This window comes from Drosophila obscura, unplaced genomic scaffold, assembly GCF_018151105.1.
Source record: "Drosophila obscura isolate BZ-5 IFL unplaced genomic scaffold, ASM1815110v1 contig_30, whole genome shotgun sequence".
Lineage (NCBI taxonomy): Eukaryota > Metazoa > Arthropoda > Insecta > Diptera > Drosophilidae > Drosophila > Drosophila obscura.
This window is the reverse complement of record NW_024542818.1, coordinates 422,244-494,332: the sequence shown is the minus strand read 5'-3', so window position 1 is coordinate 494,332 and position 72,089 is coordinate 422,244. Positions and strand designations below refer to the sequence as shown.

The following is a 72,089-nucleotide window of genomic DNA, read 5'->3' as shown; positions in this document are numbered from 1 at the left end:
TTCTTCCAGGAAAAAGAACAGGAACGGAATTAAAAGAAATTTACAGTCTTTTAACCGCTAAGGGAATTTTCGTAGACAACAAATTAATTCTGAACGTGAAGATCCCACTGTTCGGTAGGCACCCATCCCATTTGTTTAGGATTATTCCAATACCAGTGGAACACGAAAAGGAATTAATAAAGGTAGATTTGAGCTCAAAATATTTAGTATATAATTTTGAAATTGATTCATATCATTCGATGACTGAGGCTACCTTGAATAAATGCCAAAAATGGCAGACAAATAAAAGAGTATGTGAAGGTAATTGGCCTTGGAGCAGCGCCAATGATAATGCTTGTGAGATAACTCCGTTCAAACCAAAAGGTCATTCGAATTGTGTTTATAGAAAAGTAGCAGAGACCAAGTCATTTTGGGTCGAATTAGAAAAGAAAGGTAGTTGGCTCTTCAAAGTTCCAGTAAACACTAATGCCAGAATTCAATGTAGTAACTCAAATCAAGAACTAATTGATCTTCCTCAACAAGGAATCTTAACAATAATAAATGGCTGTACTGTGCGAACAGATGATAAGATATTAGTACCTCATCACAGTCTTCATACAGAAAGCTATGAGACAATCTCATCCTCTTATATAAGTAATATAAGTAAGATACCAAAAATTGCTTGGAATCCATTAACAATACCATTAATCAACCATACGGAAGAAATTGATAAATTAAAAAATGAATTAAAATTGTTAAAAGAAGGTCATCACGAATTAAAAGGACTCAAGTTCCATCATGTATCGGGACACGCAGCCTTAATTATCGGACTAATAACAATGTTAATGTTAATTATATATACCATAAGAAGAATTAAAGTAGCAAGAAGACTGCAATCAATAGCTCTTCCCTACCCACTGTGAATTATCTAAAATTATCATCAGTAATTATGATTCTAATAAATACAAGAAGGTAAAATAAAATTACTCTACCAAACCTTGCCACCTTCGGGCCTTTGCAGAATGTTCAAACATGAACATGTCGATGTACGAGTACATTAAGAAAAGATTCTGTACACAATCTATATATTTCTAAATTTAAATGTAATAGTACATAAAGTCGATAATTTACGACCGTTTGAAAGAAAGGGCAAAGATGTGTGGTAATAAATACGCGACAAGCAACACACAAGTGGAGATCCCACTGATCAAATGTAGAGTTAAGCATTAATGTTGTATGCAATGCGTTGCATGCACTCAAACAACCCCCACGGTAACTGTAGCCGTTCCATGGGTCTAGCGATAAGAATAGAATATCAATTGTACCACATACATTGTTTGTAAACTGATATAAGGCTCTGATTTTAAGAATAAAATTTAGTTTGAATTTACAACTCAACTCGCAAATGTCTAGACTTTTCTTAAGGTCTTAACACAGGACATTTATGAGCATCTGGACAGGAGGATGTACCTTGTTGTTGCTTAATTTCAGCCTCAATAATGATAGCTAGTATCATTGTAATCCTATATTCTTTCCCATTATTTCGAGTATTTTCTACAAGTATCTCCACCTTTCAGCACACTTTTGATTAATGGATATTCCCATAGTCGCACATCGTTCTCACTTTCAATGTGTCCTTCCTTCTGTGCATAGATTCATCTTTGAGATTATAAGCAGGCTAAAATGGTGCGGCGTCTTTAAACATGTCTTGCGGTTAGGATTTCTTCTCACGCTGAGCTTGTAATTGTGTCAGCTTGTGCTTGTGCTGGGGCCTGTAATTGGAATTGACATGAACACGGGACATGAAAGTTGTTTATTTGTAGGCGTTATGGAAAGGTTTCTGCTACATTCTACCACTTTAAAATATATTTGGACAGCACAAGGCTAAAAAAAGGTTTTTCTTTTCTTGTAACACACTTTGGGTATAGGTTTCCCGGTTTGTTTTCCTTCTGTTTGATTTGTGCCTGGGAATACGAAAGAAAAATGAGAATCGAATGCGTACGCATACGCATGGTGGCATTAGTAGGATTTTCCCCTTCACACATAAACACACACACACACGCACACACACACATGAACCATAAAATGGCATCAATTGTGTGTGGCATGGCGCAGAATAAGACCTGGACGGAGACCCAGCAGCAGCAGCAGCAGCTTGCCTCCAAGGCGTTTATCGTTTGTAAAATTCTAGATTTGCATGTATTTGCTTGTCATAAAAAAGAGCATCAACGACAGCAAGAATAAAAGCTGGGCAAAAGCAGGAGCAAAAAAAAAATATAACAAAATGTTTTTACATCTTTATGGCAGAGGGACAGAGAGAGTGAGAGGCTTCAAGGATCCCGGCAAGTGCAAGATTACGCATACGCAATGTGGCCCCAGCCACTTTGTGTTACAATATGTCATGGAAAAAGGTTCTGTGTGTGTGTGTGTGCAAGGATTCCCACTGTATAAATCATTTCGATTCCTGTGCTAAAGATACTTAAAGGTTTCCTTTTTTTTTTGTTGTCGTGTTACCAAACAATTAAGGCTGAACGCCACATAAAACTTGTTGACATTGGGGTTTTTAAGGGCGCCGCCCGCCATACATCTAATAATTATAATCTTTTAAATAATTATATCCATAATGTGCTCAAAACTTGCCAACTCAAATTCCACTTGAACTTTGCTTTTGCCATAGTTTTTCTTTCATTCAAAAGATAGTCAACAAATAAAGATCCGAAACTAAAAGCCAGATAAATATTTTAGACACAAAAAAAGTTTCGGGCAAAAGCAAAAACTTTGTCACAAAACATTATCAATGCACAAAATGTTTGTTGTTTATTTTTGAGAGTTTTTCCAAAAGATATTTTGCAACGGACTCGACTCCATTCAACTGCAATTGCGATTATTTTTATTTTTATGTAGTTGTACTACAATTTCTACTCCTTTTTCAGTCGCTTCCTCAGTTTGTCTCTCTCTCTGAAGAAGTTGTCGCGGAAATGCCAGTTAATTGAGTCATCCTGTTTAATGTTACTGACAGGACTAGACTGAGTTTATTGTGTGCTGGCATAGGGTATGATGATTTTGAGACGATGTTGGCGGCAAAGGCAAAGAAGGAGGCAATATAAGGAGGCATTCTGTATTAGCGTAGAGAGAGAGAGAGACAACTGGATAAAGGAAACTCTCTCTCTGTAGATATTAAATAATACCTCAAGTATTTGTAACTATTTAATTGTTGTTAGTCCCTTACTTACAAGCGGAGAAGCAATAAATAAATAAATAATTAAATAAAAAAATATCTTTAAGGGTATCACAAGTTTCGGCCTACAATGCTACACTTCTTTTCTTGTTCCGTGTCTGCTTTGTGTTTCTGTTTTGGTCTCTCTTTTCTCCCTGTTGGTTTGTTGTTATTGTTAGCCTTAGCATTTGCATGCTTATCTCATTAGCTACCAAACAAGTTCATTTGCCAAGCCATGGGCACGTACTCCGTTGACTGCCGTTTGACATTTGGCTCCCGCACACAGCCCGTTCAGACCCACTGGTTTCATCATTTGCATGCAAATGTTGTTGTCCCTTTTAACTCTTGAGTGCTTACAAGGGCGTGGTCTGGATCTGGACCACTTTGCCATGCCAGTTGCTGCCCGTCCTGCTATTCCTTCTGCTGCTGCTGCACTTGACACAATTTTACTTTGCAGGCTGCTGCCTTCTGGCATTGCGCGTACATTGCGCAATGGTGGTCCGTGAAAGGCATCATCTCTCAATTTCTAAGCAATTATAGTTTAAGTTTGCTGATTGTTTTCAATAGCCAACAGCTGTTCAGCTGTTTAGTGTCTGTTCTATATAAATATATAGATAAAATAGCGAAAAAACTGCAGCCACTTTCACTTGAATGAATCTTCCATCCAGAAGGGAGTCTAAAAGCTAGGTGAAAATCTAACAAGGGGTTACCAAACGAACTGAGGTTCCTTCGGAAGTGATGTGGACTGGAAATTATGTAAATTTAAGTGTTTTTTTGTTCTTCCACTGCATTTTTCTGCATTTTCTATGCGTTTTTTTTTTGTACGCTAGCTGTTTGTTCATGGCACTGGAAAACATGATGAGCACAGCAGCAGCAGCAGCAGCATGCACCCTCGAGGGTAATGATGGGTTGGTCGGGTTGTGTCGGGTTAAACTAAAAGACTTGAACAAATAAGCCATAAACTTTACCTTCCGCTCTGGGTAATTGTTTTTATAAAAAATGTCTGTTATATATTTTTAAAAGAGAGAATTTCAAGTGCCCTAAGCTATGCCATAAAGGGCGATAGCAAAGACCCCATTGAGTTTATCCCCAAAACGACCTGAACGTGAGCCAAAATGCAATGGAGTATCTCGCCGTTTATCTGCTTGGCCAGTATGTAATTTCTAGTGCTTATAATTCAGCCAAGCAATCCTAGAAATGCCATCAAGTAGTGCCAAATAAATGTTTGGAAATATCTCAAAAATAAAAATTGAACTGCCATTTGTATGTGGAAAACGTTGGGGTTTGGTTTCACACCTGAAGGTGGATTTTTGTGGAAATTGAATTATCATTCATATTGAAGATTCTTTTCTTTCCTGTTGCCTTGGGGTCAACCTTCTGGTTAAGTCTTTCCTTCATTTTTTATTGTACTTTTGAACAGCATTTCAATTTGGCCTGATTGCCTTCTGTTTCTGCTTTAAGTTACAACAAAAAAAATGCTTGAAAAATGCATTCCACTTACAGAATGTGGATGCTGGCTGGCTGGCTGGCTGGCTGGTAGACAAGCACTGGCTGCTTCAATCTTTCTGCCACTTTGCACCTGAAAGAGGCGGCAGGCAAACTGAAGAGCATTTTGTCAGCTCCGATGACACACGAGTGTCGGAGGCAAAGTAAACTAATGACGACAGCCAGTCAGCTCAGCTCATACTCGTCGTATGCATAAATGTCACACTTTCAGTTGAGTTATGTCCAAGAGATCGGTTGACATAATAACCTAACCCCACCACCCTTTTCCCCATCACAACAGCTTCCAGCGATGCCAACATCAAAAACATCTTTAAATGCCATAAATATCATTTGTCAAATATGTTTGTGTTTGTGTTTAGGTTTCAGGGAATATTTCATGGCATTAAAACCCCATCATATACTCGTACATATGTACATATATGTATATTTATTCAGCCCTTAGGCACAGGCTTTTCCTGAAGCAGTAAAGATGAAGATCTCAACTGTGAAAACTCAATTTGGTTACGCAAATAAACAGCATATCACATATGCTTTATCCCATGACTTGTTTGACTTCTTCAAGAGTTATTCAATAAAAGTTAAGGTAATTGTGACATATCCTGAGGGCAGAAGGTTGTCTGTCGGAGAGGCAGAAATAAATAAATGTATTTTGCAGTTGGTTTATTTTTGGTTAAATTTTTCATACTGTTTTAGAATTTTATTATCATTTCTAATTCCATTTATAAATACAATTGCAACAAATGCAATATACCAATGCCCAATCTCATTCCATTTGCATCTCTCCACCCGCACTTCTCTCATTATCATTTGTGCACATTGTTATAAAGTTTGGACGCTCATTGGGTTTGCCATTGCCATCCCATTCTCTATTCGGACCAAAAGCCATTTCAAAATTGTCACTCATAAAAGTTTGATGCTGACAATTACGTATACGCTGCGTGGACGCTGATTGTCATTCATTTTGGTTTGGGTTTACCCATTTTTGTCTCTCTCTCAAAATATTGTTGCATTGTCCATTTGTGAGTGCCATCGAGGAAAGTTTTTGTTGCCGTGGCAGCTCTCATAACAACTGACAACTGTGGAAATTAATTTTGCCACGCACCCCCGCACCCTATACGACTCCACCCTTAAGTTTTGTGCTTGAACTTATTTGCTGGCTTTTACCTGCAATTAGACGCAATTAAAATCGCAAAATGTAATTTATTTTAATTGCTGTTTGGCAACAACTTTTTGGCCAAAAGCCTCAAAATTGTACAGGGGTGTTGGGTGTTGGCTGTTGGGTGTGGGGGTGGAAAGGGGTGTTCCTGCATGTTTAGATAAAGTTTGCTGAAGTGCTTTCAAAATAATAAAATTATGCACGCAATTTTGGTTGTGAATTTGATGAAATTAGAAAGTTTCCGCCCGTGTCCAGAGAGTGCGAAAGTGTGAAACTTGTTGGCATTTGCAGTGCGGGGCCAAACACTGAAAACAGCGTAAAGATAACGCGGCAAAGAAGCTAAATCTATGCCTTGTGCTGCAGATTTCTAAGAGAAAGAGGAGCCCAAAACGGAATCTGAAGAGCAAACAGCTAATTGATTCAGTTCAGTGCTAAGTAGTCGGCTTTTGGGCCTCAAGACTTAAGCTAGCCATAAAAATAAACGCCCTTATTGCCTTTGGCTGTTGTTGGGAAATGTGTGAAAAGGTCCTTGTAAGCAGGATTTTATCTTTAGCCCAACTTGTTGCGTAATTAAAGCTGCAGGGATTGAGGGCACTTGCAGACCTATCCGAGCACTCAATTTCAGTGCTTTCTAGTGGCCCTGTAGCCTTCCTTTTCCTGGTGCTAAATTTAACATTATTGGCAAACAATTTGAGTCAATTGCTGAATGGGAAATGATTTGCTTCCTCACACATAACTCACATCCGTTTCGCATTTCTTTCTCACTTGCTACCCATGCTCCCCATGTGTGGGTCTCTCTGCAAGGAAGCGGCTGGCTGTCATCTTAGGGGGGTGGAGGGTGACTATGTCCGGGGTGGGGGGCTGTGTAATGTGATGCCAACGAAAATCCGTTTAGCTGACACGGCACCAAGTGTTTGTGTTTGTGTGTTTGTGAATCAGACTCAAGACTCAAGGCAAATTGCTTTACTTTGCCGCAGATTTGTCGAGGGATCCCAAAAACCCAAATTCGCATTAGACCCCACAGTTTGCTCGACTCTGAAAATCTTGTCAACATTCTGGGGTGGAAATCATCAAGCAATTTTGGGGTAACATCAAGTTGATTGCCTTTTGGTTTGGTTAACGCCAGCAATTAAAGTCCCCAGCCCACCCTGCCACCGGAGCTGAACAATTGATAAATGCCTGACAATTAATCAATTTCAAAGCAACACACAAAAGTTTTAGTAGGGGGGTGCATATTAAAAATCATTCACAATGTGTATACCAAATCAATTACCTTAATGTACCAATATATATATTTCCCCCTAAACGCAAACAAAAAGAGTGATGTAAAAAAATGAGAACATAATTTAAGGGAACAGAAACGATTTTTCAACATTTTCTGGAAAAGTATTTATAGTATTTACTTATTTTTTTAGAATTAATTTAAACACTTACCAAAGCTTGTTTCTCTCTGATGCAACAAACGTTTATTTAAACAAAATTAATTTAAATACAATTTTGTGCTTAAAAAAGTTTTCTTCTCTCCGACACTTTTGGGTCGAATTTATGTGTTTGTGGGTCAGTGGTGCAGCGAAGATAAACCCTGAAAGTTAAACCTCAGAACAAGCCGAACAACAGCAAGGAAGTCAACCAACCCCCCCACCACCCCATTCCTATAAACCAGATAACCGGCAAACAACAAGCATATACAAATACCCTGCTCAGTGTTCCAACTTTTTAGCAGGAAGACAAAACACCTTCGGGGTAAAAAGTTCAACGGGGCTAGCAAAAATAACAATAATAAAAAATCAGAACCCAATGGCTCCGGGTTGAGGTTGAGTCTAAAAACAACAGCAACAAGCAAACAAACAAAAAACAAAACAAAAAACATTTTGGGTAAGCCAAAAAGTGAGAATTTAATGTTTTCAATTAGCTGCCAGACGATTCGTTTCGGTTTCTTGTGTGTGGCCTGTGGCGATTATCAGAGGAATTTTATTTGCAGCTTTAACTTTTTTATTACGAACTTTTCAGCCAAGCGATGGATCAATCTTCTATGTGGATTTGTCTGCTTGAGGATAGTCCACTGTGCCTGTGCCTTCCACCCGAACAATTGTCTATTGGTTGATTTAATGTGTGTTTTCGCATGAAAATTATGTGCAACATTTTGTTGCGGGCAGAACATAACTTTCAGTGCGGCCCCAGCGGAAGTGCCTGGCATGCCACGCCTATTTATGTGCTTTTAACATGGGCGTGAATATTAATGCTTCATATTTCTAGCGCTTCAAAGTTGTTGTTGTTGTTGTGGTTTTTTGTTTTGCGCGCTGATGGTGAAGGAGGGCGTTCTGCTTGTTGATTTAATTTGTGGCCGCTGCTGCTGTTTGCTGTTTGCTTCTGTTGCTGCTCTTTGGTGTTCCATTTCCCGGTCTTCTCTGCCCCCCTTGACCAACCTTCCGGTATTTGGTCTTTGGTCTTAGGCGTATAATTATTTTGCAAATGGGCGTGTTCTAAAATGTTTCTTCTGGCAATTTATGTCCCACGCGGACTTCGGGGTGGGGGCAGACGAGACTCGCGTGCTGGCCCGGCATAGCTAACGTTCTATTCTATCAACACAGTTCCCCATAGATCCGAGTATAACTCTCCTAGTCTCTCCACACTCTTGCCTATGCCTGTGCCTCGCCTCTCCCAGGCTTTCTATTGCCTGTACCACTCCCTTCTGTGTCCCTCTCCCACTATGCCTCCTGCTACACTCACTTCCTGTTTCGGGGTTTTATGTCCTTTCTGGGCTTGTTTTATTTTTCAATTGGCAAGTTTTTGGCTGTTCTCAAAAACTGTTTAGCATGCAGCGCACAAAAGTCTGTGAGTCTTTCGGTCGAAGGATATTATATAAGTTTGGTATCTTTATGACCTAACCCACACACACACACACATACACAAGAGAAAAAGGAGAGAAAGAGCGATAGAGAGACACACACACACCCATCGAGTAGATTAAATTGTTAATATTTAATGCGCGCTTCGCTTTGAATTATTTCTCCCGTCTGTCTGTCACTACTTCTATCTACCACTTTCTCCCCCTCTCTCTGGCGGATTCTCTCTTTGGCTTATTTTTGTCAATACTTTTTTTTTGTGGACATCGATTTTCTTTTTAAAGCCGCCCCCCGTGTTAAATGCCTGTCAAATATTGATCTGCCCTTCGGCGCCAGACAGCAGCAGTCCTTGGCTAAGGCATTAGGCTAACAAGTTTTTGCCGTGAATTGAGTTCTTGGCAGCGTGCCAAGGTCGGTTAGAGATGCTTGCGGGTATAACGCGAAATTTCATGATGTTGGTAACACCTTGAAGTGGACTTGCGGTTGCTTTTTGTTAGCCTTAAGTACTCCCAAATGAGACAGCAGCTGACTTGCTAACTGGTAAAAATTATGAGCCAGGTACTCCTTTTTCTGTACATATTTTTATACACGTTCTCAAAAAGAGTTATTTGTATATTACAGTATATTAGATTTGTGGTGGAGAAGGAAACGTTTCCGACCCCATAAAGTATATATTCTTGATCAGCAACCACATTTTAGATTCTACATACACAACATACACTACATAGATATGCAGATGTAGCTAAAAAATGGAAATGTAAAATTTTTTAAAATTCTTCATAAATTATAAGCTCACAAATTTATATATTGTATATTGTATTTGTATAAAAGTAGAGTCGCGTCCCCAGAAGCGACTCACTCGTTCCTTCTCGTTTGGTTAAAAAACCAGGAACTTGCTTAAGCTTCAGTTGGATGCAACATCTTCTTACTTGTGTTCGATCTTTAACTACAGCCAACTTATCCAAATCGAACTTAACGCTTGAGCGAGCATACAACACTAAGCTGTAGCCAGTTCGATCGGAATTGCTGGTGGCCCAAGGCTGTGTGGCTTAAGGGTTGTGGTATATCAGAGTAAAAAATGCGGTGACTGCTTTATTACCCTTACTTCTTGTTTGATATGTCCAGACTCAGTCGCCTAGTGAGTGTATTTCCACTCCAAGCTTGTTGCAACAAACAACTCCCAATCTCTTGGCCGTTACTTACAGCTTGTTGCTTATATGTACTGCCCACCCCTCTTGTTGCTGTTTTAACTGCTCCTCACCCTCTTCATGCAGCTGTTGCTCAAACTTCTCTACGCTTGTGTCTGTTGTTGCTTTTATTACTTTACCTCTCCCCCTCGCTCGCTGCAACTCCAGCCCAGTGCTGCTCAAACATTAACAAGTGCATAAAGCCGACAAAGTTTTTAGACCAGCCGAAAGTTGTCTGTTAGCCGCATAAAAAAAGAGACCCTAACTGCTGTTATTTGGAAAATCAATTACCACACAAATAGCTGGGATGGGATATATTCTGCCTCCTCAATTTCCTGCCTTGTCTGTGGACAATTGACCGATATTTTATTTAATGTCGCCGTTCATTAGGCAGCCGCAGGCATCCATCGGAGAGCATCAAACCGCAGAAGCATTTAGTTTCAACCAATCCACGTAAACATCACAAGGAGTTGGTTGGAACTAGACTGGAAGCAGGAGCAGAACACCATGAGCAGGTCGCGGTCAGACTGATTCGAGTTGCAACCGCAGCATTAGAAGCTACTCTGCGTCCTTCCTCCTGATGTCCTGTTCTTCCCTTCCCTTCTTCCACTTACTCGATCATGTGTGTTTGTATCTTAATCTGATAAATACGTGGCCTGCCTGCTCGCCGTCTCACTCTCACTCTGACTCGTTCTCTCCAGTTGGTTATTGATGGTCTCTGACCCCCTTGTTGTTGTTGTTGTTGTTGCTGCTGTTGTTGGGGATTTCCGCTGGCAGTCAAGTGCAGGGATTTTCCGCTTTAGAGCCAGTGAGAGAGATACGAGCATCCAGCACGAACTGTATGCTTTGCCTGTGCTTTAAGCAAAAACAAATTGCATTTACTTTGCTTTTGCCTTAGCCTTTTGGCTATAATGTGGACATAGCCAGGAATCGAGAAATTTAAGCGAAGTGGAGTTATATATTTTAAATTCTTTAAGTCTTTAAATAAATATTGAATAAATACAAAAAAAAAAAAATAAATCAGTAAAAAAACTATAAAAATTCTCGAGGATTTTCTATGTATTTTTTCATAATTTCTCATTGATTAATACGCAACAGAAAAAAGCATTACAAATTATCATTTTTATTATATGTTTTTAAATGATAATCCTTTCAAAGCGTTTAACAATTTCAGCAAACAAAAGCCCACAAAAAAATGATTATTTTCATATTCACAATTATACATTAATCGATTAAATCGATTTGAGAAATAGCTTCAAGAGTGCACTTTAAATCATAACAACAAAAGGGAAAAGTCCTTGGCATCAATAATATTAAATTAAAATATTTTGCGGTGACAGAAGGGAAATGCATCCGCAGCTCGTTAAAATATGTAAGCAAAAAAAAAATCAGCATGAAGGGAGGAAATAAGCAGGAAATATTTTTACCGCTATTGGAATTAAACATTTAAATAACATTTATGTTGTGTTTAACCATTAATGGTTTAAATACGGCGCAGCTGAGTGTGTGTGCCTTTTAAATCAGTGACATTATCTGCCAGCAAAGAATTTATTCAGAACACAAAAAAAAAAAAAAAATAAACACGACAGAGACACAAGAACTGTGTTGACTTGACCTACTAAAAGAGATTTTCATTTAATTAACTTTCACACATATCGTATGAGGGTGAACACATTGTGTGTGTGTGTGTGTGTGGGAAAAACTCGTATTTCCAAAGCTTTCTCTACAGTGATTTATGAGCTGCAGTCCCACATCTCGCATTGCCTGTGGCCCCAAAGTTTGTGTAAGAATTATTTGGAGACAGTTTTTCGGCTTCTGCCTGCTCACATTTATGTGTCAGTTACATTTTGCTGCTCAGCCCAAAAAATTTAATTTAATATTTGCCTAAAGGATTTCAATTTAAAAATTGATTTATTATGTTGTGCTCGTAGCTGTACCCTTAGAGGATCTTTGTTGAACTCCTTTTGTAAAGTTGATTGCCCTTTGGCAGGTGCAGTGCTGCTGCCTGATTGTGAGTTCACTCCGTCACCTTGTCAGTTTTAATGGTAAAACTTTTTCACTTAACCTTCACTCATGAATTGATTTCTTTTCCAGCTTTTAACGACTTTTTATTCTCAACAAGGGTGTGGGTGTGGTGGGGCGAACTTCTCTGCGCTTCTTGAGTAATCACTTTACATGCGTGTCTAACATGTGTGTAAGAAGGGATATATAGCTCGTACGGTAGGTATGTATATCCCTTCTCCTGCGGACAGACTAAGCTCTGGGTGTCATAAACTTCACATAAGTTTGTCTGTCTCTCCCTAACAGAAACGAGTCTGCTGCTGTTGCTGCTGCCGCTGCGTATTTGAGAGAGAGTCAGTGGAAGAGAATCATTGTCTTCTCTCCTGACAAATTATGTAATATGTGTGTCGCATTAAAGTTAAACAAAGTTTCGCTCGTAAAAGGAAAATTATGTAAGTAAACTATAAAGTTGGTAGAATTACTTTTGGGAGGGTGAGTGTGTTGTGTGGGGGTGTCTGATATATAAAATGCAATTTAAATGATTTCTGTGCTAATCTGATTTATGTGTGACACTATCCTTTAGTTTTTGTTTCCTTTTAATTATCGCTTTAGCAAGTATTTATAGAGATTCATTTCTAATTGTTTGCTGTCATTTATCGGTATTAAAAAATTGTTTTTTTTTATATTTAACTAAATTGATTCATAGATCAGCATTCGCTGTGCTCTTTTGTACATCTATCTTATTAATTAACTTTATTTTTCCATAAGTTTTGGGAAGTTTTAGGTCTCAGTCTTAAAGTCCAGCTGCAAACTAAAATCAATTAAATTCAAGCCCATTAGGCGCGTAAATTAATCCATGAAAATGCCTTGAAAAGCTGTGAATATCAAGTTACCATCGCAGTAATCGATATCTATGTACCCGTACCCCATCGGGCGGGGGCAATTAATTATCGGCTCTTTGCCTAATGCAGAAATTCCCCAGGCTCCTTGCCTTCATTTTCAAATCGAAAGAGATTGAAAAATGAAAAACTTCTCGCCATCAGGGCAGGTGAGCAAAGGTACGCTATGCTACGGGAAAAGGTAAGGAAGTGTAAGTGTGTGCTGTATTTTGTTCCTGAGTATTTCTTTCGTAGTTGCTGCTCCCTCCTTTGCGCACATCAATAAACAATAACGGCAAGAACATCAATTTACATACATGTGCATGTCAGTACAGAAGAAGGAGAAGAAGGAGGAGAGCAGCAGCACAAAGGGGGAGTCCGGTACTTCGGCAATCATTCATTTTGTTAATGAATTGCCTCAACTCCAGCCCAAGAAAAGCGAGCCAGAACGAGAGAGCATGGGAGAGCATGGGACAGAGGTTCAAAAGTTCAAAAGAAAGAAGAATGGTTAAGGCGAAAACAATATTTCATTGCAAAATGCAACAAAATGCAATAATAATGCAGTGAAAATAATAAGCGTAGCCGAAGCATTGTATACACTACCAGATACGAAAAAAATAAGTTTAAAACGTATCAAACTGGCAGCAGAAAATAGAGGGTTCTATGCGGATTAATAGTAATAAAAATTTACTTCATTCATTCCTACGCTGCCACACATCTGCTGAAAATCAGAATACCCTCTGAAAGCATACAAAAAACTGAGAGAAAGAGGAAGCCCGCCAGTGGCAACCATAATTAATATTGCTCATACGCAGTGTATGACCCACGGATATAGCTACACTCACACACACACACACACAATGAATAGCTTAAGTTGTTCTTTTCTTTTTTGTTTTTTGTTGCAGTGGACAGCTGGTTTGTATGGCCGGACGTGCGATAAATCTTCCGCGCGCTGATTTCACATGTGCGAACCTTTTGGGCAAATTTAGATTTATTTGAATGCGAATGTGAATGCAAATACATTCGAACTCCGTGAATGGTCGCCGCCGCTATTGCCATTGCCGCAAAACTTTTGACATATTTCACTCGGCAGCCGCAAGACAAATGCCTTTTTAATATCCATAAATTATGCATTCGATGTTATCGATGGCCACACACCCACCCATCCGATCTGACTGTAAGCAAACAGCTCTAAAAATTAAGCCCCAAAACTCCACAATAAAGTAGAAGTTTCAATGGTTTGTGGGTCCTTGTGGGTTATGGAAATACATTTCCACACAGCACTTTATGTGTGGGAATAGCTGCAGCCTGCACTCTGCACTCTGCCACATTTGTCCGACATTTTCATGTGGCTCATCAGGGAAGAAAACACACAGGACACACACACAGTCGCTCCCTCTGTTATGCTTCTTGTTCCATCATAAATCTCATTCTTTAGCTGCAGTCTGATTCCAGGCAAACAATGAAATTAAAAACATATTTCCTGCTCATTCTTGTCGGGCACCACGCTCGGGATTTAGATTCAATTAAAGTGTCAACGGGATTGGGACCCGGACTCGGATTGGGCCAGGGACTGGCGAGCCACAGACATGCCCATGCCCATGCCACACTCCACCACACTTGTCCTTGTCCCATCAGCACTCACCTGCCAGCCTGCCACAAGAGACAAGAGAGACAGACAGGAGGACAGGACACTTGCAATGTTTGTCATGTCGAGCAGCGGGCATTAAATTCGAATTAGCAGGTGGAACAGAGAGCAATCTTTCCATCCTGCCAGACCGCAGCCACGATTATGCTAAACACTTGATGAAAAATTCGATTCTAACACCCCAAAAGATTTATTGATGCCCAAAGGGCGAGCAGGGCATGGGGCAGGAACCTACCTCTCTGCGGGCGAACTGTCAGCCGAAAACCGCAAAGGCCATCGACTTTGGGCCACATCGAAGGACAACAAAGTGAAAATTAGGCCGCGAGGAAATCGCAGATGGTAGATGGCGACCGCAATGTCTGTCAAGGGGAAGGACAGCCGTGGACAGCGTTGGGACATGGAACAAGGACACCTGTGGCTTTTCACCTGGCAATAAATCAATTTACCCTGACGTCTTGACATCGTGTCTAATGGCAGGGGAGGAGCAGGAGGCAGGTCTCCCTGTCTAACCGAACAACTACTCCTCCTCGCTCCTCGCTCCTCCCTGATGTTTGTCGAGGGACTTGGCTCCTGTTTGACTCTTCTGTGTTTGCTCGACATTTGCATTGTTCCGAGTGGCGTTTCCCCCGGACTAACTGAGAGCTCTAAGCTGCAGGGAAGTCTGGTTTCATTTTCACAATCGACTGGTGAAATCTTCAAGTGAACAAATCCTTAAAGATTTCCCCCAACCAAAGGAGTTGCTGCCACGCATCCCCTGCCACAGCTCCTGCCACATCCGTTTAAGGTCAGCGGATGGTGACCCACAGCAGAGCCACTGAAATGGAGTCCTCTCCCTGTGAAAACCTGTCAATTTCAACGAACTTTCACCCCTTCGCACTCCCCTCTGTCTGTCTGTCTGACTGCCTGTCTGTCGCTGTATCGGATTCTGGCTGCTGTGGCCCGAAAATCTTCAACTTGAATCAGGGCCAGCAGAGCGAATCGTTTGCTCCGCTCAAAGTCAGACAAAGTGCGAAAAAGATTCGTGGGGAGAGAGAGTGGAGAGTGACAGCTCTCTCTGTCCCTCCACTGGGCCCCTGTCTGACCCTTCCCAATTAATAAAGGAGTTTAAAGCCCTCCCCCACTGCCACTCGCCGAACGATTTGCAATTTGAATTTGAATTTCGGTTCGGATGCCTCCTCTGCTCGCCTGTCCCTTGGGGCAGATCAACAGAGATCCACTGCCAATGAATGCCAGCAGCAGGCGGAATGAAGCACTCGCTTCGGCATTAGCCAGCCTCGATTTATGGCCCCCACTTGACCATCCTAAACATCCCATTCCCACCCAACCCCCCAGTTTCCCCCTCCATTCCACCCCCTTGTAATCCGTCGAATTGTCTGCATTTCCAGCCCATCCTTTGTCCGGGAATCCCTCGCTGAATCATCCTCCTGCCGGGGAGGAGTGCATTTTGGGGCAAGTAATGAGCCGCCAAGGGTCTTGAACTTTGAATAGCCTCCGCTCCCCACCGCTCCCCTCATCGCAGTCCATTCTCATCCGCTTCCACAGTCAATGTGCAGATTCATGGCGAGGCTCTGCTCCGCTCTGCTCTTCTGCAATTGACATTTATCGCTGTTGCCTGAGCAGCAGACAATGCTGAAGGGTTGGATAATGCCACATGCCACAAGCCACACGCGGAGTGCACGTGCGGGAGGGGGGTGGACTCTTTTGGGGAACTTAACAACTCATTAACACGCTCCCCGACAACAATTGCTGTCACGGCCATCGGCCACTGGAGCGGCCCTTAAAATGCGGTAATTCACGTGTATCGGACAATTATTCGCTCATTTATCGAATAACGAATAAAGCTACGACCCATTTCCACTTCTAATTGAATCGGAAGGTGGAAAATCCATTAGAATCGGAGTGGGAGTGGGGAGGCATTCAATTCCATGGAAGGAGATTTCGATGAGCAGCACCAGAGGTAATTCCTCCATTGTCTTGGCCATTCAATGGATTGTGCGAGTGTGGAATTACACACAGAGTGCGAGAGAGATTTGTGCAGGGGTAAAGTTCATTAGAGAACACCACAATCCGCACTTAATCCAACCCAAAGGTTCCTCCGCCTGCCCCTCCTGATGCTCTTTAAACGCTCCGATTATGGTCGAAAATTATGCAAAATGAGAACGGAATCTCCCCTGAAGGTGTACCTCCCCATCAGTCATCGTGCCAGGGACCCTCTGGGTCCGCACATGTGGCCCACTACCTGGCCTAAGACAACCCAATCCGTTCTGACACGATTCCAGTGGTGCTCCAGCTCTGAATCATTCCCTGACTTCTCCTCTGTCCCTGACCCGACCTCGTCTATTTTTGAATAACTAATGAAGGTGCCTGTTAAATGGGGAAACAACAGCAACATCAGCAGCATCTTCCGAGCGGCAGCAGCAGCAGCAGCAACAATAAAACAATAACTGGGGAAACATGAGGAATGCGTCCGTCCGTCCGTCCGTCCGTCCCGTGTGTTGAGATCCGAGGCAGAGGGATGGGATTGCCTGCCTGAGTGCCTCGGAGGGAGTCCTGGCCTGAATATGAAATTCGGATTCAACTCAACATCCAACTGTCGACATTCATCTTGCCAACTGTCTGTCTGTCTGGCATTAGAAGGAGTCTGCTCTCTGTCCCTCTGCCTCTGCCTGGAGTCCACTCCGTCCGGGACTTATGCATCATTGTCAAAATATTAACAGCTGGCACATTCCAAGTCCGATCTCAGCCTCCTGCCCTCTCAGCCTGCTGCCCTCCTCATGTGAGCACTTAAGCCCTAGCCCCAGCCGAAGCGGAGGCCAAGGCTGATTCTGATTCTGATGAAAAATATAAATGAAAATTTAAGTATTTTGAGATAGATTTTGTTTGGGCAACAAATGGATTTGCGTCTGGGCAGAAGATGGACAAATGGGTCAAATCCTTTCTGATTCGGACTCGCTTTCGTCTGAGCACTGAAAAGTGTCAAGAAGTTGGCCTCCCTCTCACCTCTGACCCCCGATCGTGGCTCAGCATGTGGAGTACATAAATCCATGGGGCGGATGGACTCTGACTGGAGAGGATGTTTATGCCTGGAAGGAAGTGTTTGGGGGCATAAATAATGCTAGAAATTTATAAATCAACACGAATGGGTGGTGGGGTGGAGGGAGGGGCGGTACTCCCCCTGCCATTCTCCAAGGAAACTCATTAGAGCGGAAAAGCAGGAGACTGGGAAAACGGCATCCCATGAGAGACAATGCACGGAAGTCCCTCCCGGAGAGTTCTGCAGTGTCACGGAATATCGATTTCCATTGATGCTGCAACAGACAGGAGTCGGAGGGGGTGAAGGGGAGGGGACTGTGAATGACTTTTGTCTGCTGCTTTTTTGGAGGGTGCATGGATACCAAAGGGGGGCGGGGAGGGGAATATCTAAATAAATTTGCTTTTGGAGTAAATTAAAATCAAACAAACAACAAAATCAAATATTAATACTCTGCGACGCGATTCAATCGGATCGGGGGGATATATACGAGTATACACGATAAGTATATAGGGGAAGGGGAAGGGACTTTGTTGACTCTGCCGCGAGCAAACAGGGAAATTTAGACAGGGAAAATCATTCAGTCTGTTCCCCGTCTCCGCCTGCCAGAGGGGGGAGTGGGGAATCACAGCGAAAAAAAAGTGTCACTTAGTCGCTGGCAAATGAAGATACATTCCACCCCCCCGTCCGTTCCCCCAACGCAGTGGACAGCATGCCCCGAATAGCAGCATGCCACCAAATAGAGTCGTCTCCATTTCCATCCTCCATCCTCCTCCCTGCCCCTGCCATTCCCCTTTTCCTCGTTAGTCTGCGTCGAGGCAGAACGAAATAAAAAACCTTTTTTGGTATTCAAATGTTATTTTTGGCGCAACATTTGTGGAATGCCGTCCCGCCCCGTCCCCTCACACCCCTGCCAGTATGGAAAAGAGGAAAAACGTGTGAAAAGCGGAAGTGTTTTCCTCGTTGTCACTGAGCTTGGGAATGGAAAACGCTTTGAGCGGCGACCGCAGCCATGAAAATGCCTTCAAACTTTTGTTTCCTTTTTCCAGCGAGGGAAAACACTTGGGTTGATTTTCCCCCAGGATAAACATGTACGGAGATGTGTCCTTGTAGGCCAGTTGAGTGCCTCTCTGATTGATGGAAGTCCTTGGCAGGAAGTGGGGAGTGGAGCGGGAAGAGGGGAGCCTAGTTGCCTGTTCCCTCGGCTGCAGCTCCTAATTTCATTGTTCATTGATGACCCACTGTGCACCTGCGGATCCCCACACTCTGCATCCTTCCTGTCCGCCCACACACACACATCCTCAGAGTTCATTTGGCACACAAATATATCCGTGTGTGTGTGTGTGTGTGTAACATCCAGCATAATGCCACGATTCCTGGCACTGGAGCGAGCCCCAACAATAATTTCGATTACGGAATTTGAGAGCCAAAATTGGAGGCGGCTGCAGGTGCAGATGCAATTAAATGTTAATCGATTGTGTTTGTGTAATCGGAGAGGAAGAGGGCGAGGCATGTGTGGTGCCACGCCCACACACCAGCCTGCATACGAGAGTGAGACAATCAACAGCAGGGGCGGCGCAGTGGGGAGCAGCCGCTGACCTCCTCTGCATTTTGAAGGAGAGCCTAAGGGTGGAGGAGGAGGAGCCGCAGGCGGGGATGGGGAGGGGTGGGTTGTTTTCGTGTCACTTGCGTAATTAATTGTAAATAATTGTGCAAATGTCAGTCGCCATTTATTTATTTGCCAAAGTCATCCCGGATGACCCTCCCAGCGGACGAGGAAGGAGTTCATCTTGATCCCAGTTCCCTCCCCATCCCATTCCCGCTTAATCCTTAAGTTTCCAACTCATTTGTATGCGGAACAGCCTCGGGAATGGTCAATAATGGTGATACTCGTATCTTGGGGATGGCTGAGCCGCTTCTGCTGCGGGGTTGCTCGAAAGATGAACTATTAGGATGCCGCTGCATCTCCGTCCCGTCTATAATTGCCATTCGACAGCCAGAAGCTGTGCCTCAGCGTGTTCCCTCCCCGATCCCGATATTTGCATGTCAAACGCGTGCTAATTTCAAATTACTGCGACACTCCAGCACTGTCGCGCACCTTCCCTGTATCTCCCACCCTACGATGTATCTGCTCCCTCGAACGCATTATTTATGACTTGTACGCTTTCTGCGTCATTTTATAAACATTTTCGAAACATGTTGGCCAGAAGGAAAGTTCCCTCCACTCTCAGGCGAAAGCGCAGGCGGAGGGGCAGACGGAGGCTCCTGCATAAAGTGTATAAAAATAAAGAAGGGACTTTATGTTTTATTTATGAGCCACGCACACAAAAAGTTTACATGGGACTCCACAATGCGTGTCGCCTTTTAATGTGGCCAGAGACTCCTTACGAGGGAGTGGAGGAGAGGAATCTTCAGAGAGAAAGGGTGCGGGTGCTGCTGCTGCGGAAGAGTGTGGCAAGGCAAGATGATGATTACCTCGGGAGGAGCACTATTAGGGCTGATCGAATCGATACTCTGGTATGCAGATGCCTCATTATACCCGCAGGCGGATGCCATATGTCCGCAGAAAGGGTAAGGGTCAAAGGTCGAGTGCAGGCACCATTCACGCGGCTCAAGTCAAGTTCCCCGAGCAGCTTGAGCTGCCACAAACCGCAAACCACAAGCCGCAAATCGCCGTTTAAATATTAATACATCAATCCACTTAATATGCGAGTTTATGCCATCGAATGATGTAATAAATATAAAAAGGAAAGCGCCAGACCACCAGACACTGGGGGGAACAGGCAAAAGGATATAAAGATGATGCCCATATGCTGATGTTATAAATCCTTCCTTGACTCCTGGACTCCAACGCTGCAGCTGCCAATACTCGTATTTGTATCTGTATCTGGGGGGGGGAACGGATACGAATGCCACAGAGTCCGCTCACATCCACTCTTCAGTTTATGATGAGTTTTCTGGTGATGGATTCACGGGGGCGGGCACACACACCCATACCCACACACCCACCATAAAGGGACCACGAAGAGCAGCTCCATTAAAGTTACAGCTTCAAACTTCAATGGATATTCATATTTTTGCGGATTTTGTGGGCGTTTCCCTCCTACTCTTGTATCTGCTCTGTTGGTCTGGCTGGCTGGCAAAAGTCAACCGCAATATGCCAGAAAGGCAAACAAGATTGTAATACTCCAAAGACAAAACAAATTCTTGGCATAAGCGCGCACTTCCTGCTATCGCTGTGGAGGGGTTTGGGCAAGGGCATGGTTCTCGGCACAAAGGAAGTGCGCTGCTTGTTTACTTGAGGAACTTATAAAGAAAACATCAACTTGGATTTCCGACAAAAAGGCAATGGGCATGGCCTGCTGGCTCTGCCCCGGAATGGCTCTCCCACAACGAACAGCAACAGGATCCGAACAGCAAACCAACCAACAGAACAAGACGATACCAAAGTAGAATTTTGCATTAAAACTTAAGAAATCATCGGACGCTGGGACAGTATTTGGCGGGGTGAGGGTGGAGGCTCATATAGAATATTTTCCTGGGCCAAAGATTGTGTAACGATTTTCCCCAAGTGTCTGGCTGTGTGTGTGCGCTTGTGCGTTATGATTGCACAAGCATAACCAAAAATATAACAAACTTGCGTAGATACGAGTACGACAGACAGTCAGAGGGCGTGCCAGCGCCCACAAAATTCTGCAAATGACATTCTTACGTAAACCGAATGGGTGTATGGAAAAAAACAAATATTTATGGTTTGAAAAAATGGGCTGCAGCTGGAAATATATTCCAAAAAATATTCATAAAAATAGAACGAAAATCTGCAATGGGTTTTATCGTATTTTGAACTATTCTACGGACATAATTTATATGCTAGCTATATAATATTGCAGTTCAATATTAAGAGTTTCCCATTTCTGATAGTTAAAAGATGAATTTAAATAAACTAGCCAACTAAATCTCATCCAAATTAATAAGCCTAGAAATCTTCAACTAATTGTAGTTATTTTACGAAAATTTCTTATTATGTTTTTTCACCATTACATTTGGGATTTTTAATTTTTGTTTATGGAGTGCAAACATAAATCAACTAATAAATATTAAAAACACCTCAAAATTCCTAAAAATATTCATATTATAGTGCACTTTCTGCAGCATGCTTTAAATTCAAATATTCCCTTCAAATATGGCCTTAAAATTCCTCAGAATTTGTGTATTTACCTTTCGCATGGCTACTGCACTCAGAAATACCCATTCAAGTTCAAGTCAACCCCTAATGTAGTAGTAGTAGGCCCCTAAAAGCGAAACCGCAGAGCTAGAGCCAGAGCCAAACAGGGACAGCATTTGCAGGGCGCCAGATGGAATTAATTTTGGCTTACACTCATTCTTGGCCAATGAGATTTATGCGTTGCGTATAAGTTGTTGTTCCACATTTTTCTCTCATTTTTGTTGGCGGATTTGTGCCGCGAGCCAAGCGGAGAAGAGCAGAGAAAAGCGAGAAGTTCGAAAAATAGTAAACGAGAGAGAGAGAGAAGCGAAAGGGCACAAAAGGCGCAAACAAAAAATCTTGTTTTGATTTGAATTCCGTTTTCGTCCACAAATTCCATTTCGAAGCGAAGCACGTGTTTCGTTCGAAAAATAGAGAGACGCCTGCGCTCCGCTCGAAACTTGACGAAAGCCCGAACGAATCCGCCATACACGACAGCAGCGCAACGAACGAAGAGAAGGCTAACGAGCACATACGAAGTTCTTGGACACACGAACTCCGCCGAGAGCCACGAAGCTTCATTCTTCTTGCCAATGAAGCGAGGATGAATCGGAACTCAGTTTGACTCGAACCTGCACCGGAAGTGGATGCCAGTACCGCGAGAGTTGCCACTGAAAAGGCCAAAAACCCAGGCATAAATAAATCAAACCTAAATCAACCAATGAGCTGGTGTAATGTTACCCTCTCTCTCTCTAATTAACGTTTTTGTGCGCGAATAAGTCAAAAGAAATTTAAAATGATATTTCAATTACCCACAAAAGTGTGCAACAATTAAAAATATTATATTTCAAGTGTTTTTCTGTGTTCCGTGCTGCGTGTGTGTGTGGTCGGTGGTCATAAAAATTATTTAAACCGCAAACAGCAGGCGACAATAAATTCTGCGGTCGTATCGTTAAATATTTCGTTCACCTGCAGCGCCCATCGTGGGAAAAAGAAATGAGTATGGAAAAGAAACAGAAAAGCAGAGCAGAGTTTTTACCTCTTTTATATGCAATTTGCATTCTACCGAATGGGGGGGGAAAATTCATTAAAAATACAGTTGAAACTGAGAAGCTGAGACGTCGGACCAGAACAGAACAGAACAGAGCAAAGCCGGTTGCTCACTCATCCCTGTGCCACATAAATTTCACGGCAATCAGCCAGCAGCGCTGCAAGTCATCCAAACTTCATTTGTTGCTACTTGGGCTCCTGATGCTGCTGGTGCACTCCGCCAGAGTGTGGTGCTGCTGCTAGAATCTTCCTGCAACTGAAATATTGCTTCCATTATTTATGTTAAGTTTATGCAACATTCTCTCCTGCTTCCTGCTTGCAACAGCAGCAGCAGCAACAGCAGTACGACCAGCAGCAGCTTCGTTGGCTCCTCTCTTGTTTTTAATATCCTTCAGCTTGTAAAGGAATTACTCCTCCAGCCATGGAACTAAAAGCAAACCCAAGACTGGCTGCATTTTCGCCATCCTCATCGTTCTCCTGCTTCCATCATTTGCCTCGTTATGCCAGGACAAACATCATCATCTTTCTGGTTCATTGCTCTTGGCGGTACTATAGACAGAATGAGGAGAGATGCCAGGGGGAGAGTATTATTCCTATCGAGTGCATTAATAAATCAATTGTTTTTGCATAGCCAGGACCCTGTTTAGCTACAGCGATTGACAGTTTTGTGATGGCGCATAAATCTGAAATGTAATCGCTGCCAGACGATCCAATTTGCTTAGGGTTGCAAAATGAACTCTAATTGGGTCTGATGGCAGAAAGGTAGATATCGGTTGGGTGGAATAAAGGAGAGAGTAAGTTTATGGCGAGATTGATGGATACAACAAATAATAGAGATGGATAGGCAAATTTATGGCAGGGTTGCAGAGAGATTTATAGATGGAAAGGATGCAGAGGAGACATATATTAAGAGATATGAATAAATTGAAAGATAGATAGACACATTACTGAAGCAATGGATAATGTATGTAGATAGTTTTATGGAAAAATATTTAAGTGAGAAATAAAAAAAGCCTTATAGGAAATTATTTTATTTTATTTTATGGAACCATTTCAAGTAAAAGCATTTCTATGCTGTTATTTTTCTGGTGTTTTATTATTGCTAGAATTGATCTAAAATACAAAAGTACCAAGATTCGAAAGTTTCATAGTTTAATTTTTGCCACAATTTAGGTAGTTAATTATTCAACAAAAAGCGACCTGTCCTTGCCACAGCTCATAACTTAATCGCCCATTTACCAATACCTGCAACGAGCGAGCACCTTCATTATATTACAACATGTTCCATTCTCTCAAGTACAATCAACTAAAAATTCACAGAAACTAACCAGAAAAGCACTTGGTTACCAAAAAAAAAGGAAATGAACCACAAGAGAATACTCAAGCCCTCAAGCTCATTAAGTGCTGTTTCCTCTTAGAATTGGTTCCATACCGCACAACCAACTGCTTGGGGCACATTCTCCTCTATGCTGTTTTTTTTTTGTTTTTCGGTGGAACAAAGGATAATAAGTAGAGGGGAAACAAAAACATTTACTAATTAGCTCTTCAAGGATGCTGCTGCTGCTGCTGCTGTTCTTGCTGCTGCTCCACAATGAATGTAAAATTATCAAATCCTTTTCTTCCTATTATTTTTGTGGTTTATTAATGCAAAGTGTGGGGGGAAAGATTCGTTTGTTTTGTGTGGGCAAAGATTCTGGGTATGGGAAAACCGAAATTTAATGCATTTTCTTTGCCGCATTTCATGTCGCTGACTGTCTCCTGCCACGATTCCCTCCCCTACCCCATGCAGACATCTGCAAACAATTCCATTTACGCTGGCTGTCAGATCCCATGGCATTGCTCAGCTGACTGGCAGACACTCCTCCTTGCTCCTTCTGCGTCTCTCTTGCCGCATCCAATGCAAATGCCACAGAAACAAGAGGAGATGACAGACCCCCAGACCCCCTCCACCACCGCCAGCATGAATGCCATTTCTTTTGCTACCTCCGAGCATAATTTACATTGTATTCCATCTCCATCTTCAGCTGCAGCTCCAGCTCTGCGCTTGAGTATGCAGTTGAGGCTGTCTTTTATGGTTTTGTCTTGGTTCTTTGGTTCAATCTGCAGCTTTTCCGGCGATTCCATTGCAATTCACGCTGCTATTGCCACGAAATTTCACTTGTCACAACGACGAAGCACAGCTGCAGCGACGTGAAAAGAGTGAGAAATACTGGTGGCCACCTCCACCTCCTCCTAAGCGCATTTCAAGCGGAAACGAGACTTAACTTCAATTTATACACGTCAGGCTGGTTAAGTTGTGATTTCTCTGGACACTCGAATACACACACACATAACTGGACTCTCGAGTGGACTGATTGCATCATAATTACCTCCCTCCCTCCCAACCCTACCCTCACACAACAACAAAAACAGCCACCGACCTTTTCTCTGTTCTCCCCCCGTTGATGTTTGTATACCCCTAAGTGCTTTTTAACGAGCTCAGCTCTGCTCTTTCATCTGTTCCTGCTGCCGTTTGTTACGTTCTTGTCCAAAATAGAAAATTTGTTTCCCAATTTTTCGACCGTAATTTTCCACCCGCCCAATCGGACCCAAACCATGGACTATGTATGGCAATGGACACATTTCTCTCTCTGATTTCTGTCGTAATAATCTGCTACATGAACCCCATAATTTGTAATTTCAACCTAATTACTTCGAGCCGAGCGCCAGGCCATGAACTGAGAGGCAGGCAGCATGAAAACACTGTTGTCGGCAATAAAATGTCAAAAGCAAGCCAACAAAACGCCCATTTTTGTTGCACAGACACACATACACATACGCAGGACAAGAGACACAACCCCCCCCCCCCATAGCCACATGTGTGTCGAGGATTTGTATATCCTTTTACTGATGGGGGCGACACATGTTAATGATCTGGCATCCATTTCGAGGTCATTTCAATTGTTTTTCTTTTAGCCGTGTCTGGTTATATTTTTAAACAGAAATTAATATATAATGACATGGAAAGTCATATTGTAATTAAGATGTGGAAAAAATGGGGATAATTATGGACTACATAAGTTTCAAAATATTTGTTTTAATTGGTGAATGTTATGTGATTATCATAAGAAAATATAATTAAGGTTTTTAAGCTTCTATATATTATCTTTTAGTTGATGTAATATTCAGGGAATATTAGTTTTTTTTTCTCTTTCGTCCCTTTCGGCAATCAAAATGTTATATTTGATGATTCAGATTTCGAATAATTTCAATAGATTTCAGTCAAAAATAAAATTTTGGGGTACCACATAGAAATGGCAATTTAATTTAACGTACGTCGTTGTCAATTATATATTAAAAACTGGCAATTTTTAAGCCATCTGGCATTTCAGACACTTTACAGTGGAAAGTAAATATTACAAAAATAATACAACATAAAGGGTAACTCCCAAATTCTAAAGAAAAGTCGAACATAAAATACTCTTATATTTGAAACGATTTTTCAGGTAAATAGTTTCCCGAATTCAATGGGAAATATATGAAAATCGATACAAAAATTAACTCCTCGCTTTATCTCTAGTTAAAAAAAGAGCAAAGAAATTAATGTTATAAATGGACATTTCACAAAAATCGTTGTTTTTTCAATACATTTGGTTGCCTGGGAAATGTTACGACACTCATTCCGACATCCGACAGTTTTAACTACTTTCAAAAAGGTTAAAACAAGACAAAATGTATAAAAATCATCTGAATAAATGCATACACATTAATTTTTAAGCTTTCAGTCAGACTGCGGGGGTCCTTTCGCAGCAGCAGCAGCAGATACTTGTATGCGAGTATTTGGCAACGCAATAAAAACACCGTAGATTTTTCCTATACGAATCAAATATTAATACTCTGAAGCGTCAACTGAGTTGTGAGCTTGGAGTGAGTGGATCAGCGGTTCGCGCGGTGGCAGGGTTGAGAGTTGTAAAGAGTCCTGGCAAACGCAGGAAGCTGATATGGAATGTTCATTCATAAATCATTTCACAAAATTGCCCCCCGCTACCAAATGGAGCAGAGAGTGCGCTGCCAGAAATATCAGAGTCTAACCAATGCATTTCAATGAATGGGAGGAAATTTCCATGCCCAGGGAGAGACTGAAACACCGGGATACTGTGGAATGTGTGCAGAGGTATTCAAAGAGATTTGCTTAAATTATTTTTCATACCTGAACGGTGAACATAACTTCAATGGCAATTGAGCATCTATATAACACATATTTGGGGTATCTGTAAAAAAGGTGATGCAAAAATTAGGATTTGTTGAATATTATTTAAAAAAAAAATAACGAAAAATCCTGAGGTATCCAGAGGCTGCTACTTTAAGGAGTATTTAGATATTTATAATTATTTATTAGACCTATAAAATTGGTAGAGTTTTTTCGAATTTCAACGTTTAAATTATCATAAATTAAAAATAATATTCCAAAAGTAAGATTCCTTCGCTTCAAAAACGATGAATTTCTCACCACACTCTATACTTCACTTCCCCTCTGATTTCTGAGAGTATTCCTGTGGTCACATTAAATTAAAAAAAAAAATGAAAATGCATCCAAAAATTGCAAGTGCAATGGAATGATGTCATATACCGTATAGTAAACCGGTAAAAATGGTAATAATAAATGTAATGGTCACACGGTGACGGTAACAGTAACCATAATAGTAACAGTTACAATGACACAGCCTTTACTGGCGGCCATCGGCCATCCATCCTGACTGCAGCTACTACAACGCATTTCCAAGGGCCATAAAATAGTAACATCAATGAAACGCATTCTGATGTGTGGGCAGTGGCAATGGCTATACACATATATCCGAGTACGCAGTCATATATCCATATAGCCATAAATACATATGGACGATGACAACTGACCGGAATAAAGTGCTATTAATAATAAATGTTGCAGGGAGCCAGCCAAATGAACTTGGCAAACCGAGAACCGAAAACAACCAACAGCCAAACACAGAGAAACTGCCAGACAGCCAACAGGAACCCAAATGTCCAGTCATGGACCCCTTTAGGCTCGTCTATAGACACTTCTGCAATGCGTATTCCCATTATTTGTGCTCTTGCAGTGGCTATGATGATTTTTAGTAGTGTTTTCTCATCGCAACAAAATGAGATATACAGTCATGTGAAATTAATAAGGACACTTGGCAATGCTGCAGCAAATGCTCTATAAAATGACTATTTTAAGGTGATCTTAATTTTTATTAATTGCTTTATGTTTGCATTCCATAAATTAAAAGTAAAAAAAAACACAAGCTTGATGGCGAAAAACAATGACAAATTTATTTCAATATTGTATTACTTTCTTGGGCTGTGCGAAATAGCACAGAATCAAAGTCAAAGCTCTTAATTAAGTCGACAAGGGCCATCAGTTTTTATAATATCCGGTTGAATGTAGTATTTTCTACAGGCAGTGAATAATAAGAATGAATCACTATATCATAAGGCTGCCAATAAAAACATCAATTGACAATAAGTCTATGAGCAAAAGACGTTTCTTGTTCTTATTTCTGAAGCTAATACTACAAAATATTTCAAATTGTTCATGTTCATTTGTGAATCTGTGCATTACATAGTTCTATATATACATAGAAAATACCCCTGCAAATTAATGTTTTAAAAATTTAATTTTTCCTAAGGAAGTTCAAGTTTTATATTTAATACGTTTCTACATAATTCTGCTAATGTTTGGAGTTCTAGTTATCATTGATTCAAGGGTACCAAAGCTTCGACTCTCAAAACTAGCCTGCTTTTCTTGTTGCTGTTTTTGCATGTCGTAGTCAACATACAACATTGCAAAGCCCTGGCAACAACAATCGCAACGCGAAATTCCAGTCCGAGTGCCATAATAATAATAAATGCCATAATCCCTGGAAATCGGCGGTCCTCTGTGGCTGTTACTTACCCACCGCCCTACAAGCTACATGTGTGGGCTGCATTTTTATATTCAATTTCATTGTTTCGTCTGCAGCAAAAACAACATAGCAAAAAAAAAAAAAACAACAGCAACAGCAACAAATGCAATCCGACGCGTCAAGTGAATTAAGCGATTTTTAAAGCTTTACGCTAAATGAAATTTGAATTGCCAAAGTGTTCGTATTCGTGTGCGTGTTCGTGTTCGTGTTCACTGGAGTGTGCAAATTAAATTACGCAAATCAAATAAATGTTTTAAAACCAAAAAGGAAATACACAAAAACCAAAGAGCAAAATATAAAATTAAATAGAACCGAACAGCAAAAGCGGGGAAACAATAACAAAAACAACAACAAAAAAACATTTAAGGGAAATGTTAACCCAACAAAAATACCAACTACAAATTGTGTAAAAAATTCCATCAATACTATTTACATCATTCAAAAATTAATCTAATAGACAACAAAAAAAAACGAGCAAAATAAAAGAGACGAAATGTTTATTTTAACGGTAATTAAATTGCTGCTTATAGCCTTAAATATATTCCCCAGTCGATTCACAAATCGACGGATTTTGTTTGTCATCTACATGACGAATCTGGTGACGCACGGTAAGTCGTAATGGATATTATTTTGATACATTTGTTAAGCATAGGCTTGAAAATGGAACATTTGTTGGCAGTTTTTATTAATTTTGGTATTGGAAAAGGTAGTTAGTATTGGAAAAGATAGCTATACCTCAACTAAGCGTTGGTTAGGAAAAGTTTCAGTGATACAGATGGAATTTTTACTCTAAAAAGTCTAGTTGTTTCCTGCCATTCTTGACTGCATTCTTGTAGAAGTATTTATATTTTTTTCATTCATTATTTCCTTTCGAAATTCACACGAAATTTTAAATATGCTTCGCATATTCATGCCACCGAATACGTGTCGTTTGGCAGTGTTAAAACTGTCAGATCTGGTCATAATTTAATTAAGAAAATGAGACCTCAAAACGATGGCAACGCACCAAACACACGGCCTCCTCTCCTGGCCTGGCCTGCTGGACTGTTCTCTTCTGGTCTGGCTAAAGCCGTGAACCGTGAGACAGGTGCAATGCCGGTGCCTACTGGAGAGGTGGCGAGATGCAAAGGGGGCGTGGGGATGGGGACAAACGGTGCTCCGGCTGCATGACGCAGATAACAGGCAACAGCAGCCAGGAGGTAGACCGTGTTTTTTGCTTTTGTGCGCCACTTCCGCGGCAAAGGCAGAAGCACGAACACGAAATGAATGCATAGAAAATATAAAAGGCAAAAAACAGAGTGAAACAAAAGTTGCATATTCCAACAGCAGGCGGCAGGAGGCGTACCACCACCATTCGCACCAAGGACGCCTCAACAGGCTACGTGCTACGTGCCGCCATAGTCGTTGTCGTTGCCAGTGCCAGTGCCCCCGCTCTTTGGCCAGATAAAAAATTGCTTTGTTTAATTATTTCATAATGACGCTGCGGTTGCCTCTGTTGCTGCTCCTTCTGCTGCTCCTTCTGCGGCTGCTTCTGCTGCTGCTGCTGCTCCTGCTGTTGATTATATTTGGCCTGTGGGTCAGGGATTTCCGGCAACAGCTGCTATTGCTCCTCCATCAACATTTGCACTTCTTTATTTTTATTACCCTGCACACACTCCGTTGGGCTTTAATGACTTTGTTATGGTCTACAAAAACCGCCTGGGGGGGTCTATATAAAAATTGTTCATTTATATTTGGGTAATTTTAGGGAATTATTTTTGGAGAATATTTCTGTGTAGCCTACAGGAGGATTATGGTTGAGAGAAACTGTACAGTTTTAGCCAATTTAGAGCTATTAAAGAGCTAATTTTGAATATGATTTAAAGTTATCTTTAAAGTTAGACATACTCTTGGAATTTTAAGACATATTTCTTAAGATTTAAACCGAATAAAGATTGACAGATTAAATTTCCAAAAGCTAATTTTATTTACTGCCCAATAAATCTTTCTGATTATAATCTTTATCCACAAACTTTTGAAAACAATCTCTTAGCTCATCTAAGCTTCGTCCTAGCCCAATGAATGCTTCCATTTAATGAGACTAGGATCATGTTTTTGCCAGTTCTCTATTTCTCTCTCTGTCTCTCTCTCGTGCACTCATTAACTAACAGAATTTATCGGCCTGTGGCTTCTGTTCTCTTCATTCGCAGTCATGATGGATGAGCCACGCTTCGCCCAGCCGATACCAAACGTCACCGTGGCCGTGGGCCGTGATGCCAATCTGCCCTGTGTCGTTGAGCATTTGGGTGGCTATAAGGTGAGTACAAACGAGGTGGAGATGGACCGTGAAGAAGTTGCCATAAATCGTGCGTAAAATGAATGCCATGGTCGAACATCGTTGGCGCACATTTGGTTGAAGGAGTTTTTCAGCCAACGATGGACACTGCCAAAAGTCAATTTCATAAATGGCACAAACACCGAGGTGTAGGCGAATGTCAGAGCAGTCAGTGAGACAGTCTTTGGAGCAGTCCAACTGTAGGCAACTGGAGATGACTGACGTGACAGCGTTTTTAGCCAGTCTTGAGGAAATTATTTTATTAAATTTAAGGCATATTTTACACTCATATATGATGGAAGTTTCGACTAATGTTTGATGGTAATTTGGAGCAACATTTGATGTTAAATTAAAAACAAATTCAATGGTAATTTACAGACAGAATGAATGGTAGCTTAAAGCCATCTACGATGTTAATTAGAAACAATATTCGATTGCATTTTAACACAAAATAAATTCAAAACGTAATGCAACACTCACTTTCGATGCAAGTCTTACTGACATTTGCATATACAACTTTTGTTTGCCGCTAGGCAACAATCTGTGAGATTGGAATGTGATCCATATAAGCTATAGGATACACTTTAGTTAGGCCTTTGACTTTGAATTCATCTCCATTCTCTCTCTCTCTCTCGCTCTTCTGGCCTCTCGAACTCGGAGGAAAATGACTAGAAAATCACTTATCATTTATCTCCCTCAGCTGCTGCTGCTGCTGCTGGCACAGCCACAGCCAGAGCCAGAGCTCATAACAAATCACAAATATTTACTCGCCATATCAACTTCATATAAAACACTGTCCCCAGGACCCGGGGTCCTTCTGCTGCTTGGCTCTTATTGGACTTTTGTCAACATTGGCCAGGACATGCGAGGGAAAAAAAAGAGAGCCAGAGAAATGAGAAACTCATTCCTGTCACTGATGCTGAGGACAAGAGGCAAAGAGAGAGTAAATTTGAAAAGTTTGCAGCTGGTGAAAAAATCCTTGCAGCATGAGGAATCCCTTTCTCAATCTTGCCTATGTGTGTGTGTGTGTGTGTGCGAAAGCCCAAAGAAAATGCCGAGAACGACCAAGAAAAAGCTGAAAGAAAAGTGTATTAAAAATGCGGAAACAGCTGTCAAGTTGGCTTTATCCTTGGGTCCCTGCGTCACACGACATGACGTTCATTTATAATGACAGCGGGGACTCGTCCACTCACTCTTAGATCACCATCCTGGAAGAAGAAGGAGCAGCAGGCAGCAGCCTGCGTGTGTTATTAGTTGGGGGAAATTGACCAAAATCGATTATGTTTATCGTTCGTTTTTTTTTTTGTAGGTGGCTTGGATACACATCGACAGGCAAATGATATTGACCATCCATCGGCATGTGATATCGCGGATACCACGCTACAGCATCACCTACACGGACAACACGTGGCTGTTGCACGTGAATCAGGCCCATCAGGATGATCGCGGCTACTACATGTGTCAGGTCAACACGAATCCAATGATTAGCCAAGTTGGCTATCTACAGGTGGTGGGTAAGTAGAGACCCAACCCCCTTTTAAGTCCCACCCAATTCTGTTCTCATTTCAATTTCCGTGTGTATCTTTTGCAGTGCCACCCAACATTCTGGACATTGAGAGCACACCATCGTCGGTGGCCGTGCGTGAGAATCAAAATATCAACATGACATGTCGTGCCGATGGCTTTCCAACGCCCAAAATCATTTGGCGTCGCGAGGATGGCGAGGAAATTGCCGTCGAAAAGAAGAAAAAAGGTAAAGGTGGGTTTCATCAAAAAGGAAAGGTGTGTTCACGGTTTCAAATTGAAAGTTTGGAGATTTTTAAACGAGTTTAAAACCACCATGAAGATCCAATCGATTTTAGATAGTTACTTGTCTTAATCTAACTCTCAAATCGAATCTAAAACACATTTATATTGATTCTATCTTTTCGTATTTGATACATTTACTAATTGGAAATTATCTATGCTTTTTTGCCGCCCCAAAAAATAGTGCTGGTCTATGATGGCGATGTCCTGCCGCTGACCAAAGTGAGTCGCAATGAGATGGGCGCCTATCTCTGCATTGCCACAAATGGAGTACCGCCATCGGTGTCCAAGCGCATTATCCTGGATGTGGAGTGTAAGTATTCTCCAAGACAGCCCAAAAAAAAAAAAACTATCCGTATGCCGAATGGGGACGGGTCGTATATTATATTAGTCCGCAGTTTGGCTGCCTTTGTCAGTTTAGTTGAAACACGCGCGCGCACTTACCGGAGCGTACGCGGCGCCATTCATCCAGCCCAGCCCAGCCCAGACACTGGCAGTGGCAGTGGCAGTGGCACTGCCACTGAGCCCTCTATCCATCCCTATGCTGCCTACCCTATCCCACTAGCTATACCATCCATCCTTGCAGGAGCCACACCATCCCATTCCCATCATCCATCCAGAGGCATCGTCTGCTGTTGTACCTGGTGCTCATCAATTTAACTGCACGCTCGTTGCTCCGCGCAATGAGTGACAAACGCAGCTAAGCTGCCGCCATCTAATGCAGCTGATATATACCCACTATATCCACTATATATACATGTATACAGCTGATATATATATATATATATATGACTGCTATGTGTATGTGTATATCTGGCAGACCTGTGATGGGCGTAAAAGTTACGCTGCTGCTGCTGCTGCCATTGCACGCCGTGCGCCAGTAAACGCTTGTTAATCCTAACGAGTTTCAGCCGGTGTGCTCTCTGCTTCCTTCTCCTTGTGCTTCTGCTTCTGCTCCTGTTCTGCTGCTCCTCGCTCTGCACTGACAATAATTCACGTCACGTACCTGCAATAAAGTCACTTGCCGGCGTTGCACGTATGACTTTCACGGCGTTTTTCTGTGTGTGTTTCGCTGTGAGTGTGCTTTTTTTTCTCTCTATTTTATTATGAACGGTTTTGTGCGTGGCCACCCACCCCCCGTCCGTTTCGGGTGGAGAGGCAGAGTGTCGTCCTCGTATTGCAGGTAGGCGTATTGTCAGCAGCGTTTAAAATTTCCAACAATCTCGTTTGGTTCTTTCAATTTCGTAGAACACACAGCAAAATTTAAGGGGCATAGCCGTAGCAGTAAAAGGGGGCTTCTGGGGTTCGGTTTCAGTTGCAGGAATTCGAGTCTTCGGTTGTTGGAAAAAGAGCAGCCTAATATATAGTTTCGCTGTGGTTGTTTCTGGCGTTTGGTGGTGGTTGAGAAAAAAGGTATATATTTTGTGTTAAGTGAGATGAAATACCTGATATATTGAGACGGAGACTGATGGAGATACAATACGAGTAGAGGGATACAACAAAAGGTTACCAGCGTTCAGAGGGAATGGCTTTGACACGCGGCGGCATAAATGAACAAATCTTTGTTTAAGTTCCTTTGTTGGAAAGTAAAATATTGCTGCACTAAAATGAATGGCAATCGAATCGCTAATAAACCCAAACAAATAAGAAGAGTATTTTGAAAAATACATTTGGTATTTTTGGAGATTTTAAACCCATGAAAAGAAACTTTAAAAGCACTGAAAGTATCAGTCAGGGAAACAACCTTAAATTATTTTTAATTTCTCATGAATGTCCTTAATTAAATCTACACTAAATATGTATCGAAAGATCTATAGATTCTTTAAGAAAAGAGCATTTCCCAACCAAGAACAAATTCCATATACCATTCAGGAAACCACCCTAACTGTGTCTTTCAACCAATACAAAATTTTTGCAGTGACAAACCCGTCCACAGCACGTACTTCCTGCGAAACTTAATTTTTTTTTTTTGTAGTATTTTTTGCCATCACTCCAGTCTCTGTCGAGCCCTTCTTCTCTCATCGCTCAATTCTGCTGACGTGTTGTCTTAGCCATATTGTATATTGCTCTACTTGTACGGGGAACGAGTTCGAGTGCGACTGCGACTGCGAGTGTGCTGGCTGGCTGTGTGTGTTTTTAACCACGTTGCGTTTCCTATTTCTCAACTCAGTTTTTCAGCTTTGTCATTGCACTTTCATTTTAAGCTGGCAGACAGATGAAGCGACAAACAGACAGACAGACAGAAAGACAATCTGACTAAAAAGAACGATGGAGACAAACATTGAACAGGCGTAATGCTGCTGCTTATGCGTGTGCTTTGCAACGACACCTGTATCCTGTGGCACCCAATCATCTCATCTCCCACTCCCTCTCCCACTGCTGCTGCCATTTACATATGTATACCCCAACTTTTCTCTCTATTTTCGTATCACACTCTTTATCTGTATTTGTATTTGTATCTGTATCTGCAGTCTCGCCTATGATTTGGGTGCCGAATCAACTTGTTGGCGCTCCATCCGGCACAGATGTAACCATCGATTGCCACACGGAGGCGCATCCCAAGTGAGTTTATTTTCTTTCTCTCTCTCTCACTCTGGCTCTCTTTGGTTTCCGCATTACTTTTGCATTTTTTCGACTTTCATTTGACTTTTTTTTTGCCCCCTTTATTTTTGAGATTTTTCCTGTACGTCGAAAATGCTCTAAAATGTAGTTTAGAAATGTTTCGACTGTGTCGTCGTCTCTCTGGGTTTGCCAGGTTTATTTTGTGTATTTTACTTTTGGAATACTCTATTTTGGGGTACATTTCTTTACGGCAGGAACTTCCTTTCCATCAGCGGAAATTTATAATTTCAATATACTAATTGGTACAATAAAATATCAGTCAATTTATATGTTGTGTCTTCATAAAACTATTTCAATTACAAAATAATAGAAATAAAAAAAAAAATCAATAGAAAAATAAATAATTATTAAATTAAGTCGAACATTCTATATATTCCATCTAAATATAATTTAAAATTTATTAGTTAATGTAAAAACTTCATTCAAATTATATTTTAGTGTACTTAAGTGTTCGTACTATGAAACCTTTACGCTTCCTTCCATTTTCATTCGATTTTACATTGCACCTGATTGCAGTTTCTTGTGTATTCGTGTGTGTATGCGTCTCTATTGAGTTTTGCTCATTCGATTTCTCTTTTGATTTTGTTAAAATATTTACTTTCATTTGAGAATTTGATTAGTTTTATTTTCCGTTTTTGCCATGTGTAAAGTGAAATTTCGTTTTAAACCAAAACCAAAACCAAAAAACCAAAATGTTGAAAACGCTTACCGCCAACAGGGCCATCATATATTGGGTATACAACTCGGTGATGGTATTGCCCAGCAAGAAGTATAAAACCGACTATACGGAGAACTCCTATCGGTAAGTGAAACAGTACCAGTAACCAGTAACAGTACCAGTATCAGTATCAGTATCTCAAATATAAATAAAACATCTAAGATTGTGTGGTTAAATATTTACCATGACATTTGCACTTGTGCCTTTTTCTTGGGGGTCAGGTGCAGACTCAAATGAGCCACTCAAAGGCCGCAAGCAAAATTCAAAGTTGGGGTGGGTTGGGGTTGATACACCTCAACCCCATTTCTAACCTGATGGCTAACGTATCCGTTTCACTCTGTGTGTTTTTGGACCTTTTTGCAGCGCCCACATGAAACTGACGATAAGAAACCTACAATATGGTGACTTTGGCAACTATCGATGCATCTCGAAGAACTCACTGGGGGAAACGGAAGGCTCCATACGTGTTTACGGTAAGTGCATCTGTATTGGTAGCTTAAGTGCACTAGTTACAGCAAACACAAACACACACACACACACACACACACACACACAGATAAACTCAAAGGTATTGAGGTAGAGACGTAGCTAGAGAGACGGAGAGAGCGCAACACTCACACACTCAGAGCAATGCAATATCGTGCGCCCTTTGTGGCACAATTTTGCCAAAAGCTTTTACCTATAGACCCGGAATATCCCACATATCCCTCTGCCTCTCCACCTCCACCTCCCTCTCCTACTCTCGCTCTCTCTCTCTTTCTCTTTCTATCTCTCTATGTTGTCCTCTGGAGCGTTAAACTAAACGAGCGGTGGCTGGTGGCTGGTGTCTGGCCCTATCTGCCCCTCTGTCCTTGACTACGCCTTCCTTCCTTCCTACCATGCACCTATCATCATTCCCTCTCACGACCTCCCCTTGAAGCTTATTGCTCGGTAACATGGCCCCACAACAACATGGAGACACATTCACCATAAACGTAAACGGAAAATAAAGGTGAATTTCGGAATTGTTTGACTTTGTATCGCCCAAGGAGCCTGCCGTCATGTGGGCAGGAAGAAGGGTTGGGTTGGGTTAGCTGCATTTATACTATATTTATTTTTTATGCAGTTTCATGTTTTCGGGGGTTTTTTCCTACTTCTTCTTTTGCTTTTACTGTTTGCAAGTTTGCGCTTTGTAAATGTGGCAAAGAACTGGGGTAAAAGGTTATCGAAACAAACACAAGTTGAATTTGGCTTTGATGTTATTATATCAGGGGGTTTTTCTTTTCAGATATAGTTAATGTTTAATTTGAATCAATATGTTCTTCCTTCTGATGCTATCTTGGAAGTTTTAAGAATTTAAGTTTTGAATTAAATATTTGATTTTTAAATACAAGACTAGTGAAGTTAAATAGAATTTACTTTGATTTGAAAATAATTATATTAATTTATTTAATCTAAATAAAAAACAATTTAAAATAAATATAATATATTAAATTTATGGCCAATATATTTACTTTAAAATGTATTTAATTTAATGTATTAAAATTAAATATATCTATACTATAAAACAAATCGGTTTGTAAGCGGCTATCTCCGCAACGCGTGCTCCAAATTGCATGCTAGATTATGTCTATTTTAAATTCGAAGTATCCTTAATTTTAATATGAAATATATTTATTTTAAATATGAAATATATTTATTTTAAATATGAAATATATTTATTTTAAATATGAAATATATTTAATTTTAATTTTTTTATATTTTTATTAATATCAAAATGTGAGTGAGCAAATCTATTGGAATACGTTTTTAGAACCAAGTTTAAATATTAAAATTTGAGGGCTTTTTTCCTAGGAACTTCTTTCAAAGGAAATCTTTAAACGTAGACTTCAGATTTTTTTTATTTGAACTTAAACTTCATTCATTCCATATAAATAAGTGCCTTCCATTCATTAAACTTGATTCATAACCATAGAGTAATTTCCGAGTTTTATTCCAATCCCACATAAGTATGCTATAGTTAACATGCTCCGCTCCCAGCATGTTTGACCCTCAAAGTTTGAACCAACATCATTAAGTTCATTTAAAATTCTGAGCGAGCCGAGCCTTAGTGTGGTTGACCTTACCACTAGAGAGCACCTCTCCCCGCCTCTTGACACAGAAAGCCAGCCACAAGCAACCACCAACACACACACATACACATGATTTTCCTCCATGTGTAATGAAAAACCATTTGCTCTGTTTTTTTTTTTTTTAGAAAAGGCACGCCTCTAATTATTAATTATGCAATGTTATTCAATTCCATTTGCAGAAATTCCTTTGCCATCCACACCATCCAAGCAGGTGACCCACACAACCGTCGAGTCCAGGGAGAGTAAGTATAGTATCTCTCGAGATGGGTTGGGCAGGGATACCACAGGGATACGTATACCACCTATGTGGAGAATGTGCTCTGCTACGTACTCGTATTTGTGCTTAACACATTCAGCGTTGAGCGTGAAAGTCACACCAGCCCACACACCCACCCACACAGACAGACAGAGACAGAAATGTAAAGGGAAGGATACAGGATACAGGATACGGCGAGCCACAAACAAAACTGCGAAAGTAGCAGCTAAGCCAGACAGATCCACAAGCAGGAGCTGGGAGCCGGGAACGGGCGACTGGTGCTGGGACACGCCCACAAAAAAGAGATAAAGTAAAGCACTTTTGACTATTTCAGCGACAGGGGGGCCCAGTTGCCGTTGCCGTCCCAGTTCCCTGCCCCACTCTTGTTGAAATTCAAGTCGAGCAGAAAAGTACACACACTTTCAAGTCTCCTATCCTCCGATTCCCGGAGTCCGTGTCGCTGCTGCTGCTGCTGCTGCTGCTGCTGCTGCTGCTGCCTCCGTGTGTCCATAGCTCTGACTCCATCTCTGGCAAAGCAATATGCTGGGGATTATGCTGAAGGGGGGCGGGCGAAAGGATTTTCGGGGGCATTAGGTTGGAAACACATTTGAAACACTGCCGCAGACGCTGAACGCTGTAGCTGGAACGAGAGCTGGATGCTGAATCCGATGCCGAAGCCGGGGGCAGAGCAAAAGACCAAACATATTTTATTTAAAGTGACTGGCGGGCAGAGGGACTGAGCAGAGCAGAGCAGAGTAAAGCGCGAGAGAAATGCAACGGACCTAATCCCAGAGTCAGGACAACAAAGGATGCCATTGTTTGTGGCCTCATGTGTGTGTGTGTGTGTTCCAGGGGTTTTTTTTTGTTTCGTTTTACTTTATGTATCGCAGCCAAGATTTCCACGCAATTTAACTTGAAAACCATGTCAGGTTAGGGTTAAGTTTGGTTTAAGAGACCGCAAAATACTTGTACGATTCGACGATAGTGACCCACTATGCGGTACAAGGTATACGAGTATATGTACGAGTATTTAGTATATCATTTTCTTCATTATATGTATACAGACAATATCATACCCTCATCACGCAACGATACAACGAAATCCCTACAAACGGATGTTGGATATGCCATGAAGAACGATTTATATCCTGGCTCTGCCTCCTCCTCATCGGGGCCGGGTGGCAGTGCCTCGGCTGCCTCGTCATCATCATCGACCTCCATGCAGACCTCAGCCCTGCCAGGCGGTGCATCGGGCAATACCCTATCCGCATTGGGGGGCAGCTCCAAGGGCTCCCTGGCGATAGGCAAGAGCATGTTCTTCACGGAGCGACCACCGAATGAGTATTCATCATCAGTGGGTAAGTTTGTTTACCCCCCAGTAACTCTTTCAAACCTTTTCTATGATGATGTTATTCCCCCCCTCCCCTCGCACCAACCAGCTGGACTGATGCCACCGCACAGAGAGCTGCTGCTGCTGCTTAGCTGCTGGCTAACGCTGGGCACAGGCATCTATCTGTCGATTCAGCTTTGAAATCAATAAATCCTTTGAGTTACTCAATAAGCATTTACAAAATGCAGCCAAAGGGGTGGGGTCTAGTCTATCTATCGGGGGGAAAAAGGGGTTTAGCCTAGGTATATAAACATATTTCATAGCTGGAAAGTACATATATCAAAAGGAAAATACCAATAAGAATAATGCTTAAAACACTTGGCTCAACTCACATCAAAGCTATGAGAATTTGTAAAATTATCAAACAAAAAAAAAATTAAAAAAAAACAAAACGAAAACATAAAGAAAAACGTATGAAAATATTTTGCAAAAACAATAAAATGCTCATTGTATGTAAAATACTTATGAAAGAATGGGGGATTATAAAGCTTAAGATATCCCCAAAAAAACAAACTGAGATGAAAATCTTCTTGTATAATACATAAAACTTAAACTGAAACTAAAAGCTTAGAATTAAATATAAAAATCTAAAAATGTAGTATCAAAGCGTTGAGCAAAAAGTCTCTGTATTTTTTTCCTGGATTTCAGGGCTTAAGTCTGTTTTCTTTTTGTACCACACAAAGCAAAAAATGCTCCCTCTTAGAGCCCGAACTATGTTTATTAAAGATGCATTTTTGGTCAAAACCAAACATAACTGGTTTCTATTTGGCCAATTTCATACAGATATTTTTTGCTTTTAATTGAGAATTAATATTAAGTTTGTTTTTGGGTATGGATACCCAACACGCACATATGTATACATATCCAAATGTCACACAGACACAGAAAATGCAGAAAACACTCGTACAAACTGAACAACTTTTCATATCAGGCAGACGAATAAGAGTCTGAGTGTTTTTGAATTTTGTTTGAACATATCTAAAAATGTATACAGTTCTCTCTCAAATACGAGTCTATAAAGTGCTCTTATTTATATTAATCAAATTTTTGAAATATATTTTTTTTGAACACATTTCTCTTTTAAATACATTTTGATATTTTTTTATTTTATTTTTAATTTTATTTGTATGATATTTATATAGTTCTGCTCTCCATTTCATGTTTATAAGTGCAAATCGAATTCAAATCAAACAAAAATTTTCCCAATTAAGGTATAACTTGTTCTCTTTTCATTTTCTGCTATATTTTCAAAGTTTTCTCAGCTTTTTATTTTACAAATACTTCTCCATAAATCTCCCACATTTAACTGCATTTTTGTGTGGTGGCAAAACTTCAATTCCTCGGAATCCACCGAACATTCCAGCATCTAATCCAAATGGATTTCTTGCTTTTCCAAAAACTCTGCTGGAAATTCGTGTCGCAACTTTTCGACCCCCTCGAATAAAGCGCAGCAAAAATCCAATTTATTTAATGAAAGAAAAAGAGTCGCGCACCGGACACGCCTCCAGCTCAGAGGACCGCCCATCGCAGGCAAACACAATATGTTTGTACGTATGTATGTGCGTATGTGTCAACGTGAAATGTTGGCCATGGTGCGAGGAGGAAAGGCTTAAAATGTTGTAGCCATGTGTTCGTTCGGTTGGTGGGGCATTAAAACGCCTTGAAAATGTCATTAATTTTTACGATCTCCCTTCTGTGATTCGCTTGCATGCGTCATGGCTACCACCCGGATCTCCTGTTCTATGGTTAAAATTTGCAATAATAATTTGCATTGCATCGTGATTTCATTTCCTGGCTTCTGGGGTTTTCGGAATTGTCGTCGTCATCGCCCCATCGCCCATCGCCCATCACCCATCGCACGTCATCGTTCGTCGCCTGCTTTTGTGCACTTTCATCATTTTTTAATAAATGTGCATGCTAATTATATTATTACTCATACGACCCGTTGCCATGTGTCCTGTCTGTCTGGCTGTCTCCTTTGGACACACTCTCGCCCTGTCCTTTTAAGCCTTGTTTTTCCTCTCTTCTTTTCCCCGTTTCTCACTTGCTGTCTCCTTCTCTCTCTATCTCTCCTTCTCTGCGCTTCATCTGTGCGAAATACTTGCAATTAATTTCAGCATAAAATTGCATGGCCTGCGGTCTCCTGGCCCCGCACAATGACACACAGTTAACATGTCCAATTTATTGGCCATAACTCATGCCACGGACCCAAGGAGTGAGTGAGTGAGCCATGAAAGAGTGAGAGAGAGAGAGAGGCAGGCAGGCAGACAGACAGACTGCAGCGCTATCGACGGCAAAGAAAAATGACATTAAGGCCAGAAGATATATGGCATATTTGCATATAGGTTCATGTACGGCAAAGGGAGTTCTGTGGGGACTCTGGGCAGAAGCAACAGACAGGGGTGGGTGTTGGCCAGGTTAAAGGCCTGCCAATTCACTGTATTTACGCCATGTTGCTGCTATTGCTGCTGCTGCTGTGCCTACCTCTGCCTTGCCGTTGCACGATTTTAATAATTCAACTCATGTTGCATCAAGTTTGCATTGACATAAACATAATGAACGATGGGGAAAACCGCATGGAAAATTGGCTTTCTCCAGCATTCAGCACAGGAAAAACTCTTTCCATTCGTTTATTAACAAAGTTAATGCCCAAAAAGGAGGAAAAGCGCATTCCGCATGGAAAATATTGATAATCAACATTGTGTGTGTGTGTATGTCGCTGTCCGTTTGTGTGTGTGTCTGTGTTGTTGACGGTTCACAACAATAACGAAATTAATGTATTTTATTTAATTTTCCCCCTTTTATTAAGGTCGTGAGAGCAGGAAGCGAGAGGGGCAGAGTGTAAAGTGTAGTGAGGGGAAATGAAAAATAAGGTCACTTGTGCAGTTAACTCGAACAATGCAGCTAATTAAGCATTATAAATGCAGGCTGAAAAGATTGCAGGCCAAGGATAAACGACAATCTTTCTGCCGTCAACAGCTCAGCTCCTCCAGGGAGTCGTAGATTTTCAAACAGTTATAAATATTTCAATATTCGCAGAGAATTTTCCATAATTTCCACCCATTTCCCTTCATCAAATGGAGACCCATCAGGCTCATTCAAATATTTCATTATTATTTAAACCACAATTTTTGATTACTTCATTTTGGCTAATTGGTAAATATTTCTAATTATTATTTCACTTTTTTTGATTGTTTTATTTGTAAATAACACCTCATTTTGTTTTGATATTAGATAAATGCCCGAATAATAGATGTAAATAAAAGTTGTCTCTTTTTTCTGTTGTGTAAATATGTTAAAATACCCTTAGATAAAACATCAGGCAGTAAATAATTCAACAGAAAATTACCCACAAAAAATTCAAAGAAAAAACCAATTTCTAAATATAGAAACATAATCGTAAATACCTAATTTAATTAATTTATACATTGAAAATAAAACAATAATTATGGATACCAAAGCATATAAAGATATACATATATATCCGCCTATACAGAGTAATTTATATTGTTTGTTGCCTGTATTTGAAAGATTAGATCAAACCCAAAAATGGTTAGAGCATTCGAATATGTATTGTACCTATGTTTAATGCTTTTTGTGCAAAAAAAAAAATAAGTACGGATGTGTTTTCCTATGAAGCATATAGTGTAAAATATGTAAGTATGAAAGTGGCGTAAAATCGTATTGCAAAATTTACCAATTTGGCTGCAACTATGTCCTGGACTTAAAAATTTGTTTAAAAACAGTTTTTTGGCTTTAATAAAAATATATCATTTCTGTTTCAAGATAATTTTGAAGACATTTCTCCTACAAAAAGAAGCGGACCAGTTCCTCTAAAAAAAAGTTATATACATACGAGTATTCGTTTAATTTTCAGTTTCACTTTCATAAGGCGCCTCCCAACCAAAAAACAAAAGCTAAAATAAACGAACGCTAAACTATTGTAAAATAAAAACGCAACTCGAATGAAAATAAGCTAAAATTAAACCAAATTATATATAAGATTGATAAATTAATGTTTGTTTATAAGCAGTTATATGATTATGCGATAATAATTAAACAATAAAACTTTGGGTTGATTGATACCACAGCGACATTCCAACGAGAAAGAAATGTAAACAAAACACACAACACACACACAAAGAGAGGGGGAGGGAGACTAAGAGCTGGAGTAAATGAACATAAATTACAGTTGTTTCATTTAATCATTTGCATTTAATTCTGGCCTCTCAATTAGACGGAAAAATGCCCTGGTTTGGGCTTTTTGGTTTTTGGCATTTGGTTGCGGCTTTTGGCATTTGGCTTTGCATTTATGCAAATTTCCTGTTTTTCGGGGTTTGACATTCGGCGGTTGGTCGGTCGCTCGTCGAGGGCAATCCGCGCCATTTTGGCCAAATCCCAAATAAAAAGCACGTTAATGAGCGCGTTTATTTACAGCAATAGCAAAAACACATACACCGAAGCGTTAGCCACACATGTGCACTGGAAGAAATGAGGAATGCATGCAGAAACATGTTCAACTTTTTTTTAAATGGAAACGAGGGACTAATGCAGCACATGGGATGCTTTTCTTTTGGTAATCGATTAGTTTTATGGCAGCGTAAATATAGTAAACAAATTTTGATGTAGCTGATTTAATGCTAAAAATTAGGAAATATTTTGGAAACCAAGAAATCTATTTGTAATCCCATTGCACCTTTACTCTTATGGTAATCCCTTCCTTGCAGTTCAGACTTGGATAATGTGTGAGGAAAAAGGTAAGATCTGCGGCCACTAACGAATAGTTTTCATAGAAAAAACTCGATTTTCTGTAAGCAAAAACTCCTACCATATATTTCGATATATTTTACACATAAATTTCTTTCAGTGCATTGCCAGCAGACTGCCGTCGAAAACCTCGATGTGCGTCTGCTAATTGTTTGAGTCACGCAAACAAATTTAACACAAAATATGCTAAACACTTTCGCTGGGGGCTGCTCCTGCCCGTGGCAAGAAAATGTTTAATAATTTAGTGTTATTTGCATAGATTTCAGCAGAGCCTGAACGTTGACGTTCAGCAATTAACCTAGACACGCACACATACCCTCTACGCCTCTATACTCCACCCCCTTTAAGCCAACCAACAACCAGAATGACAAAACGTTTCACTCTCGTACACCATGCGTATACGTAATATATTTTTGTTCAAGTCAAAAGTTTCCCTTCGCACATCTGAAGGGACAAACCACTTGGGCGCACTAACATTATCATAATTATGGCTTACAGAGGGATAGGGAGGGGGCAGGAGACACCTTGCACCTCTTATCTGAAATGCCTGCTTTGCGCCCACTTGAGGAAACTTTTCAAAAGTCATTTAAATTATGCGCACAAAAGCGCGAAAATTATGCCACGGCGAGACGAAGATTCAGACGCCACTTACAGCCACATATAGTGTGCGAAAGAGAGGCCAAACGATAAAGAGAGAGAGAGAGACAAATAGAACAGGAAACCACATTTGTCGGCAAAAGTTTTTGCCTACAGCTTCAGCCTCTCATTTCATCTCTCATCCTTTTGCCCAGGCCGCAGCGGGAGACCGGTAGAGCCAAGATAACGACTATAAGGATGCCCTTTCAAAGGGAAGTGGCATAGAAATAACCATCTTAGAATAAGTAAGTATAAAAAAGGCAGAAAATCAAATGGATCACATTCCTGTTTCGGACTGATAAAATCATACGGGCACAGCGAATTTTAGTGGATAGGATCCACATTTTTATAGAGATCTTACAAATTTTAAATCTGTTTGCTAACGGATGGGTAGGAAGGCTGATCTACCCCCTATTAACGGTATTCATACAGACAAAACGTCGATATTGATGATCAACAATGTTTGCATCTATAATTCATGAGGTGGGAAATGCATCCTTTGGCCTGTTAATCTTTGGCCTGCTATAATCTGCTATTACAGGGTATACATAGTTGAGTGGCAAAGCGTGGCGCACACTTAAGATAAGCTTCAAGCGTAAAACTTTCATCTTACAAATACGCGACGAGCAAGAACCCTTCCCTTCCCCTTCCTTCCCTGTGGATCGAGCATCGTTTGAGAACCTATTCAACAAATTAATTCTGGGCCCGCTTCTTTCAGTCTGTCTATCTGTCTGCCTGTCTGCCTGTCGGTCTGTCCGTCTGTCTGTGCGTCTGAGTTTCTGTCTCTGGCTTTGTCGCTGCAGGAAATATGTTTAATTTCATTTAAATGTAGTAAGTGCAACACTTTGGTTAGCATTCAATGGTGTCTGAGGAGCATGTGGCATGGTGTAGCAGATGAAAGTTGGCAGCACATTCGGCTACGTTGATGCAAATCTTTTTCTGCGTTGAAGTTTCTTTTGGTTTACATTCTGTGCGGGTGTCTGCACATTCTCTGCATGTGTCTACAACTTTAATTGAGGGTACAGCCAGGTTAAGCGATACGAGTAGCGCAAAGCGTTAATGATGATGTGTGGGAGAAAGTTTTTTTTGGTAAAAGTGCTGTAATTAAATCTCGGTATATAAGGATATCTGCAGGTTACAGGAATCCTTTTGCAATTATATACATATTTTAAATGTGATTGGAGTCTGGCAAATGTTCTATCCAGAACATCGACATACAATAGAATCTACGTCAATTCATCCCTTTTCTGTCTGGAGCTTATGTCCTGTCAAATATATCTTAAAATTTATCTTTAGAACTTAACTTATATTTTCTCCCCCATCGATTCTTCTCATTTTAAGCGATTGACTGCCCCGCCCATCAACTTATCCATCATTTTGGCTGTAAATTTGGTGCCCTCTATTCAGTTCCCGGATCTATTCAAAGTTGTTAAAGTTTATCAACTACGAAAATCATTACAAAATCGGAACTTTTCTGCCCTCCAGTGCGAGTTGCCGAGCTCCCGAGTTTGAGTTAAACTTTTCAAAGTTAGTTTTGGGTGCATTCTTTCTCTCTTTTTATATTTATTTTTGTGTACCTCCCCCCCCCCCCCAAATAAACAGTTTTTCACCCACAAATTGGTGCTTAAAATTGTTCCATTTAATACATACTTCACTCTTATGTGAGAGATTTACATACCAGCATCTCGATGCATCTCTCTCTCTCATTTTTGTTGTTTTCTATATATTTTCGTTCCACTCTTTTTTTTGTGCTTTTGCGTCGGGGGAAACTCTGTCATCTGTCAGTTTTCCATAGTGCACCCCAGAGAAATTTGTGTTTGTTGCATAAAAATTACATCGTACATTGTTCGCGAACGGACTTTGATGGCCGTATGACACTGACGGTTCGTTCGACGAGTGACTTCGAGTGTGCGTCTGAGTATGCAATGGCTCTATGTGCGCTCTGCTGCGGTGCGGTGAGGGGGGGTCTCTGTTTTTGGCATTTCTAAAAATGTGTGGCATTGTGTGGGGACTCATTGATGTGGCTGCTGTGCTGAAACTTTGCTGTTGATGGTTTTTTTTTGTTTCCCCCCCGCTACCACTGTTTGCTGCGGGACGGGGGCATTGACATCATTGCAGTTTTTATGAGAACATTGCGGTCATCTCAAATGTCAGCACCATCGAATTTAAGAGCCAAAAAATGAATGGGATGGGAGGCTGAGTAGTGACAGCAAGAGAAGGGATTTTAGTTGACATAAATGGAAGATTTTTTTTTATTTGAAAGGAACTCCCCCCATATGTACTATTAGCTTATCATCATGCAAAATGAATATTATTTTCTTCCCTGTTTTCTGGTTAATAAATGAAATATTTTCGACTTGAAATACTCGTAACAGAGACATTCCTTTAAGCTGTGGCTGCCTTCTTCCTGCTTTCTTTGGCGCATATTTGTTTGAGTTTATTTTTTAATTTTCACAACTTTTGACAGTTTTGCAGTTGGTCACGTACACGCTCTGCTCTACTGTGTGTGTGTCTGGACTGCCATATATTGGCTGCCTCACACTTCTGGATGGGGTGGAGGCTGGGATGACCACAGTGTGCAACAGCTGCCTTTGACGCACGTGACTGGCTTGTGACCCATCCTGCACAGTTACCCCGTTGCCTTGGTAAATTTTAATCAAGTTTTTCGACTCCCACACACACACACACACACACAGACTCCTCACAAACATTTTTCTCTCTCTATTTAATTGTCAATTTGTTGCGGCGTGCGGCGTCTGACGTGTCTGACTGCTTCTGCCTGATAAATTATGTCCAGCCCAATTGAAGCCGCAATTAAGGAGACGCAAAAATGGAATGGAATGAAATGAAATGCACTGCAATCAGTTGTACCAGGGATATGTCTTTAAATTCTGTCTTAAAACTAACAGGAAGAAGGTCCTGCCGCTGCTGCCGCTGCTGCTGCTGCTGCTGCTGTCCTGTGGTAGTCAGTCAGGCATGCTTATCTATGCTTCTCCGGACACCAGACAGTCCGGACTGTCTGTCCTGGAATTTCCAGAGCTATCTTGAGCTTAATGATTCCATTGTCAAAGCCATTGGCTACGGAAATTGTGTACACAAATTTAAATATTCAACAGGATATTGCATGAAATATACATGAGGACAAGATGCACAAACAGAGGAGCATGGCATAGGATAGGAGACGAGAGATGGGAGATGGGAGATGGGATATGGTCCTGCAGGCGACAAAATCCTGTGTTGTCCGTAAATAACTTTCAGTTTGATGTTCTTCACAAATTATTTTGACAGAATTTCCTTAGTCTCTCCCCTAATCTGTGATTTCTTCTCAGATTTCCCTTTGCTTTTCTTTTATAAAATTTGTGTGCATTTCTCTGAATTAGTTGGACCAAGTGGGAGTTCGGTGTTCTCTGTGGTATATTTTGGGGCATTGGCAATGGAAATAAAGTGTTTTGGGTATTTGGGAGTAATCAAATTTGATTAAGGGTCTCCCAAGTATTTCCTTAGTCATAATCAGACATTTTTGGCACATTTCTTTTCATTAAAGTTGGGCGTTCTTTTGTTTTATGTTTCCAGTGAGCATATATAAACATTTTGCACCGCCTCTGGAGCATTTATTTTAATACTGTTTGAAAGGAGTGAAGTGTTGTGTGTTGTGGCATTGATTAGCCAAGGAAATGGATTTCATTTTCAGCTGAATTCCCTTCTCTTGGTGGCAGGTTTCCCCCCTCTTTCGATGGCAGCTGGACCTCCCTAGAGCCAGGCCTACTACTTCGCCCTTGAGGTTGTCCCCTCGCCTCCTTTTCGTGTGGACGGCAAACAAATGCCATTCATTTCCGATGCCTGTCTGCAACCCACGCAATTGTCCTGGGAAGAGACCATCCTACCATCCATTACTTATTGTATTATTTAGACCAACTTGCCCACTCGAGAACTGGCATTGACTTTGACAAGTTGGCCGCCGTTTTGTTTTAATCTTTTACTTGGCTTTATTTTTCGTTTCGCCAGGGTCACCAGGGAACTGGTCTCAATGCTGGGACTGTTTTTGAAGTTGTGCTCTAATGCAAGTTGGAAACTTTTTGATAGCCAAACAATAGCAAATCACTTGATGCTCTTTGCCAGCTCCACTCTCTGCCACACAGGATGATGTTGCTGCTGCCGCTGCTGCGGCTGCGGCTGATGCTGATGATGCCGGCTCATAAACTTTTACGCGCTCATTTTCCCAGGGCAAAGCTTTGCCCTCCCGTCTTCTGATTGTCTTCTCGCTCTCTCCTTGTCTCTGCCTGTTTCTGTGTCTGTGTAGAGGACTTTGTCAGGTTGGTTTTGGTGTCGCCAAAAAACAGAAAATAGCTTTTCATTGTCTGTCCGGAGACAGAGGAGGACTGCAAAAGGGCGGAGTACGATGGTTGGCGTACAAATGTCAATAAAATAAATACTGTTGACGCAGCGCGGTTATTTCCCAAACACAATCTCCATTACGGCATTTACATTTGTATCTGTATCTGTAACTGTATCTGTGTGCATCTGTGTGTGTGTATGCGTGTGGCAGCACACTCCCTTCTACCCCATGTCCTGCCATCTCTTCTATATATATCTCTCGTTGTTGGTGTTTGCTAAACACGTTTGTTGACTCTTCTCCCTGTGCCTCACGACTTGCCGACTTCTGCCCGTCGGCTGTGCCCTGAGTGGCTGTATTTGACTTTAAGCGGCGTTAACGGCCACGCAAAAGATAAAGACATTTGATGCCAGACAGTGTATAACCAAGGGGGTTGTGCCTGGGTGTACTCCTGGGGGTGGCCTGACACGCCAAGATTGTCGTACAACAATTGTCGGTCATTGTCATTAAGTTCCACGGAATGAAAATGAGATTCTGTGTTTTTTTTCTTCTTCTGTGATTTTTTTTCTGTCATTTGAGTTGTTTTGGAAAAGGCATGGTCAAGGTTTGATAAGGCTTTTGGAATGTTTAAACAGCAAAATGGTAAGCATATAGGAAATGGAAGGCTATGCAGAAGGATCGCTATCTATGTGAGCTTTCAAATATTAAAAGGAGAATATAAGAAATCCTTTAAAGAGACTAGCGGAGAAGCTTCGAAGGAAAGGAAGTATGGGGGGATACGATATAAAAATAATTGTATTAGGCTTCTTTGAAAACTGGCCCTGGTTTCTTCGGAACCTCAAAAGCAGCAGCAGCAGTTTTGTAGAATTATTGCTTCATTTATATCATATAAATTTTATTGTTTATTTTATCTGAATATTTTCGCTCTTTATTTATTTTTTTCGGGACATTTTATTGTTTTTCTTACACACTTTCACTCACTTTTTGCGAAACCTCCTGGCACCCCTTGCCGACTAAAGCTTAAGCTCAAAGGATGCCGTTTTTTCCTTCGCCGTGTAAGCTGTGCATTTCGACGCCCGCGCACTTCTCAAACACACGATTTAATTGACCGCTTTGAATGGTGGACCGATGTGACAAGAGTCCATGAGTAGGCAGCTCAAAGGCTTCCTTAGAAATCTGCCTTCATTTCTGCTCGTCTTTTCTCTCCTTGTCACCTAGCAAAAACGAGAGCAAAAGTGTGTGGGCGAGCAAGAGCGTATGCCTATGTACATTTGTATGTAAGTCGCGCCATGAAAGAGCCTGGTGAAAGGGGCGCAGAAGAGCAGGTAGGCTAACCAAGAGAAGAACGAAATCGAAAACGAAAATCTGTGTGCAGCTGTGCGGATCATAAAGTTAATGTCTTCTTCTCACTCTCGTTCTCACTCGCTGTTAGCTCGCTGCTAAACTAACATGCCTCTGTAAGGAACACTAGAGAATTGGCTCTTTCTGTTAGCTGGCTGCAACATTTTCAGTTTGTGTGTAGATAATAACATTTTCCTGTTTTCCCTATGGTTTTCTAACTAACCTCTGGATTAATCTGAGCGGGATCGAGATGGAGGCCATCAGTTTGGGATATTAAGTGAATGATAAAAGGTTCATGGTAAGAATACCTGTAGGCTCCTTCCTAATAATCTCCATCCGATGACTCTCCCATCCTAGCAGCATTCTCCCACTTCTTTCACCACGAAAAAACCCCAAGAAGAGTCGAGACCGCGACCTCGTCTCCACATTAACAACTCATTCCGGACTTGGTGAACCCTGAACTGAATTTCCATTTACCCAGAGACCCCAAGACATTCCCTCACCAGTTCTCTCCCCCGCTCCCTGTGCACTGTGCTGCTCGGTTTGGTTTATCTACTACTTTATTACTATAAATCCTCAGATAATTTATTTGATTTGTACGCGCGAATCCTCCGCCTCGAAATGCTCTACATTCTCCCCCTCCCCACCCCCCCGTTCGTTGCCACACAGAGAACCCAAAGAGCAACAACAATGGAAGCAACAGCTGCGTTGATGGAAGAGCTCGGTGGGGGAGGGAGGCGGCTCTGTCTGTCTGTCTCGATGGGACGAACGATGGAGCAGGGGGCGTGGAGAGATGAGAAGATGTGGGTGCTGATTTGTATCAGTGGAAACTGTAAAGTGTATCGTATTACAATCAGATTAAGTTAAAGCCGCTGCCATATGCATGCAGCAGCTCCCCAGCTCTCTGTGTGTGCTGGCGCCTAAATTGAATTTAAAACTTGAATGGAAATAAAATTGAAAAAGAATTTGCTTGCCCAGCATGAGATGCCTGACGACTGGCTATGTACTCGCACGATCTGTGTGCCAATTCTATTTTAAGTATATTAGGGAAAACGTCTGCGGCCCACATGAAGACCAAAGTCCCACACAAATTGCCATTTAAAAGGCCTTTAAATATTTATTTACATAAAAGGGCAAACAATAGCAGCCAGAAAGAGAGCAGAGACACATGGTCAAGTGGTTATTGCATTGGCAGCTCCTTGAGCCAACTGTAGAGCCATGCACATTTATATTCATTTGTTACAGGTACAGGAGGTCCATACAAAATAAAACTCGGCACTTATAAAGGGCGAATTATGCAATTATGTGGGTTAGACTTTGATTGGTGTTTACTTAAGTTACGGGTATGTCAAAACGAAAATGGAGCAACTTTATATATACAGAGTTTCCCTAGTGATGATACGGCCACTCCACTGCAAAAAAGAATAAAGAGATTAAATTTATGAAATATTTTTCGACTTTTACAATGGATATGGTTTAAAGAACTGTATGAATAATGTGCAAAATATTGTAGGAGTGACTTTATTGAGATGGGATAACAGATAAATGTATATATATATAGAGACTCATAAAAATTAAATACATTAAATTAAAAATTCGATAGATATTTGCTGAAGGAAAGGTAATAAAAATTGTACCCCATGGAACGTTCTCTTTGGAGTACATACAAAATTGCAGTATTTTTGTGGGATTTACCACTGGCAGGTAGTGGCTATATAAATTGACAGATATAGCCTGCAAAAAACACTGCACCACTTGCATTGTAAATAACCAACCAATGCTGCCAATAGTTCAATCAAAGTTCTCTATGATTTTTTGTTCCCCTCTGTGACTTCCATTTGCTGACATCAAACCGTTACCAATTATTCTATTAAACGCTTCCCAAAAACCGCAGCAGCTATCAAAACGACAACTCCAACAGAATGGTGAAAAAATAGAGATAGAAAAGCGAGAAATGTAGGAAAAGAAAGTGGGGAGGAGACGCTTTTGTGTGTGGTTTTAGGAGGGTTGGCGAGAGGGGAGAAACGTATTGGGGGAAATCAAATCCAGCAACAATGGAAATGGACACGGTTTTGGGGGTCTATTCTGTTCGATTCTGTTCTGTTCTGGTCGTAACTGTTATTTGATTCCGTATATGGCCGATGGCTAAAGTCTCACAATCAGTGACCACAAAATGTCAGGCTACCTTTTTCTGGGCCACGTCCAGCACGAGAGCCAGTCAATTTTATTTTCCTTTTGTTGCAGTTAGTGACAGGCAGCAGGCGGTGGCAGCATCAACTAATGCCAATGGCTGACAGCCGCCTGTTGTTCTCTGTTTGCATTGGCGACGGCTGTTGACCAATTTGTGGGCCATCATCAAGTGTGAAATTTCCAATTTCCGTCATGGATCGGATCCCATCCCCTCCACCCCCAAAATACGAACATCTAAACACCATTCGACCCACTCACTCACCCAACAGTAGACCTGCGGCATTTCTCTCACTTTTCGATTGGGTTGCATTTGCATCATCGTTTGCTGTTTGTCCAAGGACTTTTCTCTCGCACTGTGCGTGTGTGTGTGTGTGTGTTGTGTTTGTGTTTATTCTATACACAGTGAGCCCCGTATGTACGTACGTACATATACGGCAATAACGATCTATTTGTAGAGCCAGTGATGTGATTTGCATGGAAAATAGTCGTTAAATACTGGTTTATTGTAAATAAATTGTTAGATTATCGTACGCCTCTGTGGCTATGTCTAATGTTCGATTTAGTCATTTTTGTGTATGCGTGTGAATTATGCATTTGAGCCAGCACCAAATATGATTTTTGTGTGTTGTTTGTCTGAAACTTTTGAAATGGAAAGCTTAATGCATGAATAATATTTAAATATATATTTTTTGAAACTAATTTAATATATCGAAGAGTTATATGGCTGACTTTAGCTTTGATTTTGCCATTTGCAGTGACAAATTTAAACCAGAAAGAGACTTCTAGTCTCTGAAAATGTAAAACTTTTGGGACTGCTAAAACATGATTAATTAGATGCTATCTATATACATAATATAAATATATACATAATAAACTATAATATAATATGGTATAATATAATATAATATAGTATAATATAATATAATATAATATAATATAATATAATATAATATAATATAATATAATATAATATAATATAATATAATATAATATAATATAATATAATATAATATAATATAATATAATATAATATAATATAATATAATATAATATAATATAATATAATATAATATAATATAATATAATATAATATAATATAATATAATATAATATAATATAATATAATATAATATAATTTAATATAATATAATATAATAAAATATAATTTAATATAATATAATGAAATATAATTTAATATAACATGGTATAATATAATATAATAAAATATAGTATAATATTAACTGAGGATCAAAAGTATTAAAAGGGAGAGATGGAAATTGCATCAATATTTGATTGCAAAATGATCAACTAAGAGTTGAAGTTATGTTGCAATTACTATAATCATCTATACATCCAGCACTTCCATTGACAGTGCTGCTCATCTGTGCATTGACTGCATCTCTTCCATCAATGTCTGTGCGCCCTCCGCACCCCACCACTAATCTATTCAAATATCTTAAGTTCCCAACAGCGGCGCGGCAACACGCCCAAAATTCCCTCACTCGACTCACCTCAAAGCTGATTTGAATTTAATTAAAAGCGTACAAATTGATTTAGTCAGAGCCAGGGGTTTCAGGAATCAAGGGGAATCTGTGGAGAGGTCATTAGGTGAAAGGTCAGAAACACACAAACTTAAAGCTTACCCGCCATCAGAACTTAAAGCGATTTACCTGTCAGGCCTTCAACGCTGAGTCTGTGCGGCCGCCTCCTTGGCCCTTGCTATTCCAAATTAATTATGCTGAAGCGAAAGTTTAATTGAAGATATTGACGGAGATGCCGTCAGTACGGTACAGTGTACTGTGGGCCATAATTACACCTGTCCAACTTGTTTCCACTTTGTTTCGGCCGCTTTCAATTTCACGAATGATAAAACACAAATTAAGATTACTCACTCCTCCCTCCCCCACCCCACCCTACCAGCATCAGAAGATACGGATAGAGAGCGGTTATATTGGTATATTGGATGAGTTAAGCGCATTTCGCAGTCTATCTTTAAGTGGTTGAAAGAGTCCCGTCCCGTGCCGTGCCGTTACGGGTCTTCTTTGAACTTGTCTGTGTGTTGTGGCAGTCAATTATGGGCTCTGGCCACATTATCAATTGCTGATTATGCGACCCATTTAAAGCCGCAAAAAGGTCTGCCGATGGGAATACAATAAACTTGGCCCCAAGAGCCATGCCCCCGCCAGTTCCAGAGACGTTCAGTTCAATATATATTTTTCTGCTTCGTTTTTTCTCTGGCTGCCTTTTTGCAGGCATTCAGCTAAAATAAAAACCATAAATGGCTATGGGGAAACCCCCAACCGAATGGGGCACGAGGCAATCAAACAGAAAGGCTGCTTGCTGGCTGCCTCAGTGACTGTCTCTCAGTGTCTCGTGTGTGTGTGTGTGTGCCGGCGACTGCAAATGGCTGCCGGTTAAATTGGCAACACTTTATCAAAAAATATAAAAAGCACTAAAAGTCAAAACGCATGGCAAACTGCTGGTAAAAAGAGAACAGAAACCCAAGCGAAAAAGAGTGAAAGCATCAAAAGGAACAGGACAGGGTCCAAGACCGTGAGGCCATGAGACAGACCATCATAATGATGATGATGAAGATGATGATGATGATGGCAAAAAGAGGCATGCATATAGATTGGCAATAAGGACAAGTCGTACACAACGTCATAGAGCGGCAACAAGGAGCCATCAAAATAGACAGTAAGAAAGAGATATAGATAAACGAACGAACGAGCTAGAGGAGCTCAGCAGAAAGAGAGGGCCAAAAAATAAATGCAAATTTCTCGCATAATTCATATGAAAATTCTCTATTTATGAAATGTGACAAAGAAGCAATTTAAAGCGAGCCTTTTTGCCCAGCCATTGTTGTCACAATTTAAAGGTTGGTACAGTGCCTGGCAGAGCCATAAAACGGCTAGGAAATATAAGAGCAAATGTGTAAAAAAAAAAGGACTATAAAAACAACGCTGAAAATATGTTCTTTGGATTATTTGAAAATCTATAACATGGAGCATATATGATATATATTTAATATTTATCTTAGGAAGAATAATATTGCTACTTTCGTCTGTACATTTTTTTGTATTCAATAATTTTAATAATTTTAATGGAATGTTAAGGATATTGTAGGATATTTTAAGGCTGTGTTTGAGTCTCACTGTATGCCAAACTTATTTAAATACAATTATTTTTGCATTCTCCGTTGAGTTGTGAAGTTCGGATGGATATCTATCATTAAATTTAAATAAAATGAATGCGGAAATTCATATTTTTGTCGTTATGTGCGATTTAATTTATATTTTTGTCTTTATTTTCGAATTAATTCATTCAAATTTGAGCCGAGTATTTTGGTTGCTGTTTCATTAACGAAAATAATTCATCAGTATTTCATGCGTTCTATCATTTTGTTGTTGTTGTTTTTATATTGATGCAATTGTTGTCCTTTGGCCAAAGATTGATGGAAAAGGAGTGCACTCTGTTTCTGCTGTTGCTGCGTTTTTTCCGCTACATGTGGAAGCGTTGTGTGTGTGTGTGTGTGGCTGATTGAACAGCATTGATGGAGTTCCCATCAAGCCGTGAATGCTTTTTTTTTGCGCCACCAATTTTCCACATATATCAAATTGATGGATGGAGATTTAAAGAAGAGAATTAAAGCTTTAATTTTTTGGGTAATTCTCTAATGGAAATCGTCACCAAATTTTGTGCATAGAATTTATGCACATTTATTGGGTAATTATATACCAAGTCAACCAGTAAATTATAGTAAATTGATTCTATCAGCAAACGGCAGACCTGGCAAAATTCAAAGAAAATTAGTTGGAATATATTTATGGAATTTATTTCTTTAGATTCCAGTAGATCAATTTGTAGAATGTAAGAGGATTATCATAGCGGAAAGTACTTGAATTATAATTAACTATTATTTGCACTACAGTTAACCTTACCCCCACTTTCCGCCCACCAACTTTCAACCACAAAAAGCAATGGATGGACGGATGGATGGATAGATGGATGCCATGACAGCGGAGCAGCCAGTCAGCCAGCCAGCCAGCCAGCCACTGGAGAAATCTACAGACAATGCCCGAGAAGCATAAAATGTAAATTATTCAAAAGGTAGCTGAAAGAAGAATCGTATGCCGTGCCCAGAGTCGCGATGAATGTCATTTCCTACAGTAGAGAATGGAAATTGTTCGCCCATTTTCCACTGCAGAGTGGAAAAGTGGGGGAAAACAAAAACGGAGACGACAGAGTGGAAACAAACGGCAGAGTGGTGGCAGTCCCTCCCCCCTGCAGAGTGGTAAAAGATGGTTGGGCTTCAGCAAAGAAGGCGATGGCGATGGCGTTGGCAGACTTGAAAAGTGCCTAGGAAAATGCATTAAATTCAGTTTTCATGCAACTGAGACAACAGTTGAGTAAATTATGGCAACGAGCTGTGCCGCCAACTATCCAAAAAGGAGGAGCATCTGCATTGGGAGCGGGAGTGGTAGTGGGAGGACCTGTCTGCGGAGAGTGTCTGACAGGCAGACTCTGACTCCACTCAACTCCAGTCTGTTGAAATTTTCATGAAAAGTGTTGAAATTTTCTTAAATTTTAAGCATTTTCTCTGCTTTGTGGAAACCTCAAAACATAGTCAAAGTTGCTTATTCTTCAATAAGCATTTATAAAATGTAAATTTAATTCAACTACTGTTCATTCCTGTTCATTCTTTTACACCTTTTTTTCACACACTCAACTCAAGTGCTCGACTGAAAAACGCAATGTCAGCAGGGAAATTGTTGCATAAATCTAACATAAATAATGGTCAGCAGCTTTCAGCCACAGAGACGAGTCGAGTCGACTCGAAAGGAGCCCCAAAAGGCAGTCAGAACTAGGCGCTAGAAGCCAGTAGCTACGAGGCAAAGGTAGAAGTGGAGACTGAGAAGTCTGAACATCCAAAGCAGAGAAATATATATGAAAATTGTAACTTAAAATGGAAACTTTCATTGAATTAATATACCCAAAAGGTTTTGCTCTGCTAATTACGAAAATTACCATGGCAAAATGTGAATATTAATTAACGAAAAAATAGTTTCTGGCTGCTCCTAGCAATACCTTTCGTGGTCCGAAACCAACTGACATCCAACTCCATTGGACAGACAGAATCCTCTTTCGGCTTCGGCTTCGTTAAGTTCTCTCTTTTCCCACGTATAAGAGAGAGAGCGAGAGAGAGAGAGAGAGCTTTACCCCAGCGCCTGCGTGAGAGTTTTCCTCAGTTTTGTAGACTTCTTAACGGGACAATAATTCTGCTGATGATTTAGGCCCAAAACATTTGTGAGCGGCACAAAAAAAAGGCAGGAAGGAAGTAAGGGAAAAAAGTCTAAAATTTCATTGGCTAAGCAAATGTCACAAATTAGAAAGCAACAAGCAGTTGAAAAGAGAGAGAAACATCGAAGAAAACATGAAAGAGAAAGTTCAATAATTGAGGTAGGACTGTAGAGAGTATAAGGCAGGTCAGCTCAGGATTATAATATTTTTGCTGTTTTTATGGGGAACTACGCGAAGGATAAGCAACGAAAATATGAATATCCATTGAAGTTTGAAGCTGTAACTTTAATGGAGCTGCTCTTTGTGGTCCCTTTATGGTGGGTGTGGGGGTGTGTGTGTGCCCCCCCGTGAATCCATCACCAGAAAACTCATCATAAACTGAAGAGTGTATGTGAGCGGACTCTGTGGCATCCGTATCCGTTCCCCCCCAGATACAGATACAAATACGAGTATTGGCAGCTGCAGCGTTGGAGTCCAGGAGTCAAGGAAGGATTTATAACATCAGCATATGGGCATCATCTTTATATCCTTTTGCCTGTTCCCCCCGGTGTCTGGTGGTCTGGCGCTTTCCTTTTTATATTTATTACATCATTCGATGGCATAAACTCGCATATTAAGTGGATTGATGTATTAATATTTAAACGGCGATTTGCGGCTTGTGGTTTGCGGTTTGTGGCAGCTCAAGCTGCTCGGGGAACTTGACTTGAGCCGCGTGAATGGTGCCTGCACTCGACCTTTGACCCTTTCTGCGGACATATGGCATCCGCCTGCGGGTATAATGAGGCATCTGCATACCAGAGTATCGATTCGATCAGCCCTAATAGTGCTCCTCCCGAGGTAATCATCATCTTGCCTTGCCACACTCTTCCGCAGCAGCAGCACCCGCACCCTTTCTCTCTGAAGATTCCTCTCCTCCACTCCCTCGTAAGGAGTCTCTGGCCACATTAAAAGGCGACACGCATTGTGGAGTCCCATGTAAACTTTTTGTGTGCGTGGCTCATAAATAAAACAAAAAGTCCCTTCTTTATTTTTATACACTTTATGCAGGAGCCTCCGTCTGCCCTCCGCCTTCGCCTGAGAGTGAAGGGAACTTTCATTCTGGCCAACATGTTTCGAAAATGTTTATAAAATGACGCAGAAAGCGTACAAGTCATAAATAATGCGTTCGAGGGAGCAGATACATCGTAGGGAGGGAGATACAGGGAAGGTGCGCGACAGTGCTGGAGTGTCGCAGTAATTTGAAATTAGCACGCGTTTGACATGCAAATATCGGGATCGGGGAGGGAACACGCTGAGGCACAGCTTCTGGCTGTCGAATGGCAATTATAGACGGGACGGAGATGCAGCGGCATCCTAATAGTTCATCTTTCGAGCAACCCCGCAGCAGAAGCGGCTCAGCCATCCCCAAGATACGAGTATCACCATTATTGACCGTTCCCGAGGCTGTTCCGCATACAAATGAGTTGGAAACTTAAGGATGAAGCGGGAATGGGAGGGGGAGTGGGAAGGGGACTGGGATCAAGATGAACTCCTTCCTCGTCCGCTGGAAGGGTCATCCGGGATGACTTTGGCAAATAAATAAATGGCGACTGACATTTGCACAATTATTTACAATTAATTACGCAAGTGACACGAAAACAACCCACCCCTCCCCATCCCCGCCTGCGGCTCCTCCTCCTCCACCCTTAGGCTCTCCTTCAAAATGCAGAGGAGGTCAGCGGCTGCTCCCCACTGCGCCGCCCCTGCTGTTGATTGTCTCACTCTCGTATGCAGGCTGGTGTGTGGGCGTGGCACCACACATGCCTCGCCCTCTTCCTCTCCGATTACACAAACACAATCGATTAACATTTAATTGCATCTGCACCTGCAGCCGCCTCCAATTTTGGCTCTCAAATTCTGTAATCGAAATTATGGTTGGGGCTCGCTCCAGTGCCAGGAATCGTGGCATTATGCTGGATGTTACACACACACACACACACACACGGATATATTTGTGTGCCAAATAAACTCTGTGTGTGTGTGTGTGTGGGCGGACAGGAAGGATGCAGAGTGTGGGGATCCGCAGGTGCACGGTGGGTCATCAATGAACAATCAAATTAGGAGCTGCAGCCGAGGGAACAGGCAACTAGGCTCCCCTCTTCCCGCTCCACTCACCACTTCCTGCCAAGGACTTCCATCAATCAGAGAGGCACTCAACTGGCCTACAAGGACACATCTCCGTACATGTTTATCCTGGGGGAAAATCAACCCAAGTGTTACCCCGCAAAGGAATCCCCTCGCTGGAAAAAGGAAACAAAAGTTTGAAGGCATTTTCATGGCTGCGGTCGCCGCTCAAAGCGTTTTCCATTCCCAAGCTCAGTGACAACGAGGAAAACACTTCCGCTTTTCACACGTTTTTCCTCTTTTCCATACTGGCAGGGGTGTGAGGGGACGGGGCGGGACGGCATTCCACAAATGTTGCGCCAAAAATAACATTTGAATACCAAAAAAGGTTTTTTATTTCCTTCTGCCTCGACGCAGACTAACGTGGAAAAGGGGAATGGCAGGGGCAGGGAGGAGGATGGAGGATGGAAATGGAGACGACTCTATTTGGTGGCATGCTGCTATTCGGGGCATGCTGTCCACTGCGGTGGGGAACGGAAGGGGGGGTGGAATGTATCTTCATTTGCCAGCGACTAAGTGACACTTTTTTTTCGCTGTGATTCCCCACTCCCCCCTCTGGCAGGCGGAGACGGGGAACAGACTGAATGATTTTCCCTGTCTAAATTTCCCTGTTTGCTCGCGGCAGAGTCAACAACGTCCCCTCCCCTTCCCCTATATACTTATCGTGTATACTCGTATATATCCCCCCGATCCGATTGAATCGCGTCGCAGAGTATTAATATTTGATTTTGTTGTTTGTTTGATTTTAATTTACTCCAAAAGCAAATTTATTTAGATATTCCCCGCCCCCCTTTGGTATCCATGCACCCTCCAAAAAAGCAGCAGACAAAAGTCATTCACAGTCCCCTCCCCTTCACCCCCTCCGACTGCTGTCTGTTGCAGCATCAATGGAAATCGATATTCCGTGACACTGCAGAACTCTCCGGGAGGGACTTCCGTGCATTGTCTCTCAGGGGATGCCGTTTTCCCAGTCTCCTGCTTTTCCGCTCTAATGAGTTTCCTTGGAGAATGGCAGGGGGAGTACCGCCCCTCCCTCCACCCCACCACCCATTCGTGTTGATTTATAAATTTCTAGCATTATTTATGCCCCCAAACCCTTCCTTCCCGGCATAAACATCCTCTCCAGTCAGAGTCCATCCGCCCCATGGATTTATGTACTCCACATGCTGAGCTACGATCGGGGGTCAGAGGTGAGAGGGAGGCCAACTTCTTGACACTTTTCAGTGCTCAGACGAAAGCGAGTCCGAATCAGAAAGGATTTGACCCATTTGTCCATCTTCTGGCCAGACGCACATCCATTTGTTGCCCAAACAAAATCTATCTCAAAATACTTAAATTTTCATTTATATTTTTCATCAGAATGAGAATCAGAATCAGAATCAGCCTTGGCCTCCGCTTCGGCTGGGGCTAGGGCTTAAGTGCTCACATGAGGAGGGCAGCAGGCTGAGAGGGCAGGAGGCTGAGATCGGACTTGGAATGTGCCAGCTGTTAATATTTTGACAATGATGCATAAGTCCCGGACGGAGTGGACTCCAGGCAGAGGCAGAGGGACAGAGAGCAGACTCCTTCTAATGCCAGACAGACAGACAGTTGGCAAGATGAATGTCGACAGTTGGATGTTGAGTTGAATCCGAATTTCATATTCAGGCCAGGACTCCCTCCGAGGCACTCAGGCAGGCAATCCCATCCCTCACCTCGGATCTCAACACACGGGACAGACGGACGGACGGACGCATTCCTCATGTTTCCCCAGTTATTGTTTTATTGTTGCTGCTGCTGCTGCTGATGTTGCTGTTGTTTCCCCATTTAACAGGCACCTTCATTAGTTATTCAAAAATAGTCGAGGTCGGGTCAGGGACAGAGGAGAAGTCAGGGAATGATTCAGAGCTGGAGCACCACTGGAATCGTGTCAGAACGGATTGGGTTGTCTTAGGCCAGGCAGTGGGCCACATGTGCGGACCCAGAGGATGCCTGGCACGATGACTGATGGAGAGGTACACCTTCAGGGGAGATTCCGTTCTCATTTTGCATAATTTTCGACCATAATCGGAACACTTAAAGAGCAGCAGGAGGGGCAGGATTAAGTGCGGATTGTGGTGTTCTCTAATGAACTTTACTCCTGCACAAATCTCTCTCACTCTCTCTGTGTGTAATTCCACACTCGCACAATCCATTGAATGGCCAAGACAATGGAGGAATTACCTCTCCTCCGATTGCTGCTCATCGAATCTCCTTCCATGGAATTGAATGCCTCCCCACTCCCACTCGCATTCTAATAGATTTTCCAGCTTCCGATTCAATTAGAAGTGGAAATGGGTCGTAGCTTTATTCGTTATTCGATAAATGAGCGAATAATTGTCCGATACACGTGAATTACCGCATTTTAAGGGGCGCTCCAGTGGCCGATGGCCGTGACAGCAATTGTTGTCGGGGAGCGTGTTAATGAGTTGTTAAGTTCCCCAAAAGAGTCCACCCCCCTCCCGCACGTGCACTCCGCGTGTGGCTTGTGGCATGTGGCATTATCCAACCCTTCAGCATTGTCTGCTGCTCAGGCAACAGCGATAAATGTCAATTGCAGAAGAGCAGAGCGGAGCAGAGCCTCGCCATGAATCTGCACATTGACTGTGGAAGCGGATGAGGATGGACTGTGATGAGGGGTGCGGTGGGGAGCGGAGGCTATTCAAAGTTCAAGACCCTTGGCAGCTCATTACTTGCCCCAAAATGCACTCCTCCCCGGCAGGAGGATGATTCAGCGAGGGATTCCCGGACAAAGGATGTGCTGGAAATGCAGACAATTCGACGGATTACAAGGGGGTGGAATGGAGGGGGAAACTGGGGGGTTGGGTAGGAATGGGATGTTTAGGATGGTCAAGTGGGGGCCATAAATCGAGGCTGGCTAATGCCGAAGCGAGTGCTTCATTCCGCCTGCTGCTGGCATTCATTGGCAGTGGATCTCTGTGGATCTGCCCCAAGGGACAGGCGAGGAGTGGAGGCATCCGAACCGAACCGAAATTCAAATTCAAATTGCAAATCGTTCGGCGAGTGGCAGTGGGGGAGGGCTTTAAACTCCTTTATTAATTGGGAAGGGTCAGACAGGGGCCAAGTGGAGGGACAGAGAGACAGAGAGAGCTGTCACTCTCCACTCTCTCTCCCCACGAATCTTTTTCGCACTTTGTCTGACTTTGAGCGGAGCAAACGATTCGCTCTGCTGGCCCTGATTCAAGTTGAAGATTTTCGGGCCACAGCAGCCAGAATCCGATACAGCGACAGACAGACAGGCAGTCAGACAGACAGAGGGGAGTGCGAAGGGGTGAAAGTTCGTTGAAATTGACAGGTTTTCACAGGGAGAGGACTCCATTTCAGTGGCTCTGCTGTGGGTCACCATCCGCTGACCTTAAACGGATGTGGCAGGAGCTGTGGCAGGGGATGCGTGGGAGCAACTCCTTTGGTTGGGGGAAATCTTTAAGGATTTGTTCACTTGAAGATTTCACCAGTCGATAGTGAAAATGAAACCAGACTTCCCTCCAGCTTAGAGCTCTCAGTTAGTCCGGGGGAAACGCCACTCGGAACAATGCAAATGTCGAGCAAACACAGAAGAGTCAAACAGGAGCCAAGTCCCTCGACAAACATCAGGGAGGAGCGAGGAGCGAGGAGGAGTAGTTGTTCGGTTAGACAGGGAGACCTGCCTCCTGCTCCTCCCCTGCCATTAGACACGATGTCAAGACGTCAGGGTAAATTGATTTATTGCCAGGTGAAAAGCCACAGGTGTCCTTGTTCCATGTCCCAACGCTGTCCGCGGCTGTCCTTCCCCTTGACAGACATTGCGGTCGCCATCTACCATCTGCGATTTCCTCGCGGCCTAATTTTCACTTTGTTGTCCTTCGATGTGGCCCAAAGTCGATGGCCTTTGCGGTTTTCGGCTGACAGTTCGCCCGCAGAGAGGTAGGTTCCTGCCCCTTGCCCTGCTCGCCCTTTGGGCATCAATAAATCTTTTGGGGTGTTAGAATCGAATTTTTCATCAAGTGTTTAGCATAATCGTGGCTGCGGTCTGGCAGGATGGAAAGATTGCTCTCTGTTCCACCTGCTAATTCGAATTTAATGCCCGCTGCTCGACATGACAAACATTGCAAGTGTCCTGTCCTCCTGTCTGTCTCTCTTGTCTCTTGTGGCAGGCTGGCAGGTGAGTGCTGATGGGACAAGGACAAGTGTGGTGGTGTGTGGCATGGGCATGTCTGTGGCTCGCCAGTCCCTGGCCCAATCCGAGTCCGGGTCCCAATCCCGTTGACACTTTAATTGAATCTAAATCCCGAGCGTGGTGCCCGACAAGAATGAGCAGGAAATATGTTTTTAATTTCATTGTTTGCCTGGAATCAGACTGCAGCTAAAGAATGAGATTTATGATGGAACAAGAAGCATAACAGAGGGAGCGACTGTGTGTGTGTCCTGTGTGTTTTCTTCCCTGATGAGCCACATGAAAATGTCGGACAAATGTGGCAGAGTGCAGAGTGCAGGCTGCAGCTATTCCCACACATAAAGTGCTGTGTGGAAATGTATTTCCATAACCCACAAGGACCCACAAACCATTGAAACCTCTACTTTATTGTGGAGTTTTGGGGCTTAGTATTTAAAGACTTTGTCTTTAAAGAGTTGCGAGTGGAAGTCCCCTGCCCGTGGGCAAAAATGATTTATTATCTGTGCAAACCGACAACAAAACAATTTAAACATTTTCCCCTGCTGCTGTGTCTCTGACAGCCAAAAACTTCGATAACAAACAACTAAAGTGACATTTACATGAATACCATTCCCTCCTGTATGCTGCATGCTGCATGGTGCATGGGGCATTCCACCCCACCAGAGATTGTTGCACAATTTTAGAGATAACTGTGGAAAAATATGAGTAAAAACAGCCAGAGAAAAAAAGCACTAAAATTTTAATATTTACACTTTGATTTGAAAATTGATATAAACCGATTGGCTCTGAGAGTGGAAATTTTAAATATCACTTAAAATAATTTATTTAAATATATTTCACATTTAAATTAAATATTTTTAATATTAAATAAATATATATTTCATATTTAGATTAAATTTATTTCCCACAAATTTATTATAAAGATTATATTTATCTTAAGCTGTTTTTTATGTTTAGATATACTATCTTTTTTATATGAATATATATTATTATTATGTGGATCGATATATGTTTTATAGATAAAATTTATATTTAAATATATTTTTTAATGCATTAATGTCTAAGTCAAATTTGATTTATTTTTCATTTCACAACGTTTGCATTTAAAAAATCGAATATTTAATGTATATATGGGAAGTTTTTTTCTTTTTACAATGCCATTTTTCTCTGAGTGAAGTTTGTTGGATCTAAACATTGGTCTGGCTACCTTGTTGCATTGCATTACTCTCGTATGGGTAGTATATTTATTTGTGGAATTTTTCCAGGCAACAATTTATTGACATTAAAATCGCATTTGTCTTGCGTGAAATATGTCAAAAGTTTTGCAGCCTGTGGCGGCTCAAATGTGTTCTTTTCTTTTCTTTTTATTTTGCTGTGCTGCCAAATGAAATAAATCTAAATTTGGGGGAAAAAAACGGAATCGCATATGTGAAATCCAAGCGGAGAAGATTTATCGCTGACCCACTGTTATAAAACAGCTGAAACAATCAGAACTGCTCAGAAAACTGCTTCCTCATGGGAGGGAACCCCAGAAAAACAATTGGTTAAATAAGGTTGACTGTCGATTTTCTTCTTTTATTTTTTTTTTCTTTTCCATCAATCAATGGTTTTTCGGCAGGGGAATCATTTTGGTTTGGCGACGAGGGCGCTCTGCAATTTAATCTACTTTGCCCTGATTTTGATTATATATGCAAAATAATGAGCCTTCATTCGATGTCAAAACTATTGATTTTCTGACACACATATCGTTACTCTCAGGCCCAGAAAACTGCCAACGTCAGTCGTAAGGAGGCAGCTCAGAGACAGCATCAGAGAGCCAGTGGCAGTGCCTTGAAATGCATACAATAAACTCCACACCACATCACTCTACTGCTGTGTGGGGGCCTACTGCAACATCATCCTTTTATCTCCCACCGCACTATTTATGGAGCCAACGAAAGAGCGAAACTTTCGAGTCATAAATATGAATCCTTCCTTGCGAAAGTCAACTCAAGAGAGAGAACTTCGGGGATAGTTTCTTCGTTGCCAGCGGCAATTATTATAAATTTATTGATTGCCCAATAATGTGGTCGGATGGGTATGGGAATGGGAATCCTTTTGCCACAGGCCCTTGGCCTCTAGACCGCCGAAAAATGCTTTTAATCTGATTGCAAATGTTCAGTGGGTGTGCCCTGCGCCCAGTTCCCCACGGAAAAGATTACCATTGAATAAAAAATATTTATGCACTTGAATGGCGTCAGATAGATAGATGGCTCGCTGCGGGGCAGAGGTTGCGTTAGAGTCCTCCGACTTCCTGCGACGGGTGAAAGCAAGTGAAAAACTTTCCAGATTATAAATCAAAACTTTCAATTTTCCCAGAGTCTCACTCCTTTAGGGTTGTCTTTGCTGACGGCAAACTTTTCGCCAGACACGGAAAAACTTGCCATCAAACGACGCGAACAAAAAACGACGAGTGAGAGCTGGGGAAAAGCTGGCGGAAAAGTCCAAACTGGTAAGTGAGGCACAATTGATTGATTGACTGACAAGTTTTCTGGCGGGGCGCAGATAGCGAGGCCAAAGAAAGTGGCATTGAAGGTGCAAATTGTATGTTGCAACAAAATGTAATTACAATTACGGCTGCAGTTGAATAATTTATCAAGTATTTATGCAGCACAAAGAGACAAAGAGCTATTTGACCTCAAAACTATTTGAGGATTTGTATTTTTGTGCATTTTTTTAAGGACTTTTCAATAATAATTCAATTTATATATATTTTTTTAATTTGAGTCATTCGGCTCGTTAAAAAACAAAATATAAATTTAATAAATAATAATATCCCACTTAGGGGTTAAATTTTTTGTACAATCTCTTCCAAGTGCATGCATTTAATTTTTGAACAATTTCTGGGTATATAATCCTCGCGTGATTTGTCAAAGAAAAACCTCACACGACATATTTCATTAGCTATCCAGCAGCATTTCTTTGACTGTTTGCTAAAATTTAATTCCCAGCGTACCACTTTCAGTGGCAGCTGCTCTTCCTTCGCTGGATCTTTTGTTTTGTTTAGTTTCCATAGTGCTTCAACCTCAAGGCATTGCTGCTCATTTAAATGCATCCTTAGAACTTAACCACAGCCTTAACCCACACACAAAACACACACAAACAAACAGAAACCCAAAGACAATGAAAATGTTTCATAATATTATTTGTGAAAGAGGTGGAGCCCTTTGTGTGTGTGTGTGGGTGTGTGCCGGGTGGGGTGTCTTGTTTTTGTTGTGTGTCTGTGTGTGGTGGTTGGCCCTGGACCTGGGCTCTCGCTGGCGTAAAATGTAATCAAGAAAACATTTAAATGAATGGCAAATTCAAAATTGCATGCATATTTCATATGTGCAGCCACAAAATGTTCATGTAATTGCGCACAAGTTTTGCCATCCACCCCCCCCCCCCAGCCCAACGACCAACCGCCCAAAAGGAGAGTTCAAAAGATATGGGGAAAGGACAAAGTGGAAGCAGGTCCTGTCCTGGAGGTTGCATAAATTCTGCAGTTGCCGCATCAAAACTTTGTGGGGGGGTAAGGACAACAATGATGATGATGCTGATGATGATGCTGATGATGATGAGAACAAAACGAGGAAAAGCTGTTCTCGAATGCCTGGACATGCTCGGAAAATTTGCACATTGATTACCAGCCCGGAAGTCATAATTAAACAACAACATCAAAGGACATCCCACAAGCAGGAGAGGTATAGGAATACTTTCCATAAGCAAAATTAACACATAATTTGTTTACCAAACACGTCCTGTCCTCCCCTCCTCCGCCCAAAAACCAAGGAAAACTTGACCCCAAGACGATGGCTGGCAAAGTGTCCCCAGACCGACTTTTCACTTCGACTAATTGAAAATTCCAAGTGTAAGCTGATAATGTGACAAGCAACTAAGTTCCTGACTTCCAGACACACACATTAGAAGAGGCGTCGTCTCCGTCTCTGCCCCAGAAAGTTAGATGTGGATGTGGATGTGTGGGCGTGACCTGTGTCTTTGCCCCTTTCTCTTTTGGGTGCCGACCCACCCACCGGGCGGTCGTTAAAAAGTAAAAATCAATTTATGAGTAAACGTTAAGTGAAAAAGTTTTACCATTAAAAGGCAGAACAACGTAGGTGCCGGGGCCAGCAGCAAAACTTGACAGACTTTGGCTCCGTGAAGGTGTCAAGAAGATAAATCAATTTGCTTGTTGCACAGTTGCCAGGGACAGTGGCAGTGGCAGAGGCAGAGGCAGAGATAGAGTGAGGCAGTGAGAGACCCACAAAAAGGTTTAATTAACGAACAAATGTCAACGGGAGAGAGAGCTTGAGCTGAAGCACAAGCCAACTTTTGTCCGCAATTAAGGCTTGAATGAATGACAGTCTGAATGAATTACCAACACACTCACTCACTCACTCACTGACTGACTGACTGAATGAGTGCTGCACAGAGTGCTGTGAGTGTGTCTGTCTGCACAAGGATTTGTGTGTGTGTGTGTGGCCAAAGTGTTTGATTGTGTGTTAAGGCATGGGATTCTTTGTGCGCAATTTAAGGCTCAAATTGTCCTTCAATTCATTGACCAATTGAGAAAATCTCTGCTCAGAAAAAAAAAAAAACACGGATGTAATTTAAATTAAACGGAATATCTAATGAATATTATTCGTACCTAAATAAATCGCTTAAAATTCAAGATATATTTATTTATAGGTAATGTTGCTGATTTTCAACGATTTTTAGCTGTTGAAAGATTAGTTATATTTATATTAGATTTCTTACAATTGAAATTCAGAAGAGGAAAGTTTTTTTATTACTCTATAAAAATGCATAAAATATAAAATAATTTATACACTCAAAACATTTCAAAACAAAAGGGAAATAGAAATATTCTAACAAACGAATGCGACCGACTGTTAGTCCTACCCAAACGCCACTCAAAATAAATTCTCTGACAGCATAAAGCAACTTCCATTGTCCTTCCAAATCTAAAAGTTCAACTAAAAATAACTCGAGGATAAAAAAGAGCAAATGGCATTTAGTCGACACACTTACAAGTGGGAGAGAGAAAGGGAGAGAGAGTAAATTTCAACGAAAGGGAAACCAAGCAGCAACAAAAGCGAATAAATTGTCACTTGCCAGTTGCTTGAATTGAATGTGCAAATATTAACATTCAAAACAAGCCAACACTTGTAGGAATATATACTACATATATTCAGAGAGAAGGAAGAGATCTTACAACAATGCCCCCCAATAGTGACAAGACCTCCAGACACACACACACACTCAGACACTGAGGAAAGTCCGTGCTTCCAACCTCTTGGGGGCTCGTACTGCCTGCTGCAGAGTCCTCTTCAGAAATCAAAAGTTAAATCCGAAAGCAAAGCAAACAATGAATGGATGAATGTTGCCACTGCCACTGACACTCCTTCTGCCACTGCCACCGCAGGATATCAAATAATATTTGAGCTGAAATCTCAAGTTGGAGAACAGATGTTGACACAGGCACTGGGATTTGGTAGCATTTCGTTGAGTGTTAATCAAATTAGCAGCAGCAAACATGCAGGTCAATGCAAATAGCAAATGCATTTGAGAGTGCTTACATATATGTATGTAGGCATGGCTACTATAATCCTTATCCCTAACAAAAGGCAACGCAGAACCCTATATTCAGACTCCAACTACGAGCAGGAGAAGCAGGAGCAAAACTCATTAAGCCACCCACACTCAAGTGCTTACACAAGTTTTTGGTAAGACCGTAGGGCACATTTAGGGCTCCCACCATGTGACATTATAAATAATTAATGCATATTTATACTTATAATGTGTTAAACCCTTTTAAACGCCTTTTAACAACTGAAAACCCCAACCATTTAGCCTCTTTTTTTTCTCATGGTAATCACATAATTAAATTGAAGCTGATCCTAAAGAGATATTTGAAGCTATTGCGTATGCGTGTAAAATGGTTAAAATCAGCAGAAATCTTTAAGAGCCAATTAGCCAAATGTATTCCCTGCTCAATGTTCAACATTTTCCCCCAATTGGAAAATTAATTCAATTAAATCTATAATGAGCAGGGAAACACACAGTGTGTTGGTTGGGGGGGAGACAGCAGTTTTCCCATTTTCCACAGAATGAAATTTTGTGCAACGAAAGCAAAAACAGAAATATACAAACAAAATGCATATTACTTTTTTTTTTTGGGGGGGGATTGGAATTGGATTACACATTTTGCTAGTGAAATCTGTATGAATCACATTTCAATTAAGCAAAATGCTTACGCTCTTGCACTTTGTTGTCTGAGTAAATTTTGTGATATATATCACTATTATACCATATAGTAGAATGGTTATTTGTACAACAAATATATATAAAATGCAACGATTTATTTATTTAGCAGGTGGCAGGCAGTGACTGAACAATCCCGCATATTCCAATTAACACGAAACTGCAAACACACACACAAAGCAAGGCAAAGAAGTGGAGTGTGTGTGTGTGTGTGTGTGTCACACATACATTTCAATGGAAACAAACAATAAAAATCTGTAGCCGATGTAGCACGACTACAAGATATCCTGATGTATAAAAAAACCTCGCGATTCCAATTAATGAATATTTAGGCATCAAATATTGAGGGTTTCACAGATGCAGCAAGTGAAAAGAGTCCAGCCTGCATAGCCTTCCATAACGCAGAAGGTAACATATCTGCCCTTAAATCCCATATACCCCTGAACACCACAAAAATATACACAGAATATCCAAAGGCAAAATATATTCATGTCAACTTTAAGCCGATTAATGATGCACTCGTGTCCTGGCAATCGAAAGCGAAACGAAACGACACGTTGCGGCCCACCTATTAAAATCAATTAAAATGGCAATGGCAATGGCAATACCAATGCTCGGTGCTCGGTGCTAGCAAAAACTGGTTGAGCCAGGCAGGAGAAGTTTTAATTTAAATGCATTAATCCCAGTTGGGCAATAAATTTGTAAAATCAAAATGACAATTTGCCCGAAATTGTTTGGCTGTCATTAAAAAAGTTCAATTATCATCTCGAGGCAATCATTTCCAACATCCACCACCATTCATCTACCTACTGTTTCCACCCCCCACCACCAAAAAAAAAAGAGCAGTAAACTCTTCAAATTACAAACTTTAAATTGAGTCATAAAATTTCACACAACGCACACACAAAATATATAATGCCATTTAATTGAAGGACATTGTCCGCCACTTGTCCTACTGGTATGCCATCAGTTCAGTCCTCTCTCTCTCTCCGGTGTCCGTGGTGTCTGCGTTTCGTATT

General features: G+C 41.4%; 1 protein-coding gene across 2 annotated transcripts; it reads left to right on the top strand.

Annotated features, from left to right (window-relative positions):
• The first annotated feature begins 28,954 nt into the window (after window positions 1–28,954).
• Window positions 28,955–40,872, top strand: LOC111074339 (lachesin). 2 transcript variants are annotated; one of them, XM_041594598.1, is made up of 11 exons: window positions 28,955–29,256; window positions 30,838–30,944; window positions 32,272–32,476; window positions 32,554–32,715; window positions 32,953–33,081; window positions 35,240–35,330; window positions 36,109–36,192; window positions 36,472–36,581; window positions 38,399–38,461; window positions 39,540–39,833; window positions 39,915–40,872. In XM_041594598.1, exons 1-11 carry the CDS (start codon window positions 29,142–29,144, stop codon window positions 40,004–40,006), a joined length of 1,452 nt encoding a protein of 483 aa, XP_041450532.1. In that variant the 5' UTR covers window positions 28,955–29,141; the 3' UTR covers window positions 40,007–40,872. The 2 variants fall into 2 exon arrangements, with proteins under 2 accessions (XP_041450532.1, XP_022222771.2); XM_022367079.2 differs by having other exon boundaries at window positions 32,554–32,721.
• Window positions 40,873–72,089: the final 31,217 nt, after the last annotated feature.

What these genes read in the sequence shown, in the direction of transcription:
- LOC111074339 (XM_022367079.2), top strand. Translation starts at nt 29,142, where the DNA reads ATGTTTATTTTAACGGTAATTAAATTGCTGCTTATAGCCTTAAATATA. An exon ending in TGGCTATCTACAGGTGGTGG is followed by an intron (nt 32,477 to 32,553) that starts GTAAGTAGAGAC and finishes TATCTTTTGCAG; the next exon opens with TGCCACCCAACATTCTGGAC. An exon ending in TATACGGAGAACTCCTATCG is followed by an intron (nt 36,193 to 36,471) that starts GTAAGTGAAACA and finishes ACCTTTTTGCAG; the next exon opens with CGCCCACATGAAACTGACGA.